The sequence below is a fragment of the Phyllobates terribilis genome, unplaced genomic scaffold, assembly GCF_046119375.1.
Source record: "Phyllobates terribilis strain yellow unplaced genomic scaffold, ASM4611937v1 Scaffold_2__4_contigs__length_985480577, whole genome shotgun sequence".
Taxonomy (NCBI): domain Eukaryota; kingdom Metazoa; phylum Chordata; class Amphibia; order Anura; family Dendrobatidae; genus Phyllobates; species Phyllobates terribilis.
Genome location: NW_027362762.1, coordinates 81454871 through 81526959, shown reverse-complemented (window position 1 = coordinate 81526959; position 72089 = coordinate 81454871).

The following is a 72089-nucleotide window of genomic DNA, read 5'->3' as shown; positions in this document are numbered from 1 at the left end:
TACCAGGATGGTAATGAGGGGTGCCATGCATACCAGGATTAGGATGGGGGCCATGTATACCAGGTGGGAATGGGGAGCCATGCATACCAGGATTAGGATGAGGCCATGCATACCAGGATGGGGATTGCTGTGCCATGCATAACAGGATAAGGATGAGGGATGTCATTTATACCAGGATGAGAATGAGGGGGCCATGCATACCAGGATTAGAATGGGGGCCATGTATCCCTGGATGGGGTGCCATGTATACCTGGATTGCGGGCCATGTATACCTCGATTAAGGGCCATATATACCTGGATTGGGGGACATATGTAGCACCCCGAGGGCTCGGCTGCTACAGGGGTATTGCACCTCAAACTAGAGGTGTGATATTCCACTCCCAGGTAAGGATGGATTGTGGACCAGGACTCGGTAGGCTGCATGCACCACACACACCCCATTTCCGAGGGACAGCTCAACGGTGCTCCCACTAGACAGAAGTGCAGGCACGACAGCATCTGTCCCTGGCTGGAGTGGGGAGGGGAAGGAAAACCCAGTGCTGTAGGAGCAGATAGGGGTGGGTCTCTGGGCAAAGGTAGGAGCCCATTGGTTGCTAGTCACCTGGGCTCACACATAGAGGGAGGTATATAAGGTGGGCACCATCTTAGAACAGTGTTCAGTCCGGGGAGTCTGTTCAGAGAGGAGTTCAGCCAGAGAGGGCTGACAGGGAGCTGTGGCTCAGTCTGGGCCCAGCTCCATGAGGCAGGCCTGGAGTGGAGGCCAGAAACAGCAGAGGGAACAGGAACAGAAGAGAAAGGAAACAAGGAACAGCACATTAAGAGAGGCCCAGAGACACGAGAGAAGAAGGAACCCCATAGGCCCAGGAGATTGCGGGTGACGGGTTGGCAGAACAGGGTACCGGATCCCAAATTGGTGGAGGCGACTAATCCTCAGCCAAAGACCGGCGGTCGTGACTATATCTCGGTGCGACCCCTCACTACACCTACCAGGAAGGCACACCACATAGGGTCAGGGACGCAGAGATCAGCGTACCAAGAGAAGGCCCGAGGCAGCCGGACAAACGTAGAGTCACTGGTGGAGCACGGCCAGAGAAGGGAAGAGAAGGGAGCCCTGTGCCACGCTCTGGAATTGCCTGGGAGTTGGTCGAGCCCCTTGCCTGGTGGACGCAGCACGGCTTGGGCAGTCACCGCCGGTACCGAGGTGACTAGGACCAGTAAAGAACTGTGAGTAAAGCATTGGAAACTGCAACCACACGTCTCTGTGCTTCTTCGCCACACCAGCACTACCAGTGCTGGGACGCTCGTGCACCATCACTCCCATCATCCACACTAACTGCCCTGAGGCTATACTTCTCCCGTGGGGAGTCATCCCATTCTTAGCTGCACACATAACACCGGCCTCAGCGGTCTGCCTTGCAGCGGCGGCCCCCACTGACCGCAATCCACGGGTGGCGTAGTCGGACTATTATCTCACTAATAAGACTGCCACTGAATCGACCACCCTGGGCACGGACCGGGTCAGCGCCACGGAGACTACAACCCCCAACGATCCGGCTCCGGGTATTCCCTGCACAACACAGGCCCAGGGGGCGCGTCACATATATACCTTGATGGTGACATATATATATCAGTCTGGGGGACATATATACCAGGATGGGGGATTTTAGTATAGAATTGGGGTACATTACCCCTATAAGAGTGTCAGCAGCAGACCCCCCATTAATAGTGCATTATGACCATATTTTTTGCTTACTTTTTTTCCCTATTTTCCACCTCTAAATCCTAGGTATGTGTTATGGTCCGGTGCATCTTATAGTCTGAAAAATACGGTATGTCCTGACGATGAGCAGTGCTTGGCATAGTACACTTAATGCAGTATATACGGACAATGGCAGCATTTGATCATTCATTTAAAGGGAATTTGTCAGAAAAGTTTTTCTATTTAATCTGACAGTAGCATGATGTAGGGGCAGAGACCCTGCTTCCAGCAATGTATCACTTAGTTTACGAGGTGCAGCAGTTGTTATAGAATCACAGTTTTCTCTGCTACAGACCTAACAGATCGGAAGGCTGAGCTGTGAATAACCCCGCCCACACCACTGATTGGCAGCTTTCTCTGTATAACCCCGCCCACACCACTGATTGGCAGCTTTCTCTGTATAACCCCGCCCACACCACTGATTGGCAGCTTTCTGTGTACATTGTATATTGATAGAAAGCTGCTAATCAGTGGTCGGTGCATGGTTGAACCAGGAGGCAGGAGACACCTAGTCCTGTAAAGATAATCTCCTGCTGATAAAACACTGATTTTATTGAAGCAGTAAAACACAGCCCTGTAAATGTGACACATTGCTGGAATCTGGGTCTATGCCGCCACATCATGCTGCTCTCAGATAACATAACAAACACCTGCTGACAGATTCCCTTTAACAAACCATCTAGTTCTGTGGCGGACACAGACAGAAAAGAGCCCCTGTGCAAAATAGTATATCTGCTCTTTGCAGGCCAATAGTTTTGTCTATGACAGAAGGTGCTTGCTGTTTTGGAGGAGAAAGTGGGTCTCCTTACCTTTTGGACTCTTGGACATCTACAATGGTTGCATCAATGATATGTCCACCCCTGTTTCAGTTTATTATTATATAAAAGCATAGGTGAATTTGTGAACGATCAGGTAATATTACAAGTAGCTGAACAGCGGGCCCCCAATATTAATGTTACTGGTGGGCCTCTGACTCCTCAGTCTGACACTGCATGGAGTGGTTATAGCAGTGTGTTGAGAGCTGAAAGCGAGGAGTTTGCGCACATCAGGACAGTCTGTGTATCATGGTTGAGTGGTAAAATGCCAATGGTGTACATCCATTTTTGTAAACTCTGGGCAATATCCAGATCCTCCTCCGGATAGACCAGAGAGACTGAACCCAAGCCTTCACAGTCATCTAAGCTGGAGAAGTTGTGATGTCTTGTGATTGTTGCAGTATGAAACCACCAAGCATTTTTAACATTGACTGTAACTCCCAAAGATTAGTGCCTTTTTTGGAGTTGACTTTGGTTGCATCAGTAGTTGACCTGCTCTTACACCCGTGTCCCTTGAATCCCGGGCTCCACTTCCTTCCCATGAGTCCGCTGCTCTCTGTTGTGCTCCAAGTAGGGTTTTACAAGTCGCCTGCCGTGAATCAATGACATCATCCCCCTAGACCTATTTAACTCCAATTTAGACACACCTGTGTCTTGGGATTGAGACTCTAGTGATTCATGTTTGGTTTGCTTCATTACCTCTACTTGCTGTATTCAACTTGAATTAATCCCTGATGGGTTCCACTCCATCCTGCTTCTCCTGAGATTCTTGTGTGTGCCAAGTCCTCACTGCCCACATGCCTTTCTGTTTGCTGCATCAATGCCCAGAGTCCTTGTGCTCACCCGGACCTAAGGCTTAGAGGATTCACCTCACCTGGTGAGTCTAACACCTGCGTGGGTTTCTGTGGCATTATTATGAAGGGTAGTGCATCATACATCTAGGCATGTATCTATAGATTGATAGAGTCTGGATTGCAGAACACTCATAATTGTTTTGTTGTTCTCTCTGCAATGTAATAAGTGCAGCACCATTATCCGGCCTCATTACTATATGATAAGATCATAAACAGGACATTTACAATCTGTTTACATAAGCAAATGAGCTCTGCTAATACGCAGCAAACATTGGATTTTCCGTCTCCACTTAGATACTATTGACTCACATTGATTCTTGCGCACATTTGTTTAAGATCAATATTTACATCTCCTATGTGTATTCCTGCAGATTTCAGATGTATCCTGTCTAAAAGGGAGCATCTCATAGCTGGCATTCATTTGGCTTTATTACCACTAAAAACCTATTATATCTTTTTGGTGAAGAAGAACGTGTGTTAAATGTATTTCACTTTAATGTTTAGGTTTAAATAGGTTTATTTATTGTTTAAAAAGTGAAACAGTGAAATGCAATACATGTGATTTGCATGATATACAGTACAGACCAAAAGTTTGGACACACCTTCTCATTTAAGGATTTTTCTGTATTTTCATGACTATGAAAATTGTACATTCACACTGAAGGCATCAAAACTATGAATTAACACATGTGGAATTATATACTTAACAAAAAAGTGTGAAACAACTGATAATATGTCTTATATTCTAGTTTCTTCAAAGTAGCCACCTTTTGCTTTGATGACTGCTTTGCACACTCTTGGCATTCTCTTGATGAGCTTCGAGGTAGTCACTGGAAATGGTCTTCCAACAATCTTGAAGGAGTTCCCAGAGATGCTAAGCACTTGTTGGCCCTTTTGCTTTCACTCTGCGGTCCAGCTCACCCCAAACCATCTCGATTGGGTTCAGGTCTGGTGACTGTGGAGGCCAGGTCATCTGGCGTAGCACCCCATCACTCTCCTTCTTGGTCAAATAGCCCTTACACAGCCTGGAGGTGTGTTTGGGGTCATTGTCCTGTTGAAAAATAAATGATGGCCCAACTAAATGCAAACCAAATGGAATAGCATGCTGCTGCAAGATGCTGTGGTAGCCATGCTGGTTCAGTATGCCTTCAATTTTGAATAAATCCCCAACAGTGTCACCAGCAAAGCACCCCCACACCATCACACCTCCTCGTCCATGCTTCACGGTGGGAACCAGGAATGTAGAGTCCATCTGTTCACCTTTTCTGCGTCACACAAAGACACGGTGGTTGGAACCAAAGATCTCAAATTTGGACTCATCAGACCAAAGCACAGATTTCCACTGGTCTAATGTCCATTCATTGTGTTCTTTAGCCCAAACAAGTCTCTTTTGCTTGTTGCCTGTCCTTAGCAGTGGTTTCCTAGCAGCTATTTTACCATGAAGGCCTGCTGCACAAAGTCTCCTCTTAACAGTTGCTGTTGAGATGCGTCTGCTGCTAAAACTCTGTGTGGCATTGACCTGGTCTCTAATCTGAGCTGCTGTTAACCTGCGATTTCTGAGGCTGGTGACTCGGATAAGCTTTTCCTCAGAAGCAGAGGTGACTCTTGGTCTTCCTTTCCTGGTGCGGTCCTCGTGTGAGCCAGTTTCTTTGTAGCGCTTGATTGTTTTTGCAACTACATTTGGGGACACTTTCAAAGTTTGCCCAATTTTTCGGACTGACTGACCTTCATTTCTTAAAGTAATGATGGCCACTCGTTTTTCTTTACTTAGCTGCTTTTTTCTTGCCATAATACAAATTCTAACAGTCTATTCAGTAGGACTATCAGCTGTGTATCCACAAGACTTCTGCACAACACAACTGATGGTCCCAACCCAATTTATAAGGCATGAAATCCCACTTATTAAACCTGACAGGGCACACCTGTGAAGTGAAAACCATTTCCAGTGACTACCTCTAGAAGCTCATCAGGAGAATGCCAAGAGTGTGCAAAGCAGTCATCAAAGCAAAAGGTGGCTACTTTGAAGAACCCAGAATATAAGACATATTTTCAGTTGTTTCACACTTTTTTGTTAAGTATATAATTCCACATGTGTTAATTCATAGTTTTGATGCCTTCAGTGTGAATGTACAATTTTCATAGTCATGAAAATACAGAAAAATCTTTAAATGAGAAGGTGTGTCCAAACTTTTGGTCTGTACTGTACATATATATAGGTAGGTATAGGCTTAGCTTGATGCAAATCGGAAATTTTATTGAAGTCCATAAACTTCCAGCATAAAGAAAATGAACAGCCTTTCTCTGGCATAAAGGTAGAAATAAACAAAATAATCCATACAGTAGTACGGCTCCACTTGTTCGGATAAATACATGGTTTTCTTAGTCACCCTTAGACCAGCACATGTAGGGCTTTTCACCTCTCGTCACAAAGACCCTTGGGGAGCAGCTCAGCTGCCTTTTTATATCATCGATACCTCCTGGATTGGAGGATGGGAATGACCAGCCCCATCCAGCTCTTCTAGTCATTCTTAAATCCCGGACCCAAAATCCTGGCCTATTAAAACCCTCTCAGCACTATCAGTGCAGGCGCCTTCTTGCTGGGTTTTTCATCACCAAAAAATAAGCATATACAGAATGGGAAGAATAGGGCTAAGCAATAGTACTTGTGAAAAAGACTTGGGTATACTAATAGATCACAGATGTCGCATGAGTCAACAGTGTGATGCAGCAGCAAAAAAGGAGACACAGTTTTGAGATGTATTAAGAGAAGCATAGAGTTTAGATCACGTGAAGTAAATATCTCCCTCTACTCCTCCTTGGTCAGACCTTATCTGGAATACTGTGTCCAGTTCCGGGCACCACATTTTAAAAAAGACATGAAGAAGCTGGAGCAAGTTCAAAGAAGAGTGACCAGAATGGTGACCCATCTGCAAACAATGTCCAATAAGAAATGGTTAGAGGATTTGGGAATGTTTAGCTTGCAAAAAAGAAGGCTAAGAGAAGACTTAACACAGTGGGTACGGAAAGTATTCAGACCTCTTTAAATTTTTCACTCTTTGTTTCATTGCAGCCATTTGGTAACTTCTAAAAAGTTCATTTTTTTCTCATTAAAGTACACTCTGCACCCCATCTTGACTAAAAAAAACAGAAATGTAGAAATTTTAGCAAATTTATTAAAAAAGAAAAACTGAAATATCACATGGTCATAAGTATTCAGACCCTTTGCTCAGACACTCATGTTTAAGTCACATGCTGTCCACTTCCTTGTGATCCTCCTTGAGATGGTTCTACTCCTTCATTGGAGTCCAGCTGTGTTTAACTAAACTGATAGGACTTGATTTGGAAAGGCACACACCTGTCTATATAAGACCTCACAGCTCACAGTGCATGTCAGACCAAATGAGAATCATGAGCTCAAAGGAACTGCCCAAGGAGCTCAAAGATTGAATTGTGTCAAGGCACAGATCTGGTCAAGGTTACAAAAGAATTGCTGCATTACTCAAGGTTCCTAAGAGCACAGTGGTCTCCATAATCCTTAAATGGAAGAAGTTTGGGACCACCAGAAGTCTTTCTAGACCTGGCCGTCCAGCCAAACTGAGCAATCGTGGGAGAAGAGCCTTGGTGAGAGAGGTAAAGAAGAACCCCAAGATCACTGTGGCTAAGCTCCAGAGATGCAGTAGGGAGATGGGAGAAAGTTCCACCAAGTCAACTATCACTGCAGCCCTCCACCAGTCGGGCCTTTATGGCAGAGTGGCCCGAAGGAAGCCTCTCTTCAGTGCAAGACATACAGTTAGGTCCATATATATTTGGACAGAGACAACATTTTTCTAATTTTGGTTCTAGACATTACCACAATGAATTTTAAACAAAACAATTCAGATGCAGTTGAAGTTCAGACTTTCAGCTTTCATTTGAAGGTATCCACATTAAAATTGGATGAAGGCTTTAGGAGTTTCAGCTCCTTAACATGTGCCACCCTGTTTTTAAAGGGACCAAAAGTAATTGGACAAATTAAATAATTGTAAATAAGATGTTCATTTCTAGTACTTGGTTGAAAACCCTTTGTTGGCAATGACTGCCTGAAGTCTTGAACTCATGGACATCACCAGACGCTGTGTTTCCTCCTTTTTGATGCTCTGCCAGGCCTTCACTGTGGTGGTTTTCAGTTGCTGTTTGTTTGTGGGCCTTTTTGTCTGAAGTGAAATGCATGCTCAATTGGGTTGAGATCAGGTGACTGACTTGGCCATTCAAGAATATTCCACTTCTTTGCTTTAATAAACTCCTGGGTTGCTTTTGCTTTATGTTTTGGGTCATTGTCCATCTGTAGTATGAAACGACGACCAATCAGTTTGGCTGCATTTGGCTGGATCTGAGCACACAGTATGGCTCTGAATACATCAGAATTCATTCGGCTGCTTCTGTCCTGTGTCACATCATCAATAAACACTAGTGACCCAGTGCCACTGGCAGCCATGCATGCCCAAGCCATCACACTGCCTCCGTCGTGTTTTACAGATGATGTGGTATGCTTTGGATCATGAGCTGTACCACGCCTTCGCCATACTTTTCTCTTTCCATCATTCTGGTAGAGGTTGATCTTGGTTTCATCTGTCCAAAGAATGTTCTTCTAGAACTGTGCTGGCTTTTTTAGATGTTTTTTTTAGCAAAGTCCAGTCTAGCCTTTTTCTTCTTGATGCTTATGAGTGGCTTGCACCATGCAGTGAACCCTCTGTATTTACTTTCATGCAGTCTTCTCTTTATGGTAGATTTGGATATTGATACGCCTACCTCCTGGAGAGTGTTGTTCACTTGGTTGTCTGTTGTGAAGGGGTTTCTTTTCACCATGGAGATTATTCTGCGATCATCCACCACTGTTGTCTTCCGTGGGCGCCCAGGTCTTTTTGCATCGATGAGTTCACCAGTGCTTTCTTTCTTTCTCAGGATGTACCAAATTGTAGATTTTGTCACTCCTAATATTGTAGCAATTTCTCGGATGGGTTTTTTCTGTTTTTGCAGCTTAAGGATGGCTTGTTTCACCTGCATGGAGAGCTCCTTTGACCGCATGTTTTCTTCACAGCAAAACCTTCCAAATGCAAGCACCACACCTCAAATCAACTCCAGGCCTTTATCTGCTTAATTGAGAATGACATAATGAAGGGATTGCCCACACCTGTCCATGAAATAGCCTTGGAGTCAATTGTCCAATTACTTTTGGTCCCTTTAAAAACAGGGTGGCACATGTTAAGGAGCTGAAACTCCTAAAGCCTTCATCCAATTTTAATGTGGATACCTTCAAATGAAAGCTGAAAGTCTGAACTTCAACTGCATCTGAATTGTTTTGTTTAAAATTCATTGTGGTAATGTCTAGAACCAAAATTAGAAAAATGTTGTCTCTGTCCAAATATATATGGACCTAACTGTATGAAAGCCCGCATAGAATTTGCTCAAAAACACATGAAGGACTCCCAGACTATGAGAAATAAGATTCTCTAGTCTGATGAGATGAAGATAGAACTTTTGGATGATAATTCTAAGCGGTATGTGTGGAGAAAACCAAGCACTCATCACCTGCCCAACAGTGAAACATGGTGGTGGCAGCATCATGCTATGGGGGTGTTTTTCAGCTGCAGGGACAGAACAACTGGTTGCAATTGAAGGAAACATGAATGCGGGCAAGTACAGAGATATCCTGGATGCAAACCTCTTCAAGAGTGCTCTGGACCTCAGACTTGGCCGAAGATTTACCTTCCAACAAGACAATGACCCAACGCACATAGCTAAAATAACAAAAGGAGTAGCTTCAGAACAACTCTGTGACCATTCTTGACTGGACCAGCCAGAGCCCTGACCTAAACCCAATTGAGCATCTCTGGAGAGACCTGAAAATGGCTGTCCACCAACATTCACCATCCAACCTGACGGAACTGGAGGGGATCTGCAAGGAAGAATGGCTGAGGATCCTCAAATCCAGGTGTGAAAAACTTGTTGCATCATTCCCAGGAAGACTCATGGCTGTACTAGCTCAAAAGTGTGCTTCTACTCTATACTGAGCAAAGGGTCTGAATACTTATGACCATGTGATATTTCAGTTTTTCTTTTTTAATAAATTTGCAAAAATTTCTACATTTCTGTTTTTTTTCAGTCAAGATAGGGTGCAGAGTGTACTTTAATGAGAGAAAAAAAGAACTTTTTCTGAATTTAGCAAATGGCTGCAATGAAACAAAAAGTGAAAAATGAATACTTTCCGTACCCACTGTAGCTGTCTATAAATATCTGAAGGGATGTCACAGTGTAGAGGGATCGTTTCTATCCTCATTTGCACATGGAAACATAAGAAGCAATGGCATTAAACTGAAAGAAGGAAGATACAGATTAGATATTAGAAAAAAAATTTTGACAGTGAGGGTGATCAATGAGTGGAACAGGCAGCCACGAGAGGTGGTGAGTTCTCGTTCAATGGAAGTCTTCAAACAGAGGCTGGACAGAGATGGTTTGAGATGGTTTAGTGAATCCTTCATTGAGCAGATAGTTGGACACAATGACCCTAGAGATCCCTTCCAACTTTAGCATTCTATGATTCTATGATTCCCAGGTCTATGTATTTTATAGTCACCTTTTCCCACCTTTTCCACCACCTGACCCTGCTACTGGGTAAGGAACTTGCTCTCCCCTGTGGGCATTAACACAAGTACCCGATTCCCAGGCTTAAATTGTCTCACTTGAGCCGACTGATTAGACCTCCTGCATTTTTTTTCTTTGACTATGAGGGGGCTATTCTTTACCTGTCCTTTCACCTTGGTCATATGACACAACACATCATTATGCCTGGCCCTTTGCAGGAACACCATGTAACACACTTAAATTTTCCAGAGTAACTTTTACTCTTAAATCTCTGATCTGGGTAGTCCCATAGTTGTTCTGGGACTCCTCCAGGTGATGAACATTGGCTTTAGGGGATGCTATCTCATCTTCCTTTCTAGCCAGTACAGTGAAAGGAAATTCACCATTTACATTATGCGCCTTTGTTATCATAGCCGATTTCTGGTTACATACTGGACAACTAGATGCTACAGCTTTAGCCCATAAGTCCCATAACAAAGGAAAATTTCGGCCACTAACAATAGCTTGCAACAAGTCCTTGACCACTCTCAATTGGTGGGACACAGAACCACATTCTGTGCATCTGTCGACTCGGGTCATGGGATAGTTTTTGGTGTCTTCATGGATGCACCTTACCCCCACCCCCTTCCCAGGGACTAGCACATACGGAAGTGTGGCCTTTGCCAGGGTCACCAAACACCCTGAGACTTGAATTCCCATCAATAGGACACTGTTCACAGTCACCTGGAATTCCTGAGGCCCCTCCCCAGAGTGAGGAACAGCTCTGCAGGTATGGTAGGCAAAGTAGGAATAGCGATGTCGTATGATGCAGTCCATCAGCTCGAAAGTAAATGGACAAATGGTTGATATATGACCCGGGAGTCGAGACCTCCAACAGATAATGGTATGAGGTCTACCCTTTAAACCCAGCTCTGACCCCTCCTAGGTCTATTTGCACCCCTCAGATGTGGCATTGGGCCCCTTCTTTTGAGTCTCCTAGAAATGTGAACTTAGGCTCTCTTGATCGCTCAGGGAGTTCTCCATGGCCAAGTATCCTTCCAACGCAGAGGAGGTCTCAGGCTGAAGACATTTTTGCAAAAGGTGTAACAGGTCGAACATCTGGGACCGGGGAGGTTTGTCCCTTTGGTAGCGCCAGAGGTGCACCAGTTGTGCTGTGGTATAAAAAGATATGACTCTTTTAAGAAAAGGAATAAAAAAAGCGCAAAAAAATCTCAAAAACTGGACACAGCTGTAAGTGGTTAAAATGAACCTATAACAAGGTTCAAGTTCCAAACCAACCAGTAACACAGCATAGATGAAGACAAAGCCAGTGTATTCCGCTTCACTGTGCATGTGCAGGACACCACAGCAGGTGGCTTTTGATTATGAACCTGGCCTGTGGAATGTCATTCAAGCCAGGAGAAAGACAGGCTAACCAAGAAGTAGCACCACCCCTATGACTTTTTTCAGGTCATTAGAATACATCATGCACTTTTTTAAAGTACTTTTTCTATTCTATTGCATAGGCCAAAATATAAAAACACAGTAATGTCAACTTTTTACTATTCTAGATAAAAGATTGGTGGCGGCTTGGTTGCCTAAAATATATACTACCAAGACCTGAGTAGAAGACCAAGACTTCCTGTATAAGAAGTCCCAAAATATCTGAAAATCATGGACCATTGGTGAGATGTGATATGCGGAGATTGAGTAATTGTTATTTTTTTGTCAGGGAGAAGATGGGGTTTAATTATGTAATAGTTATGGAAAACCATTCATAAATGATTTGAAGCTGCTTTGAACCTTCTGTTAGGAGACCATAAAGGTCTTGCACGCCTATTAGTAATAGATTCCCTGCCATCCATTATTCACCAGTGATGTGTTCATGCATGATATATATTTAACTTTTGGCATAGTAAATATTTGTATCCAAGTTTGTCATTGTTGTCACTGTTTAATGCTCTTGACAAGTCTTGAATATTTTTCCATGTCTTGTATGTTCTGTCACAGTTACGATAACTTTGCCCGCATTCTCTACCTTTTTAAATGGTGTTAATCATTTTAATTTCAATCAAGTCACTTTAATAATGGCACAATCGTTCTCCTTCGCTTCAGGTTGGAGGCTTATTATACGGAGCGGCACATTGCAATGCTCTGGCAATGTTTTAAGATATTCAGCAAAGTCTAAAGAGTTTAATTAGCTGTCAAAAACACAGGGAGCAGAGTGAACAATTTCACTGCCTTTTGTTTCTTAATTGCTGCCTCCACTGCAGGATATTGTTCTTCAGTCGACTCTCCTTCTGCAATGCCTGTTCAATAAAATCCTTTTTTATTTTTTACTTTTTTAGATGAAATGCAGGAATAGATCAACAACATTTACAGACCTTCTTCTGAGGTCATGCTTGTAGATAAGTCATACTCCTACTGTTTGCTTTAAAGAAAGGTTGACTGAAACTATATTCTCTTCATAATTTATAACTGAATATTACATTTTTGGTAATTTGTGTATGATTTTCGGTCAATGTGTAAACTTTGGATGTAGGTTGATGTCATTTATTTATAATTGTGGATACTTTTTTGGGTCATAAGGCGTTTGTTTATAATTTTGGATGATTTTTGGGTATCATTTTAAGAGATTTATGTATATATTTTGTAATAAATTTCTGATCATTTTGTATATTTTTGTATATAATTTTGCATCATTTGATTATGATTTTTGGGTATTGTTTTGGGGATATTTGGTTGTATTATAAGGTATTATTTAAAGTAATATATGAATATTTTTTCATGGTCCCTTTTCCTATCACTTAGGGTAATTTTGTATATAATTTTGGATACTTTTTTGATACTTTGGATATTTTTTTAGATATTTGTGCATACGTTTGAGTATCATTTTAAGTGATTTACATATTTTTTTTGTAACATAACTTCCAGGTCTTCCTGTTACTCTCCACAGATGAGTCTTAGTTCTTGAACAACTCCTCTAATAATTGATTTTACTCCTCTGAAATCTTGCGGGGAGCACCTGGTCATGGCTGGTCTATGGTGAAATTTTGTTCTTTCCTCTTCCGGATTATGGCCCCAACAGTGCTCACTCAAGAGCCATTGACCACCTGTGGAAAGCTAGAGAAAGACTTGGAATAAGAAGGTACAATTGTTTCAAAGAAAACAATGAGTAATGCACTCAACCTCCATGGCCAGTATGCACGCTCACCACACAAGACCCATTGCTGAACAAAAAGCATGTTCAAGCATGTTCAATTGGCTTTACAACATGTAGACAAGCCTGTGAAATACTGGGAGAATATAGTCTGGTTAGATGACACCAAATTTTAATTCTTTGAATACCATAATATACACCATATTTGGAGGCCAAAAGGGACTGAGTATCACAGCAAAAGGACCATACCTACAGTGAAGTTTGGAGGTGGAAACATCATGGTGTGGGACTGTTTTTCAGCAGATGGCACTGGCAAACTTCATATAAATTGAGGAAAGGATGAATGGACAAATGTACGAGACATTCTTGATAAAAATCTGCTGCCATCTACCGAGAATGGACATTTCAGCAAGACAATGATCTCAAACACACATCCAAGGAAACTCTCAATTGGTTTCTGAGAAAGAATATAAAGCTGCTAGAATGGCAAGGCCAATCAAATCAAATGACATGAATCCAATAGAAAATGTATGGAATGAACTTAAATATCAGAGTTTTAAGAGTATTTGTGTGGAAGAATGGGCAAAAATCACACCTGAGCAATGCATGTGACTAGTTTCTCCATACAGGAGGCACTTTGAAGCCATCATCACCATCAAAAGCTTTTGTACGAATTCTTAAATTAATTTCAGTAAGAGTGTTGTATACATTTTCCCTGTGTCATTTCTCTTTATTACATTTAACTTAATTTATGGACACCTATGGTTTGATTTCTTTACCTGTGTGGATTGGATGGGATGTTAACGATATCTGGTGAGAATTTCATGTCAATAGCACCTTTAGAAATATATTTACTTACCAGTCTCAGTATCACTTTCAGCCTGAGCTTCAGCAGATTCCAGTACCAAACAGAAGTGTTCAACTCCATTCCCAGCTCACATTGAACAGGCTGCAGCTTACACACATTACTCTCCAGCTCCAACTCTGGCTTGTGTCTCTCCCAGCTACAGCTCACATTTTGGCTGAACACTCACCATCTTCAACACACTACACGCTGCTCAACATCTCCAGTAGACTGAGAGCTCCCAGTTGAACACATTCTCTGATTCTTAGTCAAAGCTAGCCAGGTACATCTAACCTGCATACCAACAGTGCTACCTGGTTTTGCTAATATACATATATATATATATATATATATATATATATATATTGTTAGGAGGGCGGTTGCAGACAACTTTATTAAAATGGAACGCAACCGACCCCGGGGTTCGCGATGCAGCCTGGAGGGCTGCTGCCGAACACTTTCCGGGTGGAAAGTAAAGTAACCAACTTAAATGTTAAACCCTTCCATGTTTCAGCACACCGGAACGGGTATAGCGGTTCGCTCTATCTCCGTTAGCTGCACGGGAGAAGAGTTACCGGGATAGCACCTACTTAACTGAAGAACCACTCCGAGTTAATGCAAACGGAGCGGGTTTCAGCGGTTCACACAATCTCCAAGAACCGCAGGGAGACGTCCGACCGGAGGGAAAGCGGTAGCCCTGTCTTCGATACAGGCGCTACGCTGTAGGGATTGGCGCTAAGATGCGTGTATGACTACGCGACGGGTACACGTGCCTCCAGCCGGCGTGCCACCGGACTGAAGGGTACTACTCCACATGGCTGACAGGCGATAGCCGTGGACAGGGTGTCTGCAGACTGCTCGAGGTGTTAGGCGACCCCTTTGGCTGAGCCAGGCTGCAAGACGTAGCTACCTGCCTAAACGAATCTAAGCCTGCCTTAGTGACCTGTGCTAATCAGCCGAGCTAACTCTGGCATCGGCAGGTCACGGAGAGAGCAGCTAGAGAGCACGTGGAATACACTTGTCCACACAACGGCAACACTTGCAAAATGATTTGAGCTCTTCGCCATGTTTGTGGGCGGGCCTTTTAACGACTAAGCCCTCCCCACCGACGCGCCATTGGTGACGTTACCCGTGGACCAATCAGGCTCCGCCAGGTCACGGACGTGCTCAGTGCGGCAAATCCTGGACTTAGACTCCACGAGCCCTGTCTCCCTCCGCAACCCATGCTTAACACTGCTAGGCACAAATACCCAAGAGACAATCTGTACGGCTCGTGGAGCAGCTAGGCGCTGGGGCTGACGACAATGCTGAGCAGCATAAGCCCCAGCTGGACCGAAATGGGAGACTACAGAAGGTCTTGGACCCATTTCAAATCCAGCACCAGACCAACACCTAACATTATCCCCCCTCCACTTGACGCTCATTTTCCTCCAAGAGCCGGGGGGCAAGAATGTGGTCCACTGGGTCACAGGAAGGATTCACGGAACTGTGACCCCTCCGGTGTACAGGGTACAATTTTTTAATGCGGGAAGCAAGATGGCAAGGAGTGACAACCGGCTCTCCATGTGTGGGATCCTTCACGGGTGACAGAGGGACAGGACCCACCGGTCCCTGGCAGAAAGATTTATCTCTCGCGCAAACGGGACACACGTTTACAAAGTCCTGGCGCCACCGGGGCCACCAATAGGACCGTTGAAGAGACTTAGTGGTACGTTTGACCCCCAGATGGGCTCCAATCTTAGGGGCATGAACCCAGGAGAGCACCATATTCTGTAGATTAGGGGAAACAAACATCTTCCCTGACAGAACCGGGTTAGAGGACACTGCAGCCACCCTCTTTTCCTGAGAGTTCTTTACGACATAATCTGACAAAACCCGGGTCCTGGGGACAGACAAAGAATCTGTACCGGATGCCACAACAGTAGAGGGATCAGAGACTACCCTCCGGGTGACTTTGACCATACACTGAGACGCACAATTCTCACTCCAGGAAGAAATTCTCCCCGTATTCCAGTCAATGTGTGGAGAATGACAACGTAGCCAGGGGAGACCCAATAACACCTCGTCTAACCCACCGGGAATAATAAGAAATGAGATGACCTCCCGGTGGCCCTGAGGAAATGACATGGTGAGAGGAATCGACTGGTGGGTGATTTGCGTGTCCAGGAGTGAACCATTGACAACACTAATGTTCATTGGTCTGGAGAGTAACTCAATAGGGATGGCATGCCTCTGGGCAAATGTAGAAGATAAAAAATTGCCATCAGCACCAGAGTCCACCCACACCTTGGCAGTAACTGTAGATTTACCAATGGACAATGTCACATTATATGAAAATTTGGAGGAAGAAGCCCCGGGCTTTAATACACCTCCTCCAACGGTGGTAAGACCTACTCGTTTTACCGACTGCTTGGAACCCTTATTTACGGGGTGCTCCAAGAGATGTGCGGGTCGGGAACGAGAGGGACTAGACTCAGTCCGGGAAATATCCATAGCCTCAGGCTCCGGGTCGAGAGTCTTGGGTTTGGGTCTAAAGATGCCTGGTGCCAACAGATGCTGAGGTCTGGCAACCTCCAGCTCTAACTTATGTTCCGCATGACGCAAGTCAATACAGTCAGCGAGATATATTAACTCCTCTAGAGAGGTTGGAATCTCTCTGGTAGATAAGGCATCTTTAATATGCCCAGCCAGATGATATATCCCACTTTGGCTCTTTTGGAGGGGAACCGTGCCTCTATCATCTCCAAATGAATGGAGCATACATTAATAAAACCCCTGCAAAGTTTACTATCCCCAGAAAATTTCTCTGGGAGAGCAAACTGGGGTAATGGGGCACTTGCAGTGGTTGCAGTATTCACTGCAGCCGAGTTAATGATATTGGCTGCAAGAGTAGCCGCCTGGGAAGCTACTGCAGTGATATCAGCGACCGGAACAGTTTGTTCCAGAGTCCTAAGTCTGGCCTCCAGTTGCTGTATATACTGCTGCAGTTGTTGGTTGTCAGCCATGTTCGGCAAGACCCTGGCGCTCAAATACTGTTAGGAGGGCGGTTGCAGACAACTTTATTAAAATGGAACGCAACCGACCCCGGGGTCTACGATACAGCTTGGAGGGCTGCTGCCGAACACTTTCCGGGTGGAAAGTAAAGTAACCAACTTAAATGTTAAGCCCTTCCGTGTTTCAGCACACCGGAACGGGTATAGCGGTTCGCTCTATCTCCGTTAGCTGCACGGGAGAAGAGTTACCGGGATAGCACCTACTTAACTGAAGAACCACTCCGAGTTAATGCACACGGAGCGGGTTTCAGCGGTTCACACAATCTCCAAGAACCGCAGGGAGACGTGCGACCGTAGGGAAAGCGGTAGCCCTGTCTTTGATACAGTCGCTACGCTGTAGGGATTGGCGCTAAGATGCATGTGTGACTACGCGACGGGTACACGTGCCTCCAGCCGGCGTGCCACCGGACTGAAGGGTACTACTCCACGTGGCTGACAGGCGATAGCCTTGGACAGGGTGTCTGCAGACTGCTCGAGGTGTTAGGCGACCCCTTTGGCTGAGCCAGGCTGCAAGACGTAGCTACCTGCCTAAACGAATCTAAGCCTGCCTGAGTGACCTGTGCTAATCAGCCGAGCTAACTCTGGCATCGGCAGGTCACGGAGAGAGCAGCTAGAGAGCACATGGAATACACTCGTCCACACAACGGCAACACTTGCAAAATGATCTGAGCGCTTCGCCATGTTTGTGGGTGGGCCTTTTAACGACTAAGCCCTCCCCACCGACGCGCCATTGGTGACGTTACCCGTGGACCAATCAGGCGGTGCCAGGTCACCGGGTCAGGTGGGTACCGAACCACCAATCATGATCCGCCAGGTCACGGACATGCTCAGTGCGGCAAATACTGGAGTTAGACTCCACGAGCCCTGTCTCCCTCTGCAACCCATGCTTAACACTGCTAGGCACAAATACCCAAGAGACAATCTGTACGGCTCGTGGAGCAGCTAGGCGCTGGGGCTGATGACAATGCTGAGCAGCATCAGCTCAAGCTGAACCAAAATAGGAGACCACAGAAGGTACTGGACCCATTTCAAATCCAGCACCAGATCGACGCCTAACGCACATATATATATACACATGTGGTCAAAATTGTTGGTACCCCTCATTTAATGAAAGAAAAACCCACAATGGTCACAGAAATAACTTGAATATAATAATAAATAAATGAAAATGAACAAATGAAAGTCAGTCATTGCTTTTCAACCCTGCTTCCACAGAATTAAAAAAAAATTAAATTCATGAAAAAAACCTGGACAGAAATTATGGTACCCCTGAAAATAATGTGACAAAACAGACATGTTAAATCAAGTTGTGTCCACTAATTAGCATCACAGGTGTCTACAATCTTGTAATCAGTCAGTGGGCCTGTATATAGGTTCTACAGATACTCACTGTTCTGTTTGGTGACATGGTGTGTATCACACTTAACATGGACCAGAGGAAGCAAAGGAAAGAGTTGTCTAAGGAGATTAGAAAGAAAATTACAGACAAGCATGTTAAAGGTAAAGGTTATAAGACCATCTCCAAGCAGCTTGATGTTCCTGTGACTACAGTTGCACATATTATTCAGAAATTTAAGATCCATGGGACTTTAGCCAACCTCCCTGGACGTGGCCGCAGGAGGAAAAATGATGACAAATCAAAGAGACGGATAATACGAATGGTAACAAAAGAACCCAGGATAACTTCTAAAGAGATTAAAGGTGAACTTCAAGCTCAAGGAACATCAGTGTCAGATCGCACCATCCGTCGTTGTTTGATCCAAAGTGGACTTCATGGGAGATGACCAAGGAGAACACCATTGTTGAAAAAAAAATCATAAAAAAGCCAGACTGGAATTTGCCAAACTACATGTTGACAAGCCACAAAGCTTCTGGGAGAATGTTCTATATACAGATGAAACAAAAATGGAAGTTTTTGGCAAGGCACATCAGCTCTATGTTCACAGACAGAAAAATTAATAATATCAAGAAAAGAACACTGTCCCTACTGTGAAACATGGAGGAGGCTCTGTTATCTTTTGGGGCTGCTTTGCTGCATCTGGCAGAGTGTGTCTTGAATCTGTGCAGGGTACAATGAAATCTCAAGACTATTAAGGGATTCTAGAGAGAAATGTGCTGCCCAGTGTCAGAAAGGTTGGTCTCAGTCGCAGGTCATGTGTCTTCCAACAGGATAATAACCCAAACACACAACTAAAAACACCCAAGAATGGCTAAGAGGAAAACATTGGACTATTCTGAAGTGGCCTTCTATGACCCCTGACATAAATCCAATTGAGCATCTTTGGAAAGAGCTGAAACATGCCGTCTGGAAAAGGCAACCTTCAAACATGAGACAACTGGAGCAGTTTGCTCATGAGGAGTGGGCCAAAATACCTGTCGAGAGGTGCAGAAGTCTCATTGACAGTTACAGGAATCGTTTGATTTCAGTGATTGCCTCAAAAGGTTGTTCAACAAAATATTAAGTTAAGAGTACCATCATTTCTGTCCAGGCCTATTTCATGAGTTTAATTTTTTTTTTAAATTCTGTGGAAGCAGGGTGAAAAGAAATGTCTGACTTTCATTTGTTTATTTTCATAGATTTTTAATTTATTATTACTTTTGTCAGATTCAAGTTATTTCTGTGACCATTGTGGGTTTTTCTTTCATTAAACGAGGGGTACCAACAATTTTAACCACGTGTGTGTATATATACTGTATATACACAGTTGTGCTCAAAAGTTTACATACTCTGGCAGAATTTTTCTTTTCTTGGCCTTATTTCAGAGAATATGAATTATAACAAAAAAACTTATTCTCCACTCATGGTTATTGGTTGGGTAAAGCCATTTATTGTCAAACTACTGTGTTTTCTCTTTTTAAATCTTAATGACAACCAAAAACATCCAAATGACCCAGATCAAAAGTTCACATACCCTGGTGATTTTGGCCTGATAACATGCACAGAATTTGACACAAATGTGTTTAAATGGCTAAGGTAACATCCTCACCTGTGGCCTGTTTGCTTGTAATCATTGTGTGTGAATAAAAGCTGAGTGAGTTTCTGGGATCAAGACAGACTCTTTCATCTTTCATCCAGCCACTGATGTTTCTGGATTGTGAGTCATGGGGAAAGCAAAAGAATTGTCAACGGATCTACGGGAAAAGGTAGTTGAACTGTATAACACCGGAAAGGGATACAAAAAATATCCAAGGAATTGATAATGCCAGTCAGCCACGTTCAAACTGTGATTAACAAATGGAAAATCAGGGGCTCTGTAAAAACCAAACCACGGTCAGGTAGACCAACAAAATTTCAGCCACAACTGCCAGGAAAATTGTTGGGGATGCAAAGGAAAACCCACAAAAAACATCAGCTGAAATTCAGGGCTCTCTGAAAATTAGCGGTGTGGCTGTTTCAAGATGCACAAAATGGGCTGCATGGTCGGGTCGCCAGAAGAAAGCCATTACAGCGCAAATGCCACAAAGTATCTCGCCTACAATACGTCAAACAGCACAGAGGCAAGCCTCAAAACTTCTGGAACAAGGTAATTTGGAGTGATGAGACCAAAATTGAATTTCTTGGCCACAACCATAAACGTTACATTTGGAGAGAGGTCAACAAGGCCTATGATGAAAGGAACACCATTCCTAAAGTAAAGCATGGAGGTGGATCACTGATGTTTTGGGGATGTGTGAGCTACAAAGGCACAGGAAACTTGGTAAAAGTTGAAGGAAAGATGAATAAATGAAGGTCAATCAGTCCGAAAAATTGGGCAAACTTTGAAAGTAACAATGAAAAAACAAGGGGAAAGGGAAAGGGAAAACGTATGTCAGCTCACCATGTAATAGCCAGACTCATCCAGTCCCAACGAAGTCTTGCAGCGGAGACGCCCAGGTCACGGGCTACCAAGGTTCAAGTAATGAGAAAGCAAGCAAAGATGTCTCCAGCAGGACCAGGGTTGTATATATCTTGTTAAAACTTCACTTTTAATTTCAAATTGTAAAAGCCAAGGATGAGTTACAGAATGAGCAATATAGCGGCTCTTAGGTACAGCACATTCCAACGCGTTTCGGCTAAACCTTATTCATGGAATAATGTGAGAACTAAGCCTACTAGCTGAAGTTAAATAAAAAAACACTTCTTGGTGATTGCTTCAGGTGTTGGACCACAGCCCAGAGGAGAATTAACCCATTATTGGCAGCTAAAATTAACTACAGCAAAAAAGCACAAAAACTACATAAAATTGGACATGAGATAGAATGGAATACAAAATTAGTGGAAATGCAAAATGAGTGAGAGATACATGCAGAAACAAAAACAAAAAGATCTTTTATGCCGTGGAGCAGTAAACCACATAATAATGATCATAATAATCACTAAGCATCCCTTATGTCTGGTGAGCATGACTGTTTAAACACCATTAGAGTATAAATATAGATATAGATTATATTTATACTCTAATGGTGTTTAAACTGTCATGCTCACCAGACATAAGGGATGCTTTTTTGTGCTTTTTTGCTGTAGTTAATTTTAGCTGCCAATAATGGGTTAATTCTCCTCTGGACTGTGGTCCAACACCTGAAGCAATCACCAAGAAGTGTTTTTTTATTTAACTTCAGCTAGTAGGCTTAGTTCTCACATTATTCCATGAATAAGGTTTAGCCGAAACGCGTTGGAATGTGCTGTACCTAAGAGCCGCTATATTGCTCATTCTGTAACTCATCCTTGGCTTTTACAATTTGAAGTTAAAAGTGAAGTTTTAACAAGATATATACAACCCTGGTCCTGCTGGAAACATCTTTGCTTGCTTTCTCAAACTTTGAAAGTGTCCCCAAGTGCAGTTGCAAAAACCATCAAGCGCTACAAAGAAACTGGCTCACATGAGGACCGCCCCAGGAAAGGAAGACCAAGAGTCACCTCTGCTTCTGAGGATAAGTTTATCCGAGTCACCAGCCTCAGAAATCGCAGGTTAACAGCAGCTCAGATTAGAGACCAGGTCAATGCCACCTAGAATTCTAGCAGTAGACACCTCTCTTCAACAACTGTTAAGAGGAGACTTTGTGCAGCAGGCCTTCATGGTAAAATAGCTGCTAGGAAACCACTGCTAAGGACAGGCAACAAACAGAACAGACTTGTTTGGGCTAAAGAACACAAGGAATGGACATTAGACCAGTGGAAATCTGTGCTTTGGTCTGATGAGTCCAAATTTGAGATCTTTGGTTCCAACATCTTTGTCTTTGTGCGGCGCAGAAAAGGTGAACGGATGGACTCTGCATGCCTGGTTCCCACTGTGAAGCATGGAGGAGGAGGTGTGATGGTGTGGGGGTGCTTTGCTGGTGACACTGTTGGGGATTTATTCAAAATTGAAGGCATACTGAACCAGCATGGCTACCACAGCATCGTGCAGCGGCATGCTATTCCATCCGGTTTACGTTTAGTTGGACCATGATTTATTTTTCAACAGGACAATGACCCCAAACACACCTCCAAGCTGTGTAAGGGCTATTTGACCAAGAAGGAGAGTGATCGGGTGCTACGCCAGATGACCTGGCCTCCACAGTTCCAGACCTGAACCCAATCAAGATGGTTTGGGGTGAGCTGGACCGCAGAGTGAAGGCAAAAGGGCCAACAAGTGCTAAGCATCTCTGGGAACTCCTTCAAGATTGTTGGAAGACCATTTCCGGTGACTACCTCTTGAAGCCCATCAAGAGAATGCCAAGAGTGTGCAAAGCAGTCATCAAAGCAAAAGGTAGCTACTTTGAAGAACCTAGAATATAAGACATATTTTCAGTTGTTGCACACCTTTTTGTTAAGTATATAATTCCACATGTGTTAATTCATAGTTTTGATGCATTCAGTGTGAATGTACAATTTTAATAGTCATGAAAATACAGAAAAATCTTTAAATGAGAAGGTGTGTCCAAACTTTTGGTCTGTACTGTATCTTTTCACAGAAATCTGCTTCTTTCTCTTGGACTAATGTTTCATTTTCAATGTTCTCAATTCACCGGGAATATCATCGGTGCAACCAGACTTCCTATTGCTGACTCAGAAGATGATAGTTGGTGCTCACAAAGTTATATAGAGACGGGAGATGAGGAGCTACATGGAGGAGCTAGAGGCAGACACAGACATTCTTATGTAAGTTCTAATGAAACAACAGTTCCACTTTAAACCAGATTTATGATTCGTAACTTTTTGGAAAAGTTGCAAAAAAGTTGCAAAAAAAGTTGAAGTAAAAAAGTAGTTAAACAGCTCTGAACAGAAATGTTCTATGTGAAGATATTCCATATTTATCAAATATTGTGTGACACATTGATAAATTTGGTGCAAGTCATGACAATGCAATCACAAGCAAAGCTAACTTCGTACAATCCCATCATATTAACTTTCCCTTACTATTCTTAAATCAGACAACTTTTAAGACATTAATAAACTAAGCTGAATGTATTATGGAAAAACAATCACAGTATCACCTGGAAGAGTAAAAGTAGTCCAAAGTTATTATGAGGCTAAAATCTGTAGGGGCCGAGACCCTGATTTTGGGGATGTGTAACTTAATTGGCTGCTTGCTGTCAGTTTGATAAAATCACTGTTTTATCCGCTGCTGATCTAGCAGTTATCTGTATGCTGAGTTTTGTATAACTGCACCCACACCAATGACTGTCATCTTTCTGCCCATGTACAGTGCCTTGAAAAAGTATTCATAACCTGTAAACTTTTCAACATTTTTTCACATTACACCCACAAACATAAATGTATTATATTGTGATTTTATATGAAATATCAACACTACGCAGCAAGTATTTGTGAAGTGTAAATGAAATGATACATGGTTTTCTAATTATTTAAAAATTTAAATCTGAAAATTGTAATGTGTATTAGTAATCAGGTCCTGTAGTCTGATACCCCTAAATAAAATCCTGAGTGACCAATTGCTTTTAGAAGTCACATAATTAGTAAATATAGTCCACCTGTATGTAATTTATTCTCAGTATAACTACAGCTGTTCAGTGAAGTCCTCAGAGGTTTATTTCAGAACATCCAAGATCAGACAGCATCATGAAAAGAACCCACCAGACAGGTCAGGTATAAAGTTGTGGAGAAGAATAATGCAGGGTTATGTAATAAAAAATAATCAAAGCACTGAACATCTCACGGAGCACTGTTCAATCTATCATCGAAAAATGCAAAGAATATGGCACAACTGCAAACCTATCAATACATGGCTGTCCACCTAAACTGACATCCCAAGCAAGGAGAGCACAAATAAAAGAAGCAGCCAAGAGGCCCATAGTCACTATGGAGGAGCTTCAGAGATTGACAGCTCAAGTGGGAGAACCTGTCCACAGGACACCTATTAGTCATATGCTCCACAAATCTGGCCTTTATGGAAGATTGACAAGAAGAAAGCAAGCCATAAGAAGTCCTGTTTGCAGTTTACAAAAAGCCACGTAGGGGACACAGCTAGCATGTAGAAGAAGGTGCTCTGATCAGATGAAACCAAAGTAGAACTTTTTGGGCAAAATGCAAAACACTATGTGTGGCAGAAAACTAACATTGCATATCACCATGAAAACACCATCCCCACTGTCAAACATGGTGGTGCCAGCATTATGCTGTGGGGATGTTTTTCAGCAGCAGGGACAGGGAAGCTGGTCAGAGTTGATTGGAAGATGGATGGTGCTAAATACTGGGCAAATCTGGAGGAAAATCTGTTAGAGTCTTCAAAAGATTTGAGACTGGGGCGTAGGTTCACCTTCCATCAGGATAGTAACCCTAAACATCCTGCTAGAACTACAATGGATGGTTTAGATCAAAGCATATTCATGTGTGTGAATGGCTCATTCACAGTAAAGACCTAAATCCCATTAAGAGTCTGTGACAAGACTTGAAAATTGCTGATCACAGATGTCTCCATCAAATCTAACTGAGCGAGTGTGCAAAGAAGAATGGTCAAAATGTTAAGCCTTCAGATGTGCAAATCTGGTAGAGACAGACCCCAAAAGATTTGCAGTAGTAATTGCAATGACAGATGGTCCCACAAAGTATTGACTCAGGATGGGCTGAATACAAATGCACCTCACAATTTTCAGACTTAGGCCATGGCCCCACTATCAGTATTTGATCAGTATTCGGTCAGTATTTTTTCTCAGGAGTGAGAGCCAAAACCAGGTGAGGAACAATCAGAGAAATAGTATAATAGAAACAAGTCACCAATTCTGCAATTATCACCCACTCCTGAGAAAAAATACTGACCGAATACTGTCCAAATACTGATAGTGGGGCCGTGGCCTTAAAATATTTAGAAAACCCATATATCATTTCCTTTACACTTCATTGCCAATCAGTGGTGGTGGGGGTGCGATTATACAGATCTCATGAATATGGAGGACTACTTGGCAGGAGGTTTACTAGTCCTCTAATGATAATCTCCTGTTGATAAATCAGTGATTTTATCAAAGCTACACTAAGCAGCCCAGCAAGTGACACATCACTGGAATCAGGATCTCTGTCTCTAAATTTTACTACTCTCAGATTAGGTGGCAAAAACCTGATGACAAATTCCCTTTAATGGGTTAAACGGGCTGTCCACTACTTGGACAACCCCTTCTTGATCTAAATATTTGGCCCTGATAAAATAATAAAGCCTATACTCACTTCCCATGCCAACACCATTCAAGCCGTGTCAGCACTCGCAGTCCCGGGGCTCCCATGCTGCTGTCGTTGTGACCTCGGCGCCCAATCAGCGCTGGAGTCACTGTCTCCACCTTCAGACAAATCGAACATGAAGAGGAAGTTCGGGCTGCAGATGATCTCTGACTTCCTCTTCATGTTCAATTCGACAGAAGGCAGAGACAGTGACGCCAGCACTGATTGGGCGCTGGCGTCACGTGTCACAACAAGAGCACGGGAGAACTGGGGAGAGTGAGTGCCGACACTGCTAGAATGGCGCCAGCATGGGAGAACTGGGGAGAGTGAGTGCCGACACCACGGGAATAGCGCCAGCACGGCAGGGGAGTATAAGCTTTTTTATTTTATCGGGGTCAAGCATGGGGTATAAGAAGAGGTTGTCCTAGTAGTGGACAACTTCTTTAAGGTAAAAATTGATGTGTATCGTATTGATTTAGTATACTTTCAATAGTAATGCTTTGTATACACTGTAATCTACATATGTGGAAAATGAAATTATCTTAGTTGTGTATCACATTTTCATCAGCATCCTAATCCATGAATTATGGATTTACTGTAATAATAGTATTCACACAGAGCTACCAAATGTTACTGAAAATGTGAGAATTGCATATATTACAATAGTCAATTCCCCTCTCTACAGAGAAATAAAAGTAATTTCTACTGCACAATCACGCCTAATGATAAGCGGCCATTCACTACATCTGACAATCAGACAATTGAGTTGTTTTTGCGTCTAACCTACATTTATCTTATTGCAAAATCCCCCCCGCTTGTTATTACACCTTTGTGTTCCAATTAGGGAAAATGAGTCAGAACATTGTGACGAAGGGACTGGAGAAAATTAAACTGGTTTAAATAGTTTTAGTTTATTTACAGAGAATGACAAAATGTACTAAAAAAAATTGCACAAGGTGATTAAAGAAGAGACTAAAATTATTTTTTCAATGTTTGCTTGAATCTGAATTTTAGAAAATGTAGTCGTAATTTCGTTGCACCCAAAATATTTAGCCTAGGTTGAAGGTAAATCTTTGATGCAATGGCATTTTCAAGTGTCTCCAGAGATATTTGATAATGTTCAAGTCTAGACTCTGGCTGGACCACCCAAAAACATTCACAGACTTACCCTCAAACCAATCGTGCATGAATATTTGTGCCTATGGGGTCTTATTGTGCCTATTCTGTGATTTTTCCATGGGATGAATGTACAATTGTTGGGTGTCTGTGGGAGCCCCACTAGTCATCGATACAATTTGTGGGTGTCCTCCTGACCCCTTTGTGATTTGAGCTCTAGTGCACATGTGTAACCATTACTCAGGACCCTGTCCATCATTTGTGGTGGCCGTTGAAGAGTTGTGTACACTGTGTGCAGAATTATTAGGCAAGTTGTATTTTAGAGGATTATATTTATTATTGATCAACAACTATGTTCTCAATCAACCCAAAAGACTCATAAATATCCAGGCTTAATATTTTTGGAAGTTGGAGTGTGTTTTTTTAGTTTTGGCTATCTTAGGAGGATATCTGTTTGTGCAGGTAACTATTACTGTGCAGAATTATTAGGTAACTTAATAAAAACCAAATATAATCCTATCTCACTTGTTTATTTTCACCAGGTAAACCAATATCAGTGCACAAAATTTAGAAATAAACATTTCTGACATGCAAAAACAAAAACCAAAAAAAATAGTGATGAATATAGCCCCCTTTCTTTATGATGACACTCAGCAGCCTCCATCCATAGATTGTCAGTTGCTTGATTTGTTTTCGATCAACATTGCATGCAGCAGCCACCACAGCCTCCCAGGCACTGTTCCCAGAGGTGTACTGTTTTCCCTCCCTGTAGATCTCACATTTTATGATGGACCACAGGTTCTCTATGGGGTTCAGATCAGGTGAATAAGGGGGCCATGTCATTATTTTTTCTTCTTTTAGACCTTTACTGGCCAGCCACGCTGTGGAGTAGTTGGATGCATGTGATGGTGCATTGTCCTGCATGAGAATCATGTTTTTCTTGAACGATACCGACGTCTTCCTGTACCACAGCTTGAAGAAGTTGTCTTCCAGAAACTGGCAGTAGGTCTGGGAGTTGAGCTTCACTCCATCCTCAACCCGAAAATACCAGCCCATACCAGTACCCCACCTCCACCTTGCTGGCGTCTGAGTCGGAGTGGAGCTCTCTGCCCTTTACTGATCCAGCCTCTGGCCCATTCATCTGGCCCATCAAGAGTCACTCTCATTTCATCAGTCCATAAAACCTTTGAAAAATCAGTCTTAAGATATTTCTTGTCTTATTCTTGATGTTTTATGTTATGTTTCTTGTTCAAAGGTGGTCGTTTTTCAGCCTTCCTTACCTTGGCCATGTCCCTGAGTATCGCAGACCTTGTGCTTTTTGATACTCCAGTAACGTTGCAGCTCTGAAATATGGCAAAACTGGTGGCGAATGGCATCTTGGCAGCTTCACGCTTGATTTTCCTCAATTCATGGGCAGTTTTTTTGCGCCTCTTTTGGCCAACACGCTTCTTGCGACCCTGTTGGCTATTTGCCATGAAATGCTTGATTGTTCGGTGATCACGCTTCAAAAGTTTGGAAATTTCAAGACTGCTGCATCCCTCTGCAAGACATCTCACAATTTTGGACTTTTCAGAGCCCGTCAAATCTCTCTTCTGATCCATTTTGCCAAAGGAAAGGAAGTTGCCTAATAATTAAGCACACCTTATATAGGGTGTTGATGTCATTAGTCAACACCCCTCCTCATTACAGAGATGCACATCACCAGATTTACTTAATTGGTAGTTGGCTCTCAAGCCTATGCAGCTTGGAGTAGGACGACATGTATAAAAAATATCATGTGATCAAAATATTCATTAGCCTAATAATTCTGCACGCAGTGTACAGTATATCTACTACTACCTGGCGACATTCCCTCCACCTATTCTGCAGAGTAGGCTCGCCATGACGTCATGCATGCATCGCGCTGCAATATAATGAGTAGTTTCGCCGAATATTTTTGCTCAGTTAGGGTAACCACAGCTCTGTTCACTGTCTAGAAGACCTGTGGTCACACATGTGCATTACAACTGTAGACACAGACAAGTGAATGAGAGAGTGGTCATGTATGCGCATTACCACTCTATGCACCTCAAGGACACAAGACCTCCTGTATTGCAATCAGTGGAAGTCCCGGGCATCAGACCTAAACCATAACCAATCATAGATTTACCACCTATCATGTGAATGGGCGCTGTTTAATCAATTCCCCCAGTCTGTATTTGAGAGGGAACACAAAAAGAAAGTTTTCAAAAAATGGTGAAAAAAAACCCTTAAAACTACTAAATAATAATGAAGAAGAACTCCAATGAAACTTTTCTTGCCCTAAACCTGTGTAAATGTATATGTGATGTAGTGTAAGTGTGGAAATATACTCACCGATCTGTGTCTTCTTCGGTTCCCAGCACCACTCCAGTCCTCTTCTTTCTCAATTCCGACCTCCTAGATCACACTGGGTTTAAACTACTAGGACAACCCCTTCTTGAACTAATTATTTGGCCCAGATAAAATAATAAAACCTATAGTCATCTCACATGCTGGTGCCATTCCAGTGGTGTCAGCACTCACAGTCCTGGGTCTGTGATGCAGTGGAATGATACGTGACGCCGGCTCTCAATCAGCGCTGGCGTCACTGTCCCCGCCTATGTACGGATTGAACATGAAGAGGAAGTGAGAGATCAGCTGCAGCCTGGACTTCCTTTTCATGTTCAATTAGACAGAAAGCGGGGACTGTGATGCCATCGCTGATTTGGCGCCGGGCACCACGTGTCACAACAACAGCATGGGAGCCTCGGGACTGGGAGTACTGACACCGCGGGAATGGTGCGGGAATGGTGCTGGCATGGGAGGTGAGTATAGGCTTTTTTATTTTATCGAAGCTAAACAAGTAAAACAAGGGGTTGTCCTATTAGTGAACAACCCCTGTAAGGTGTGATCCAGAAGTCGCTTTTTTAATGTAAGACTATGGAACTTAATTTTGACCCTACATAGACATAAAAGCAAGTTCCAGATCACACATAAACCCCAATGTGATCCGATGAGTTAGAACTGCAGTCACGTGAGTGAGAAGTGGGCCGGAGCCACGCTGGAAACGGGAGAAGACGCTAATGACTAACACATTTACTTTACATTACTACTAAATAGACACAAAAAAGAGAACATGTGCTCCAAGTGTGTTACCCTCATAATAAGACACCGCGAGCAAAGGATTATATGTGCTTACCTGCCTGGGTTTTGACCTGGCACAACTCCATACTTGTAAGAATGAAGGGCTGGTTCTCCAACTGCTGTCCCAAACACCAATGGGAAGAAGCCTATTCAAACCAAACAGGAAAAAAGCTGTGATTCCCGGGCGCTGGCACAAAGTGAAGACAAGGGTGCATGTTCTCTACATCTTTATTCATTCATACAACGTGTTTCAAGGTTGGGTTGACTCCTTCATAAACTATACCTGATGAAGGAGTCAACTCTACTTCGAAACGTGTTATATAAATGAACAAGGATCCAGAGAACATACACCCTTGTCTTCACTCTGTGGCAGCGCCCGGGTATCACTGCTCTTTTTCCTGTTTGATGTGAATACTAGATAGACACAGCACAACTCATTTTTCAAGGCCAGGATCATAACTCAATTATAGAGTTCCCCCATCAATATACACTGCTCAAAAAAATAAAGGGAACACTTAAACAACAGAATATAACTCCAAGTAAATCAAACTTCCGTGAAATCAAGCTGTCCACTTAGGAAGCAACACTGATTGACAATCAATTTCACATGCTGTTGTGCAAATGGAATAGACAGTAGATGGAAATTATTGGCAATTATCAAGACTCCCTTAATAAAGGAGTGGTTCTGCAGGTGGGGACCACAGACCACATCCCAGTACCAATGCTTTCTGGCTGATGTTTTGGTCACTTTTGAATGTTGGTTGTGCTTTCACACTCGAGGTAGCATGAGACGGACTCTACAACCCACAGAAGTTGCTCAGGTAGTGCAGCTCATTCAGGATGGCACATCAATGTGAGCTGTGGCAAGAAGGTTAGCTGTGTCTGTCAGCGTAGTGTCCAGAGGCTGGAGGTGCTACCAGGAGACAGGCCAGTACACCAGGAGATGTGGAGGGGGCCATAGGTGGGCAACAACCCAGCAGCAGGACCGCTACCTCCGTCTTTGTACAAGGAGGAACAGGAGGAGCACTGCCAGAGCCCTGCAAAATGACCTCCAGCAGGCCAAAAATGTGCATGTGTCTGCACAAACGGTTAGAAACCGACTCCATGAGCGTGGTATGCGGGCCCGACGTCCACAGATGGGGGTTGTGCTCACAGCCCAACACCATGCAGGACGCTTGGCATTTGCCACCGAACACCAGGATTGGCAAAGTCGCCACTGGCGCCCTGTGCTCTTCACAGATGAAAGCAGGTTCACACTGAGCACATGTGACAGACATGACAGAGTCTGGAGACGCCGTGGAGAGCGATCTGCTGCCTGTAACATCCTTCAGCATGACCGATTTGGCAGTGGGTCAGTAATGGTGTGGGGTGGCATTTCTTTGGAGGGCCACATAGCCCGCCATGTGCTCGCCACAGGTAGCCTGGCTGCCATTAGGTACCGAGATGAGATCCTCAGACCCCTTGTGAGACCATATGCTGGTGCAGTCGGACCTGGGTTTCACCTAATGCAGGACAATGCCAGACCTCATGTAGCTGGAGTGTGTCAGCAGTTCCTGCAAGATGAAAGCATTGAAGTTACGGTCTGGCCTGCCCATTCCCCAGACCTGAATCCGATTGAGCACATCTGGGACATCATGTCTCGCTCCATCTGATGCGCCCCCGGGGCCATGGGGTACCCGGTGCCGGGCCGGTAGATGCTGGGGGTTGTAGTCACTGTGGCGGTGACCGGGTCCGTGACCCAGGGCGGTCAATCCAAGGGAAATTATATGTATAGGTTTTATTAAAGTGTCCAACTACGCCACCTGTGGAATGCGGATAAAGTGGGCCGCCGCTGCGGAACAGTCCTCTGAAGCTGGTGGTATTGCAGCAAGGATGTTATGACTCCCCACAGGAAGAGTTAGCTTCAGGGCAGGGTGTGGATGTTGGTGGTTATGCAGGGTGTTGTAGTGCAGTAATAGCCACAGAGTCAGTATAGTGCAGTCCCAGGGTCTTTACTGATGACAATTAGGCAAGCCTGGAGTGGGATACTGGCTAGAGGTAAGAGTCCAGTCAGCCTGAAAGCAAACATAGAGTCCTCCTTGCCAGGTGAAGTTGTAGGCCTCCCCTTCTCACTATACTCTTTGGCTTTGCTGCCTGTAGCGGTGCTATAGCCCACGTCCCTGAATGTAACGTTCTGTGCTCACCCGTATGGCAGGCAGCTCGGGCCTTGCTGATGCATCGCTTCCTCGTGGCGGTGCTGGACCCTGCGGTGCTGCTGAGCCTCCGGGCGTCTTATGGGCCAGGAGACCTGCAGTCTCCTGCCCTCCGGTTTCTGTGGCTGGGCCTTCAGTGCCCCACAGCCTCGGACTCTGGTGTCCGGTCCTCTGTGTTTCTCTAGCTAGGACGAGCTACCTCAGCTCCATTCCCTAGCTCTTGTCTCCTCGACGTCCTAAACTCATCTCCTCACACTAAGACTAACTAACCCCGCCCCCAGATACCAGTTGCCAAGGGGAAGGGACTCCCCTTGCTGGTCTGGAGCCAGGAAAGTGTTGCATGTTTAGTATCCCTGACTTGGGGACCCCTGCTTGCTACCAGGCATGTCATCACCTCTTGTGAGGGAGGCAATGCCTCTGTGGCAACCGGACCCCTGGGGTGCCACATTCCCCCCTAGTTAATTTCAGTACTCCCGGACTGAGAATATTTTTAAAAAGTAACAAATAACAATAACAAGGCACATAGAAAATTATTAACATTACAGTCTTTAACAGGTTACAGTATAATCTGCAACCAGGTGTCCATTCCACTGAGCAAGGTGCAATTTGAACATGAGGGATCCGTCCGCAAACCCTCAACGTAGGCCCTGGGCGTGGCTGCAGGGCATAGATGATCCAGGTGTTGGACCACATCTTCGGCCACGCCAAACGGGTTTTTGTTCTGAGGTCATTTGTTATAATCATAAAACCAAAAAGGGGACACTCTAATAAGTGCAACTATTTACAATGGAAAGTTCTTTGGTTATTCACCGTCCATAACCTACAAGTCTTTATACCCTTACCAGGTAACTAAATGCACACATGACCAACTTTTGCAATTCACTTTGAAAACACAACTTTTCTGCTTTACCCTTACGGGTAACTATATACAGCATACAATTTAGTTCTCTTATACTTTAATTCTTTAGTTTCTCCAACGGGCAAGGAGCTGACATTTTGTACTCCTGGTCGATCTACGTAGTACACTGGTGGTCACTGCTCTACCCTGGTCCCTTGTGTCTACCCCTGGTGTGGTGGGCTCAGTATGACCTACTCTACGGGTAGTCTGAGGTAACACTGGTGGGCTGGGTAATCTCCTACATATTCTTTGGCTCACCATGGGTACGACAGGCTCACTGCTAGCAGAGGGTTGATTCTCCTGGTCTGCTGATAATGAAACTTCTGTCTCTGAGGCCGTCTGGTCTTCCAGTTGTTCTGGGACTTCTGCAGCTTCGGGTAAGGCCGCTTGGAGAAAGGTAAGGACCGGTACTACAATTGCATTGTTCACCTGTGTCCACGACCTGGGAAATTCTCCGAGTACTGTTTGGACCACCTCCTCCACTTCTTCTGTGGGCTGAGGGATGTCTTGATTTTCCTTAGTGTGTTTTAACTGCTCAGGACATATCTTCAAGTGGTCTCTTGAGACTGCTGCTGAAGTTTCTCCTCCATCTTTGCTGATGAGGCACACTTTGGTGTTATCGTAAATCGAGGGTAGGATGGTGTACGGCTCTACCTCCCACTGATCATCTAGTTTGTGGAATCGTCTCTTTCTCTTAAGGACTTGTTCTCCAGGTAACAAGGGGACAGCAGGTGCGTGTTAATTATAAGTTTTCTCTTGCTTTTGTCTTGCCTGGGACAAGCATCTTTCAACACTCTCTTGCACTTTGCGGTATTGTTGCTAACGCTCGGTATCCCAATCCACATCTCGTGAGGTTGCCTCTGGTGTTAGGACTCCCATGTCCAAGTCGATGGGCAGCTTACCAGGTCTTGCCCTCATCAGGTAAGCGGGAGTACAATTGGTGGAGTTCACCGGGATGTGATTATATAGATCCATCAGATCTGGCAACTTCTCTGGCCACAGGCTGCGTTCTTTCAGGGGCAACGTCTTCAACAGGTCTATCACTACCTGGTTCATCTTGTCACACAACCCGTTGGTTTGGGGGTGATACGGCGTTGTCCTGATTTTCTTGCAGAAATTCCTGGAACACCTCCACTTCGAAGGCTGGACCTTGGTCAGTAAGCACGCGGTCAGGGTAACCGTGCGGGCGACAGAAGTGCTGTTAAAATGCCTTGGCTGCCGTCTGAGCCGTCTGGTCTTTCTCTGGCACTACTACCAGGAACCGGGAGTAGTGGTCTACGATGGTGAGAGTGTAGACATAGCCTGACCTTCCATCCGAAGTGTCCAGCTCCATTGTGGTACGCTTCTAAGACGATTGACGCATCCCGCCTCGGGACTACCACCTGCCATACCAGTTCATGTGTCCGGGGGTTGATACTCCTTCGACACAGCTTCCCTTCATAAATGAACAGCTTGCCCTTCTCCTTCCACAGCTGTTTGGTCTCATGGAGCATCTGGATCAGAGCGCGAGTCAGCCTATGTCAGCAACTCCTTTACCAGGCGGACATCCGGGTCGCTATCCTGTGTCTCTGCCCATCCATGGGGGGGCAATGGGTTGAACGTGACCTCTTTATTGGCGTAGCACCTGTTCTTCACACAATGGGAGAACTGGGTCACCGCATGACGATGGAAAGCGGGGATCTCTATCTCTTCCAGCTCTTCCAGGTCTTCTCCCCCATCTGGCAAGTTGGGCATCCTGGACAGCGTGTCAGCATTTGCATTTTTGTGCCCAGCCCGATACTTGATAGTGAACTCGTAGTTAGATCGTCGGGCCATCCATCGTTGTTCCAGGGCACCAAGCTTCGCAGTTTCCAGGTGCGTCAGCGGGTTATTGTTCGTGAAGACCGTAAATTTGGAGGAGGCGAGATAGTGCTTGAAGCGCTCTGTCACAGCCCAGACTACGGCGAGGAACTCCAACTTGAAAGAACTGTAGTTATCGGGGTTCCTTTCCGTGGGCCGGAGCTTCCTGCTGGCATAGGCAATTACTCTCTCTCTGCCCTGCTGTGTCTGGGACAGCACCGCTCCTAACCCCACGTTGCTCGCGTCCGTATGGAGTATGAAGGGTTGGCCATAGTCGCGGTAGGCCAGGACTTCGTCTCCCGTGAGGGCCAGCTTTAGTCAGGTGAAGTATTCGTCTTCTGGCTTATCCCATTTGAACGGAGGCTTCGGGATTTTGGCCTTCCTGGACTGGCCTACTAAGATAAACCTTCGGTAGTAGCCTACCAACCCGAGGAAATGCCGCACTTCCTTAATAGTGGAGGGTCTTGGCCAGTCCTTGATTATGGTGACCTTTTCAGGGTCTGGTGCTACACCTTTGGCGCTTACCACATGACCTAGGTACTGTACCATGGGCTTCAACAGGTGGCATTTGGATGGCTTCACCTTCAGGTCAAACCCAGCTAGGGCTTTAAACACCTCTGCCTGGTGCTTCAGGTGGTCTTCATAGGACTTGGAGTAGACAATGACGTCATTCAGGGACAGCAGGACAGTCTCGAAGTTCTTGTGTCCCAGACAGCACTCCATCAACCGCTGGAAGGTTCCTGGGGCATTGCAGAGCCCGAATGGCATGCAGTTGAACTCGCTGAGGCCCACCGGCGTTGTAAATGCGGTCTTTTCTTTATCCGCTTCTGCTACAGGAACCTGCCAATACCCACTGGTGAGATCCAAAGTAGAGAAATAATTAGCAGATCTTAATGCAGCTAGGGACTCTTAAATTCTGGGTAACGGGTAGGCATCCTTATGTGTAATGCGGTTAATTTGCCTGTAGTCAACACACATTCTCATTGTACCATCCTTTTTCCTGACGAGAACTAATGGAGCTGCCCAGGGGCTACAACTATCTCTTATCACCCCAGCCTCCTTCATCTCCCGTAACATCCCTTTGGCACATTGATAGTGAGCTGGGGGTACAGGCCGGTACCGCTCTTTAATGGGTGGATGATCTCCCGTGGGGATATGGTGTACCCCTTTTACCTGCCCAAAATCTAGTGGGTGTTTACTGAAGATCCGCTCATACTCCTGGACCACCCGGTATACTCCATGTTTTTGGTGCTGAGGGGTGGAGTCAGTGCCCACGTGTAGCTTCTGACACCAATCCTCCATCTGTCCCTTAGAGCCATTATCCTCCGCCGGTTTGGATGGAGGCAAGGGTTCCACTGCCTTTATAGAGTTGTTACTAACTGTGAATAATTTAGCAAGGGTAGCATACCGAGGTAAATGGACCTCTTTCTCCCCACAATTCAGGATGCGGACTGGCACTCTCCCATTGCGGAGATCAACCACCGACCTGGCTGTCAAAATGGTTGGCCTACTGTCAGAGTATACAGGCTCTACCAGGGCCTGGTAATCTCAACCCCTAAGACCGATTGCTGCCCGACACCATATCAACATTTCACTTCTAGGGGGCATGGCAATGGGGAATGGGTCACTCATCCTGACACCGCCAATTTCACCACCAGACAGTTCTACCTGTTGTCTTCTCATCAGGGCTCTGATTTCTCTCTGCAGAACCCGCTGCTGACTGGAACTGGCAGTCTCCGCGACCTGCTGTAACAAGACAATAATTTCTGAAAGACAATTTTCTATAACATTAGTGCCTAAGGTTATCATGGGATGACTTTCTCGGCCATCAATATCAACAATTATCATTCATTGCGATGGCAACTCTACTTTGCCGACTTTTATGGTCACCTCTTTATACCCCACCTGAGGCAAGGGCTGACCATTGCTGGCATAGATGTTAAGATGTTCATCTGGACGGCGAGTAATGTCTGAATTAGTCCAGTATTGCTTATAAAGGACATATGGCATTGTGGTCACCTGGGACCCACTGTCCATCAACGCGTTCATTGGGATGCCATCAAGCATGACAGGTAGGACCGGCCGTCCTCCCACGTACTTGTCTCACCAACTTTGTGGGCCTGGTCGCCTTACTCCAGGGAGTTGGCCCTCTGCCCCTGGTGTTGCTCGTTTAAATTACAGTACCTTGCGTAGTGTCCCGCCTTTTGACAGCAGCAGCAGATGGGTTGTCCGTCCTGGTCGTTGCGATCGCTGTTCCTCCCTCTGATCGGTGGAATCCTTTTCTGTCTTCGCCACGGGACGTCATCTGGACTGGAAGCCAGCTCGATCTTTTCCTGGGGAGACACTTGCAGGGCCTGCACGGTTTTGGTTAACGCGGCCACGCTTTTGCTCAGGTCTTGGACCTGAAGGCGCAAGTCTGCAGACGGGTTATTGTCCAGCGTCTGCGCGTCAGCCTCCACAGCTGTTGGAGAAAAGGATGCCACCTCCTGGTGGTAGGTGGTAGCGGGGCGCCGGTGGGATGCAGCGCCTCCTGGTGTTGATTCCCGCAGCACCCTGATGGCTCTGTCTTTAAATTGTGCAAAGTCCAGATCAGGGTTTTGCAGAGCCATAATGCGCAGCTGCGTCCTGTGAGCGCTGGACAGGAGTCCCTCAATAAACTGTTCAGTTAGCAATCTGTTCTCATCATGCACACTGTCAGCATCTACCTGTTTGATGGCCCACAGCGCCTCCTGCAGGTTAAGAGCATAGTCCCGTACACTGTCCTGTACTCTTTGTTTGCACCTGTAAAACTTCATTTTAATTTCTGCTGCGGTGCGGGTGTCAAAGGTATCCTTCAACCGGGCCAGTATTTCTCTCACAGTGCCTTTGTCTCTGCCCGGCCAGGACTTCACCTCTCTCTGGGCTGCACCGATGAGCTGGCCTATGAGGATGCTGACTTTTTGTTCCTCAGACAGGGGGTACACTTTAAACAAACTGCGCAATCTTTCCTCAAAGTCATTCAGGGTGTGCGACTCTCCTGAGTACTGGGGCAACTATGCCCGGTATGTATGGCATTGATAACGGCATTACAGTGGCAGCGGCTGCGCCTGCGGCTGAACCCTCTTCCATGTTGGGCATCTTCCTCCCCCCTAGTGAACCGCGGCCTACCTTCCTGCTTGTTGAGCCGGCTGCGGTCCCTTGGACGGGAAGAGGAGAACTGCTCGACTAGCAGTTCCTGGTGCAGTACCTGGCGTCCCCTTGCGTCTGACGTCAGGGTGTACGCTTCTTGGCACGGCGGCCTCCCTTCAGGACCTGACGCTGCGTCAGTGCGTGAGGCGGGGCTTTGGCTTCGCGCGCTTCCAGCGGTTACGCCCCTCTTCTTCCCCCGCGGCGACTCGGTATTGGCGGACAATGGCGGGAAACAGCGGCAATTGGTGCGAAACTTCACCACGGTATGCGACACAGTTCTTTAAGGCGCACAGTACCCGGTAGCAACGGGCACGAAATCCTGCCGACTACGCGAAAGTTGACGCGCCCCCGGGGCCATGGTGTACCCGGTGCCGGGCCGGTAGATGCTGGGGGTTGTAGTCACAGTGGCGGTGACCCGGTCCGTGACCCAGGGCAGTCAATCCAAGGGAAATTATATGTATAGGTTTTATTAAAGAGTCCAACTACACCACCTGTGGAATTCGGCTAAAGGGGGCCGCCGCTGCGGCAGTTCTCTGAAGCTGGTGGTATTGAAGCAAGGATGTTATGACTCCCCACAGGAAGAGTTAGCTTCAGGGCAGGGTGTGGATGTTGGTGGTTGTGCAGGGTGTCGTAGTGCAGTAATAACCACAGAGTCAGTATAGTGCAGTCCCAGGGTCTTTACTGATGACAATTAGGCAAGCCTGGATTGGGTTACTGGCTAGAGGTAAGAGTCCGGTCAGCCTGGAAGCAAACATAGAGTCCTCCTTGCCAGGTGAAGATGTAGGCCTCCCCCTCTCACTATACTCTTTGGCTTTGCTGCCTGTAGCGGTGCTATAGCCCACGTCCCTGAATGTAACGTTCTGTGCTCACCCATATGGCAGGCAGCTCGGGCCTTGCTGATGCATCGCTCCCTCGTGGTGGTGCTGGACCCTGCGGTGCTGCTGAGCCTCCAGGCGTCTGATGGGCCAGGAGACCTGCAGTCTCCTGCCCTCCAGTTTCTGTGGCTGGGCCTTCAGTGCCCCACAGCCTCGGACTCTGGTGTCCGGTACTCTGTGTTTCTCTAGCTAGGACGAGCTACCTCAGCTCCATTCCCTAGCTCTTGTCTCCTCGACGTCCTAAACTCAACTCCTCACACTAAGACTAACTAACCCCGCCCCCAGATACCAGTTGCCAAGGGGAGGGGACTCCCCTTGCTGGTCTGGAGCCAGGAAAGTGTTGCATGTTTAGTATCCCTGACTAGGGGACCCCTGCTTGCTTCCAGGCATGGCATCACCTCTTGTGAAGGAGGCAATGCCACTGTGGCAACCGGACCCCTGGGGTGCCACACATCCACCAACAGACACCACAGACTGTCCAGGAGTTGGCGGATGCTTTAGTCCAGGTCTGGGAGGAGATCCCACAGGAGACCATCCACAACCTCATCAGGAGGTCATACAGGGAGGCCATACAGGCACGTGGAGGCCACACAGTACTGAGCCTCATTTTGACTTGTTTTAAGGACATTACATCAAAGTTGGATCAGCCTGTAGTGTGTTTTTCCACTTTAATTTTGGGGGTGACTCCAAATCCAGGACTCCATTGGTTAATAAATTTGATTTCCATTGATGATTTTTGTGTGATTTTGTTGTCAGCACATTCAACTTTGTACAGAACAAAGTATTCAATGAGAATATTTCATTCATTCAGATCTAGGATGTGTTATTTGAGTGTTCCCTTTATGTTTTTGAGCAGTGTGTATATAAAAAATAACTTGATGAAATACTCCCATCCCAATATAATACCTACAAGAAAACAAATGGAGTATCAAAAACCACCCAACAATTAGTATAATAATATAATTTAATTAAAGTATCATTTAAGAAATAAATAAATAAAACAATGATGGGTCGCAACAAGAAGAATATGAAGGAAAAAAGGAAGATGGTCTCGTTATATGATTGACTAAAGGGAAGAAAAATTATTGCCAATTATCAGTGCAATTATATGAGTTTAATGAACTACATAGATAAGAAAATCATGCAATGATCGTGTAACAACAATACTTTTTTAAGACCAAAACATAAATAAAGTCAGCACGAAAATCAATCCTGCATAATATTTTGTCCTGAATGAAATAGCAGTAACGACAATGTACAGAAATGACATGATAATATAGCTAAGTAAATAGCAGCAATGATTGATAGATATCAAAAAAGTGCAAGTGGCATATGGAGAAAAATTGCTAAGACCTATAAACTGTTCAAATATAGCAAATAATTAGAAGCCATAATTGAATATTGGATATAATTGGTATATATACCTAATATATAGTGCTATAGCTAGTCCTACCAGCTATAGTATACAGTTTGACTTGCTGTATGAGGCACATTCTCATCTTGCTCATTACCTGATTGCTTACAACCGTTGATAATTGATACTTATGATACCACTGTAGATAATTAGTGCAAACTGATTATTTACTTAATTCCCAACTCCAATTGCTCATAACAGCAGGTAATTGGTAGCAATCTTGTCACTGCACATAATTAGTTAGGAGCCATCATTGTATTTCCATTACTTTTATTTAAATGTGTGCTAATATATTATCATTGCTACTGTACCTAGTTGGAAGAAACTGGCAACTCGCTGGGTATGACTTTTGCCTTGCATCACTGCCATCATGTGTTTAAATCTGACCACAACTAAATATTCAGTGGAGATACATGTATGTCATATTTGCATATTTTCCCTTAACATCCACAAGACTGCCAGAAAATGTGCAGACCCTCCTTGACTTCCAGAAGAGTTGTCAAATCTCCAGGGCACCACTGAAGCATGCCATAACCTCCCAGAGGGGAGTGTACCCTGAAAGGTTTCTTATGCATGTTGCAAAGATGCTCCATCATTAGATTAAGCCTGTGATGTTTGTGTCAGTGCCTGTTTCTGCTTCTGTCACTAGGTGGTGCTGTGCTTTTATTTTGAGGAGCACAAGGTGACAATGCTAGTCCTGTGACTTGTAGTACCGGCCAAATTGGTGCTTTGACGTTAACTTCTGTTAGTTTTTGCTACCTGCTGTTTAGCCTGGGTGCGGCTGCAAGTTGCTGCAGGCTATTTAAGCTCTTGAAATCCTGCTGTCCAGTGCCAGTTATAGTTAGACTATTTCTGGTGAACTCCTACGTGTTTTAGCGCCTGTGTTTCCTGTGTATATTGCTGATTCCTCGGCTTGTTTACTGACCATTTCTGATGATTTTGCTCCTGCACTACAGTCCAGTGCCTATAAATCCACATCTCAGTACAGGTATTAAAAGGTATAGGCCAGGGCTCCTCTGGGAACTAATAGTTGGAGTAGCCAGCACAAAGCTTGTCCCTGGTTACCTATTTAGAGTTTCCAGGTGACCACAAACAGTGCCCCCACAATAAAGCTCTGGCATCAAAATGCACATTCAAGGATTGTGAAGGGGAGATGGAGAGAGCATGGCAGAGGCCTGCAGGAATGCGGACAGAGCAAGTGACCTGAAAGTGGGAGTGACTATGGGGAATTCATTTTCAATATAGGGCTTTTTGTTACTGTCAATCTTCTCCTAGAAGGGCATCCTTAAAATGTGGACATTTATTTAATTTGTTCTACTACTGTACTGTTTCTGAGCATATTAACTTTTTTTTTACAGCCTAAGAACAAATTAGCTTTGTGGCAAATTTATTGAAATTTGAATGTACATGATGTTCTAGGTGGAAAAGATGCTGCAACTGTGACACCTCGCCCTCCCTGAGCTGTTGGGGGTTACTCGGAGCCGGGTCAATGTAGGGGTCGCGGGGGATGCAGTCGTGGCCTCGACCCGTTCCGTGCCCAGGGCTGTCACATAAAAATAATGGGCTTTCAAGGATGAGTGGTATTTCGACTACGCCACCTGCGGTTTCTGGTGATGGACACCAGCGCTGCAACAGTCCACTGAGGCTGGTGTCATGGCCAGCTAAGATGGGACGGCTCCCCACAGGCGGAGCAGGCCTCAGGGCAGTGTGAGAAGGAATGGTGGGTGCAGTGCCGTGCAGGAAATAACAGGCTGAGGCAGTGTGTAAAGTCATCCGGGTCTTTACTCACTTTAGATGAACTTTCAGCCGCAAAGCTTCCCTCTGCTCCTCGCGGCGTACTGCGGCCACCGGGAAGGGGGTCCAGCACTTCCCAGGTAGATCAGGAGCACCAGTCGAGACCCCTCTGGTGTGTGTTCCTCTCCTTGGTAAGTTCTCCCACTAAGTCTTCTCCTGACTGTGTGTGGTACGAACGTGGTATAAGGCCTGGTCCCACTGGATGAACGCAGTTTAAGAGATACAGGTGGCGACTCCGCTCCGTTCATATCCCCCTGGGATCCACTAAGCCTCCGGGCTTTTCTGACTGAGACGTGAAGTAACAAAGTCAGATATCGGGGGCCGGTCACCCCTTTTGCAGCAGGAATCCCTCTGGCTAGGCCAGAGTGAAGAATACAGGTGGCGACTCCGCTCCGTCCGTATCCCCCTGGGATCCTTTTGCCTGTGGAGCCTATCTCCTCTGCTCCCCTCCAGGGCCTTCTTAGGACAGGACCGTGACCGGGTAGAGGCAGTGGTTAACTCTGACCCGCTTCTCGTCTCAAGGCCAGAGTACGAGGACTGCGAACCTTCCGCCAGCTACAGCCTCTTGCTGGACCCTGACAGAAGACCCTCAATCAAAGACCTTGAACCCAAGATGGCCGTAGATTAAATATGAATCAATAAGTGTTTCCTAAAAGTGTGTCCTCCACCCTCACCTACTACATGGTTCCCCCTATCTTTGGTTCCCCCCATCTCCTCTATCCCGGGCCGGGGCAGCACCCTGGTGCATTTAGGCCCCCTTCAGGACAGGAGTGGTGTAGTGTTGAGTGTTGAAGTGGGGTCCTGAGAGATGCTCCATCCTTACCTGGAAGAGGAGATACAACACCTCAATCTGAGATGCAGTACCCCTGTGGCGACTGAACCCTCAGGGGCGCCACACAACCATACAGCATGAATAATGGGGAATAAAAATAGTATAATACATTATATCAGCAATACATCTTATGGCTTAACTGGCAAGAAAGGTACTGGGCGTGCGCTCTACTGGCACAGGTAACAAGGGTTAAAAGATGGTCTCTCGAGCAGCTCACAGCTCTGCAGTCTCCTTACTTCCTAGATTTTGATAGGGTGGGCACTCCTCCTTGAGTTCTGATGGACAACAGAGCTGTAGTATTAGCTCAGCACAAGCTCTGCTGCAACACATTCAGCTATCAGTAATTGTTCTGCCGTGTGTGCTGTCATCACTGTATTTCCGCATAGCAATAACAGTGCATTTGAACAAGCTCACAGCAGAGCCGAAACACACACACATAGCTTGGAGCGACAGCTAAAAACCTTCAATAGCATAACTGCTTTGAGAGAAGATGATGCTGCAGGCTGGTGATTTTGCAAGATTTATAACAGCAGCTTGTCAGAAGCTGTTTTGAGAAAGATGTAAACAGATACCTGCTGTATATAAATCAATGGACTGGAAAAAGCTGACTGGGATGTTAGAGATTACTATCTTCATTGAAGTGTATATGCTGCGTATTTTCAGGCAGGGTCTGGGCAGACTCGAATGCTTAAGGACCATGAAAACCAGCCATAGGCTATGAAAGTTAAAAGTTTTCATTGCAAGAAAATGAGTGCCAATAGAAAAATAAAGTCAACTGCAAACTTGCTTATTTTCATGCTGTCTAACTAATTAAAGCAATTTAATAACTTGAGAACACCCCTTTAAGGCCCATGCACACGTTCATCTAGAAAATAAAAAGCCCTTTCTTATGCTTTCACATGTCAATGGTAGCCCTATTATGGCATAATATAAAACAGAGACATAACACTGTGTTGTATGCATAATTTAATATTTGATAACACTGTGCTGTATGCATAATTTAATAATTGGGATATACACTATTTCCAATTCACTTTACATGGTAGAGGAAAGTAATCCAGAGTAAAGCATGATCATAGCTACTGTATATGCAAGATAGCAGTAAGGGCCACATTAAGGGATTTGCTTCCAAATTATCGCAGAAGGTATATGCCGTTCCCTAGTAATAAGACGCTTTCTACTTTTGCTTTATTTGGAAGTGCAACTCTCTATTAAGCAAATTACTGATAATAGAAATGTGAAAATGTGAGTTGTATTGACAAAATGTTCGGCTAATCTCTTTCTCATTTAAAATGAACAGAATGCAAATGTTTAGTGGTAGAATAAAGGAGAAACTCACACATGCTATTGTTTAATATTGAAAATAATAATTTAACTTCTTGCATTTTAACATAATTTTTTTTATACTCCCTATAATGTGTCTTTCTTAGTTGTTAATTTCTATAGAGAATCCATACCTTTGGTTTCGCAAAGTTACAAGAAAAGAGTCTCTTTCCTCCAAAAGTAGTGCCACTCTTCTCCATAGGCTATTTATGGTATTTCAGCTGCTCATACCCATTTAATCAAATCGAGATGACCTGCAATACCAGACCTGCTGTAACATATAGACAAGAGTGGCATCATGAATTCGTGAGCATCTTGCAAGGTGGTTAACGGACACATAGTTGATGGGAGGTATGTATCACAGAGATGTCTGTCCTCTGCAGGGCGGAACTACCGCCCGTGCAGCCGGTTCATTGAACGGGGGCCCCGAGGGAGAGGGGGCCCCTCCAGCAGGGCCGTCATCAGGGCATGACTGCCCTGACTCCAGTATGGGGCCCGGCCGGTAGGGGCCCCCTCGGAGCCCCATTGGGGGCCCCCCTCTTGTGCGTCTCTCTCCTCATGGGGCCCCCGGCCCCATGCTAAGCGCCGAGTCCGGGACATCTCAGCGCTGCGCTCCTGCGGCAGCGCCTTCATGATTCCCCTGACTTCCGGTCATGTGACGGCGCCGTCACATGGCCGGAAGTCAGGAGAACCTGGTGTCAGCGATTTGGACGAGCGCCAGGATTCTGCAGGGATCGCATGGGGGTAAGTATAACAAGTTTTATTTTTTTAAAATACAATTAACTAGGAGTGGGGGGAATGGGAGATGCACATGTGGGGGGGATGAGAGATGCATATGTGGTGGAGGGGGATGAGAGAGGTGCACATGTGGGGGAGGGGGATGAGAGAGGTGCACATGTGGGGGAGAGGGATGAGAGAGGTGCACATGTGGGGGAGGGAGATGAGAGAGGTGCACATGTGGGGGAGGGGGATGAGAGAGGTGCACATGTGGGGGAGGGGGATGAGAGAGGTGCACATGTGGTGGAGGGGGATGAGAGAGGTGCACATGTGGTGGAGGCGGATGAGAGAGGTGCACATGTGGTGGAGGGGGGTGAGAGAGGTGCACATGTGGTGGAGGGGGGTGAGAGAGGTGCACATGTGGTGGAGGGGGGTGAGAGAGGTGCACATGTGGTGGAGGGGGATGAGAGTGGTGCACATGTGGGGGAGGGGGATGAGAGAGGTGCACATGTGGTGGAGAGGGATGAGAGAGGTGCACATGTGGTGTAGGGGGATGAGAGAGGGGCACATGTGGGGGAGGTGGATGAGAGATGTGCACATGGGAGTGGTGAGAGATGCACATGGGGGGATGAGAGAGGGGCACATGTGGGGGAGGGGGATGAGAGATGTGAACATGAGGAGGTGGTGAGAGCTGCACATGGGGGGGATGAGAGCTGCACATGGGGGAATTGGGAGAAAATGAGCTGCACATGGGGGAATTGGGAGTAGGGGGATAATGAGCTGCACATAATGAATGTGGGGTGGGGGAGAGTAAATGATGATGGGGTGGGGAGAGCACGGACATGATATAATGAATTGGGGCAGGGGGTGCATGTAATTAATGAATGTGGGGAGCAGGAAGTATAGAGAAGGGGGCGTTGCGGATGCAGGAGTGTAACTGGTAACAAATTGGCGGAAAGAGTAGAGGTTCTAATTAAATTATATATTAAGTGCCTATTTACAGTTAATGGGGGCACCGTGGTGGATTACAATTTATATTTGGAATGGTAGGTTGCATAATAACTAACCATATATTGATGGTGGATGCACGTCTGTATTCAGCTGCGTAATGTAGAAGTTGGGGAATGTGCTCTAGATAACTGTGTTATTTTATGCAGAGACGAGTCCTGGCTGGAAGACGTGATGGCGGTCTGTGCTGGATGAAGGAGAAAAGCATAGCTGAAGGACTTCACCTAGAGACGTCACCAGTGAATCAGTGTATTACATGTATACTTACACTATATACTATGTACCGGGCTCCTGTGTATAATGTCACTGGTGATCACTGTATTACCTGTACACTATATACAAAGCTCCTGTGTATAATGTCACTGGTGATCACTGTATTACCTGTACACTGACACTATATACAGAGCTCCTGTGTATAATGTCACTGGTGATCACTGTATTACCTGTACGCTATATACAGAGCTCCTGTGTATAATGTCACTGGTGATCACTGTATTACCTGTACACTGACACTATATACAGAGCTCCTGTGTATAATGTCACTGGTGATCACTAGATTACCTGGACACTTACATTATACATACCATGTATAGAGCTCCCGTGTATAATGACACTTATGGTAATATTAGTAATGTGGTGGTAATATTAGTAATGTGGTGGTAATATGTGGTCTGGCCATGGTGTGGCAGTTTTTCTCCCTTCTGTGTGGTATTATTCGGTCACTATGTTGTGGTAATATGTGGTCTGGTCATGGTGTGGCGGTATTCCCTGTATGTGGTATTATTGGTCATTTAAAAAGAAAAATGTATATGACACATTCCCTTAAAGAAAACTAAATAAAAATATATCTAAAAATAGTATTGGATATTTTAAGAACATTTTAATAGGTTAGAGTAGGGCCCGGCCAGAAGAGTCTACCTTATCGTGGTGGCGGCTTTAAAAATCTTTTGGCCAAAACAAAAGCTGATGGCTATGTATGTGGCGCCGTCACATGGCCGAACGTCAGGAGAACCTGGTGGCAGCGACGTGGACGAGCGCCAGGATTCTGCAGGGATCGCATGGGGGTAAGTATAACAAGTTTTATTTTTTTTAAATACAATTAATTAACTAGGAGTGGGGGGAATCAGAGATGCACAGGGGGGAATCAGAGATGCACAGGGGGGAATCAGAGATGCACAGGGGGGAATCGGAGATGCACAAGGGGATGAGGGATGCACATGGGGGGGGTGAGGGATGCACATGGGGGGGATGAGAGATGCACATGGGGGATGAGAGATGCACATGGGGGGGATGAGAGATGCACATGGGGGGGATGAGAGATGCACATGGGGGGGATGAGAGATGCACATGGGGGGGATGAGAGATGCACGGGGGAGGGTGAGAGATGCACGGGGGAGGGTGAGAGATCCAGGGGGGGATGAGAGATGCACGGGGGGGATGAGATGCACGGGGGGGATGAGAGATGCATGGGGGGGGTGAGAGCTGCACATGGGGGGGTTATGTTTACATAACTTTGTTGCCTTATGAAGGGCAGGGGGGGGCCCCCAAAAATTTCTTGCACAGGAGTCCACTGCAGTCTGTGTCCGCCCCTGGTCCTCTGTAATGTTGCTCTAGTGCATGTAAGCACTAAGAGGGCTGTTTGGTGCACCTGGGGCTGGGTTACGGATAGTTGGAGACGTAGACGCGTCTAGCTACCCACATACCTCACCTCTAGGTGTGGTTAAGATATAAAATGGAGGCTGTTTGGCACATAGTCTGTGTGTTTGAAGGGACAAAGCCTCCTGTGTGTTGTGGTCTACCGACTGAGCCAGTGAACGAGATGCTATCCGGCTTGTGTGCCCACAGGACTGCTTAACCAGAGACTTTGACTTAAGGATTCTTTACTTTGTTTTTGCCTGAACTAAAGGGTGTTAGTAGTCCTTTTGCTTTTGCTTGGTTTATAAAGTAATAAACCGACATGGACATTTAAAGGAACATGCTTCCTGTTTGCCTCCCGTCGCACTCAAGTGAGTAGAAACCCCACAATCTAAACAGATTATACAAGGTGGGCCATTTATATGGGTACACCTAAATTAAATGGGAATGGTTGGTGATATCAACTTCCTGTTTGTGGCACATTAGTATATGGGAGGGGGAAAACTTTTCCAGATGGGTGGTGACCATGGCGTCCATTTTGAAGTCGGCCATTTTGGATGCAACTTTATTTTTTTCAATGGGAAGAGGGTCATGTGACACATCAAACTTATTGAGAATTTCATAAGAAAAACAATGGTGTGCTTGGTTTTAACATAACTTTATTCTTTCATGAGTTTTTTACAAGTTTATGACCACTTATAAAATGGGTTCAGGCTATGTGCCCACGATGCAGAAATGAAGCAGAAAATTTCTGCAGCATTTCTGCATCTCCCTGGCAGAAAAAACGCATGCAGATTGTGCATGCATTTTTCCTGCAGAATACATGCGGAATACATGCAGATTCACATGTGTATCCACATGCGTTAACGCATGTGTTTCCGCATGCGGACTGACAAGCACTTTCCAGGCGATAGCATCACTTGGAAAGTGCTTGACAACTAGGTCACACTGTATAAATCCATGCAAATGGCATGTATATAGTGTGACCGTAAAAATAAAAAAAATAAAGCTATACTTACCTCCGATGCCGCCGCCGCATGTGCTGTCGCGCTCCTTCCTGGTTCCTTCCTGGCTTGCCGGCATCTCGCGAGACAGGCTGCGGTCACATGACCGCGACGTCATCTCAGGTCCTGGAAGGAGAAGCGCTGTAGGGGCCGCCGGACAGGTGAATATAAACTTTATTTTTTATTTTATTCTTTTTTTTACAGGTACAATGGTACCCAGGTCTGGAGGAGAGTCTCCTCTCCTCCAGACCTGGGTACCATCCGCACATTGAAACGCATATTATCCGCTTGTACAAATGTACAAACACGGATTCTATGCGTCTCAATGCAAGTCAGTGGCGGAGCTTCCGCTGCGCTTCCGCAAAATTAATGAACATGCTGCGGATTTATGAGCGCTGCAGAAATGCTGCGGAAAAATCCGCAGCATGTGCATTGACATTGCGGAATGCCATTGGGGACCATGGGTGCGGATTACCATGCGTTTTTGATGCGTTTCCGCTACGGAAATTCCGCAGCAGAAACGCATGAAAAACGCATCATGTGCACGCAGCCTTAAAGTGTTGCCTATTGTGTTGGATTGTCAATGCAACCCTCTTCTCCCACTCTTCACACACTGATAGCAACACCGCAGAAGAAATGCTAGCACAGGCTTCCAGTATCCGTTGTTTCAGATGCTCCACATCTCGTATCTTGATGGTATGGTGTGGTATATGGGGTACAAAGATAGTGGGGCCATTCTTCATCAATGGAAACCTCAATGCCACTGGATATCTAAAATTGCTACATGATGATGTGTTGCCCTCTTTATGCACTGAAGATGGCATGTTCCCGTAGTTTTTCCAACAAGATGATGCACCACCACATTATGGGTGTCAGGTCCGAGCACTACTACATGAACAGTTTCCTGGAAAGTGGATTGGTCGTCATGGGCCAGTTGAATGGCCACCAATGTCTCCCGATCTGACTCCCTTAGACTTTTATCTTTGTGGTCATCTGAAGGCAATTGTCTATGCTGTGAAGATACGAGATGTGCAGCATCTGAAATAATGGATACTGGAAGCCTGTGCTAGCATTTCTTCAGCAGTGTTGCTATCAGTGTGTCAAGAGTGGGAGAAGAGGGTTGCATTGACAATCCAACACAATGGGCTGCACTTTGAACACATTTTATAAGTGGTCATAAACTTGTAAAAAACTCATGAAAGAATAAATTTATGTTAAAACCAAGCACACCATTCTTTTTCTTATGAAATTCTCAATAAATTTGATGTGTCACATGACCCTCTTCCCATTGAAAAAAATAATGTTGAATCCAAAATGGCCGACTTCAAAATGGCCACCATGGTCACCACCCATCTGGAAAAGTTTCCCTCCTCCCATATACTAATGTGCCACAAACAGGAAGTTGATATCACCAACCATTCCCATTTAATTTAGGTGTATCCATATAAATGGCCATCCCTGTATATATACTCTGCTTAAAAAAATAAAAAGAACACTCAAATAACACATCTTAGATCTGAATGAATGAAATATTCTCATTGAATACTTTGTTCTGTACAAAGTTGAATGTGCTGACAACAAAATGACACAAAAATCATCAATGGAAATCAAATGTATTAACCAATGGAGGCCTGGATTTGGAGTCACCCCCAAAATTAAAATGGAAAAACACACTACAGGCTGATCCCACTTTGATGCAATGTCCTTAAAACAAGTCAAAACGAGACTCAGTATTGTGTGTGGCCTCCACGTGCCTGTATGACCTCCCTAAACGCCTGGGCATGCTCCTGATGAGGTTGCGGATGGTCTCCTGTGGGATCTCCTCCCAGACCTGGACTAAAGCATCCGCCAACTCCTGGACAGTCTGTGGTGCAACGTGACGTTGGTGGATGGAGAGAGACATCATGACCCAGATGTGCTCAATCGGATTCAGGTCTGGGGAATGGGCGGGCCAGTCAATAGCTTCAATGCCTTCGTCTTGCAGGAACTGCTGACACACTCCAGCCACATGAGGTCTGGCATTTTCCTGCATTAGGAGGAACCCAGGGCCAACCGCACCAGCATATGGTCTCACAAGGGATCTGAGGATCTCATCTCGGTACCTAATGGCAGTCAGGCTACTTCTGGCAAGCACATGGAGGGCTATGTAGCCCTCCAAAGAAATGCCACCCCACACCATTACTGACCCACTGCCAAACCGGTCATGCTGAAAGGATGTTGCAGGCAGCAGATCGCTCTCCATGGCGTCTCCAGACTCTGTCACGTCTGTCACATGTGCTCAGTGTGAACCTGCTTTCATCTGAGAAGAGCACAGGGCGCCAGTGGCGACTTTGCCAATCCTGGTATTCTGTGGCAAATGCCAAGCGTCCTGCACGGTGTTGGGCTGTGAGCACAACCCTCATCTCATGGAGTCAGTTTCTAACCGTTTGTGCAGACACATGCACATTTGTGGCCTGCTGGAGGTAATTTTGCAGGGCTCTGGCAGTGCTCCTCCTGTTCCTCCTTGCACAAAGGCAGAGGTAGCGGTCCTGCTGCTGGGTTGTTACCCTCCTGCGGCCACCTCCACGTCTCCTGGTGTACTGGCCTGTCTCCTGGTAGCGCCTCCAGCCTCTGGACACTACGCTGACAGACACAGCAAACCTTCTTGCCACAGCTCGCATTGATGTGCCATCCTGGATGAGCTGCACTACCTGAGAAACTTCTGTGGGTTGTAGAGTCCGTCTCATGCTACCACGAGTGTGGAAGCACAACCAACATTCAAAAGTGACCAAAACATCAGCCAGAAAGCATTGGTACTGAGATGTGGTCTGTGGTCCCCACCTGCAGAACCACTCCTTTATTGAGGGTGTCTTGATAATTGCCAATAATTTCCATCTATTGTCTATTCCATTTGCACAACAGCATGTGAAATTGATTGTCAATCAGTGTTGCTTCCTAAGTGGACAGTTTGATTTCACATAAGTTTGATTTACTTGGAGTTATATTCTGTTGTTTAAGTGTTCCTTTTATTTTTTTGAGCAGTGTATATATACATACAGTACAGACCAAAAGTTTGGACACACCTTCTCATTTAAAGATTTTTCTGTATTTTCATGACTTTGAAAATTGTACATTCACACTGAAGGCATCAAAACTATGAATTAACACATGTGGAATTATATACTTAACAAAAAAAGTGTGAAACAACTGAAAATATGTCTTCAAAGTAGCCACCTTTTGCTTTGATGACTGCTTTGCACACTCTTGGCATTCTCTTGATGAGCTTCAAGAGGTAGTCACCGGAAATGGTCTTCCAACAATCTTGAAGGAGTTCCCAGAGATACTTAGCACTTGTTGGCCCTTTTGCCTTCACTCAGAGGTCCAGCTCACCCCAAATCATCTCGATTTGGTTCAGGTCTGGTGACTGTGGAGGCCAGGTCATCTGGCGTAGCACCCCATCACTCTCCTCCTTGGTCAAATAGCCCTTACACAGCCTGGAGGTGTGTTTGGGGTCATTGTCCTGTTGAAAAATAAATGATGGTCCAACTAAACGCAAACCGGATGGAATAGCATGCCGCTGCAAGATGCTGTGGTAGCCATGCTGGTTCAGTATGCCTTCAGTTTTGAATAAATCCCCAACAGTGTCACCAGCTAAGAACCGCCACACCATCACACCTCCTCCTCCATGCTTCACGGTGGGAACCAGGCATGTAGAGTCCATCCGTTCACCTGTTTGGCGCCGCACAAAGACACTGTGGTTGGAACCAAAGATCTCAAATTTGGACTCATCAGACCAAAGCACAGATTTCCACTGGTCTAATGTCCATTCCTTGTGTTCTTTAGCCCAAACAAGTCTCTTCTGCTTGTTGCCTGTCCTTAGCAGTGGTTTCCTAGCTGCTATTTTACCATGAAGGCCTGCTGCACAATGTCTCCTCTTAACAGTTGTTGTAGAGATGTGTCTGCTGCTAGAACTCAGTGTGGCATTGACCTGGTCACTAATCTGAGCTGCTGTTAACCTGCGATTTCTGAGGCTGGTGACTCGGATAAACTTATCCTCAGAAGCAGAGGTGACTCTTGGTCTTCCTTTCCTGGGGCGGTCCTCATGTGAGCCAGTTTCTTTGTAGCGCTTGATGGTTTTTGCAACTGCACTTGGGGACACTTTCAAAGTTTGCCCAATTTTTCGGACTGACTGACCTTCATTTCTTAAAGTAATGATGGCCACTCGTTTTTCTTTACTTAGCTGCTTTTTTCTTGCCATAATACAAATTCTAACAGTCTATTCAGTTGTACTATCAGCTGTGTATCCACCAGACTTCTGCACAACACAACTGATGGTCCCAACCCCATTTATAAGGCAAGAAATCCCACTTATTAAACCTGACAGGGCACACCTGTGAAGTGAGAACCATTTCCAGTGACTACCTCTTGAAGCTCATAAAGAGAATGCCAAGAGTGTGCAAAACAATCATCAAAGCAAAAGGTGGCTTCTTTGAAGAACCTAGAATATAAGACATATTTTCAGTTGTTTCACAATTTTTTGTTAAGTATATAATTCCACATGTGTTAATTCACAGTTTTCATGCCTTCAGTGTGAATGTACAATTTTCATAGTCATGAAAACACAGAAAAAATCTTTAAATGAGAAGGTGTGTCCAAACTTTTGGTCTGTACTGTATATATACATAGTGGTGTGAAAAATTGTTTGTCCCCTTCCTGAATGGCTAAAGAAAAACAAAAAAAAGTCCCTGGAGTGGCCTAATCAAAATCCTCACCTTAATCCGATTGAGATGCTGTGTCAGGACCTTAAAAAGGCGGTTCATGCTCGGAAACCGTCCAATGTGGCTGAATTATAACAATTTTGCAAAGATGAGTGGCCAAAATTCCTCCAGAGCGTTGTGAAAGACTAATTGCCAGTTATCGCAAACGCTTTATTGCAGTTGTTGCTGCTAAGGGTGTCCCAACCAGTTACTAGGTTTAGGGGGCAATAACTTTTTCACCCAGGGCCCTGTAGGTTTGGATTTATTTTTCCCTTAATAATAAAGACCTTCATTTAAAAACTGCATTTTGTCTTATATTTATTGAGTGTGTCTTGATAATTGCCAATAATTTCCATCTATTGTCTATTCCATTTGCACAACAGCATGTGAAATTGATTGTCAATCAGTGTTGCTTCCTAAGTGGACAGTTTCATTTCACAGAAGTTTGATTTACTTGGAGTTATATTCTGTTTAAGTGTTCCCTTTATTTTTTTGAGCAGTGTGTATCTTATCAGAGGAATCTGCTTCTTTCTCCACTTATTAGTCTCCTCCTATCTACATCCTGACCTCATCTTTCAATCTGAAAACGTGCTAAATTTCATTCTAGTGAAAACAAGAAAGACTACCAGCTCATTGAGGGATCAGAAAGAATACAGTTGCCTATTGAAGACTATGAAGAGTGGAAGGGGGATGAGCAGAGTGAGAAAGAGACACACACAGAAGGTGCTGCTACTTTCTATTAAGTGCTTTATCTCACCTAAGTGCTGGATTCACAGCTACAATGCTTATTAAAGCTGTACAATGTCAGCCATGCTTCTGCTAGGAGAGCAGGAATCCCTCATGTCTTTATGTGCTGTGTATGGGAGATATCAAAGTAGCTAAACCCTAATCACTTTTGCAGATATAACTGAACATGAGTGATTGAGCTTGCTAAAGTGGATAACTGGGGCAAAATAAAGCATACATTTGATATAATGGCCAGATATAGTGTGCATATATGAAAGCTTATTATGAACAGACATATGAAATGATATATATGCTACTTTTGGACCTCCTGTAGACTTTAAAGATCCATGCGGTCCACCCTTTACTCTGCACTGACATTCTAAAATGGCAATGCAGAGTAATCAACTTGCAGGAGATTGTGCAGCTGTAGGGAGACAGTTGTCAGATATAGCCAGACTCCCCACAGAAAAGGCAGACATTTTTTAATACCATATTTTCCTTCCTGATCACTGTGTGCAAAATTATGAACAATCATCGTGTATACAGATTAGGAAGCACTGACAGAGCTTCCCCCTCCACTCCCTGTGATCATTGAGTGTAGTGAGAGAACAGGATCTCTATGTCCTAGAAGACCCAATAGGCTCTGCTGTACAGCCAGGAGGCTGAATTTCCACTGTAACTGGGGTTAACATACCAGCACAAGTTACAGGGGAACAGGGCAATATAAATAATGTATTAATATATTCACAACCCAAAAGTCCAAGGCACTGAAAATTCTCCTTCAGAAAGACTTTATTGACACCAGTGTACACACAAGAAAAAACTTATATGCAACGATTTCGCCACGCAGTGCCTTTATCAAGCCGTTAAAAAAGGTGTGCACTTTTTACAACTACATAGAGGGTTGTACAAAGCCGCATGGACTAAATAGTGCTGCTCAGAATATATTTTAAAAAATGCATTAATAGGTTCAAATGGCCGCAAAGATCTTTTAAGACACTATGTGTGTACAGTATATAAAATAAATGAAAAAATAAAAATAAAAAACATAAGAAAACAGAAAAAAAATAAAGAAATACCGTTGTTTATAGCCCCGCGCCCATTAAAAAAAAAATATTTTCAATATATAAAAGTAATTTCTACAAAAAGGGGAATACAATTTATAATTCTTTTTAGAGGTTCTTTGTGGTCATAATGAAACAAATAAATACATAAAAAATATGAAAAACAGACACGTATTTCATATTTTTTTTTTAGATTTTTATCTTATATCAGAAAAAAGGAATATTAAAATAACATACAAATTAAGCCCCAAGTACAGTGAAAAAAGAAGCAAAAATGATTTGAATGTCAGAACGAGAAATTATTTTCAGAGCTGTTAAAAGCACTTGTACGATAAAACCTGAAAATGTGCCTGGTGAAGATTGGGGTAAAATAACCCATCCTGAACTGGTAAGTGAATAGATGTAGTGCGCCAGACATTTGTTTGGCTCATGCTACATCGGTAGACTAATTTTACTGGCCGCAGCATTTTGAAAGTTTGCTGTGCATGTTAAAAATAAAGTCTTGCTCTGTCCTATACTGCACCCTGCTGAATCTTATAAAGCTTATTTCGAGGAATTAATATATTTTAATACTAATGACTGCAGGGTTTGTTAGCGCATTGAATTGGTCATTTCGTCCAGCTTGCCAATATATCACAATCTGCTACTGTATCTTTAGATATTTATCTTTTTCATCTACATAACATGGTGCAAATTTGGAGCATGGAAGGTCTATAGCAAAAAAGCAAAATAGACCCTTATTGTAGTGTGCCTTAAATAATATTTTGGGAAGGTGTAATGAAAAAGGTAAACCACACTACAGCACAATCCTTGAATGATTACAATACCAATTTACCTACAGATGCATCCTTTCTTAATCTAGCACAAAAGAAAGGTATCATGATGGAAAAAGTAAACTCTTACCCACAAAAAAGTCCTTTAAATTGTATAGCTAGGTGTTGAATTACACTTTTCTTTAGAAATGAGTGGATCAATTTGCAAATGATCAAGTCCTAGTCAAACTTCCTGCAATTTGCGGTTTCACGCAAATTCAAACACTTTATGATTTGATTTGCGGTTCACAAAAAAAAGATGCCTGACTCAATTTCCCCAACTGGATCATCAGAGAGTGGGCACATGTCCTTTTTCCGTGGCCATGCAGGCTTCACATAATGCCCTGCAGCTGTGACATCTAGTGCATTATCATACCTTGTACAGTGGTGGTCAGTACCGGGGTCATCACAGATCAGCAGTTCCCAGCGGAGCACAGATTGTAAGGCAGAGCCGTTTTCCATCTCCAGCCGTTTTCCATCTCCATCTGGGTAAGTCTCTATCTCCTGAAGAGTGTAAGCTCTTATGGTCAGTGGGGTCCTCTATCTCTCTTCTGTAGAATGTAAGCACTTATGATCAATGGGGTCCTTGTTCTCTCTCTTTTCTGTAGAGTGTAAACTCTTATGATCAATGGGTCCTCTTTTTCTCTAAAGTGTAAGCTCTTAAGGTCAATGGGGTCCTCTATCTCTCTACTGTAGAGTGTAAGTTGTTATGGTCAGTGGGGTCCTCTCTCGCCTTCTCTTTTCCACAGTGTAAGCTCTTATGATTAGCGGGGTCATCACGCTCCCTCTCTTCCACAGTGTGTATATGTGGCGCCCCTGCGGGTCGAGTCGCCGCAGAGGTACTGCATCTCAGCCAGAGGTGTGGTACCTCCCTCTCGGGTAAGGAGAGAGCACTACCCGGGACCCACACACCCACATCCAACACCACATCACTCCAGTAGGAAAGGGCGAGATTGCTCCTGAGGGAGAGCACAGTCCCTGTCCTTGTCTGGAGGAGGGAACTAGGTAGAGGAGGTGGGTGGAGGAAGTAGTTTAGGGGAGCACACAAGGAAGGACTGAAGGTAGAGGGTACCACGTACAGTGACAGTTAGTGACGTGGGTCACATGACAGACAGTATAAAAAGACTGAAACATCTAGAAGCGCACAGTGAGTGAGGACCGTTGAGGAGTAGGGTCCAGACAGAGTGAGGGCCCAGTCAGAGGGGCCCAGTAAGAGAGAGAACGAGAGGAGCGAGGGAGTCAGGGAAGGGCTCCAGAGACAGAGAAGAGATCCTAGGGGCACAGGAAGTGCGGAGTCCACAAGTGCGCCCGAATTCACGCTGACCGTGGTCGAGAGAAGAGATCAGGTCGCAGTAGGGGACCGGCCCCAGACTAGTGGAGGACTGAAAGACTCAGCTAGCAAACCGGAGGCTGTGGTATCTCTAAATGCTGTAGCCAAAACCACACACAATCACTGAAAAGGTGGCCATATAGGACCAAGGGGACAGAGAGGACGCCGCCCGACAAGGCCTGCGGCCACTGGCTCGGGGCACTGTGCGTGAGGCGCAGGGCAGGAGGGCGAGAGCCAGCGCAGAGAGAGACGACCCGGGAAAGGTACTCAAGAAGGGGGTCCCGATCAAGTGCACCCAAGTTATCTGAGAGTTGGCTGGATCACTTCCCCGGAGGACACAGGACTCGGTGGGCTGTTATAACCTGCTGGCAGTTGGAACCTGGAACATCATAAGAACTGTGAGTAAAAACTTGAAGACTGCACCCCGCTGTGTCCTTGACTTAATTGCTGCGTCACTTGCCTTGCACTACACCAACAACAAAGCTACCTCTTTAACTGCCCTGGGGCCTAGCTCTACCCATGGAGAGCTGAACCATCTCTGCTGCGTCACCAATGGACCCACCGGATCTGAACAGCAGCGGCAGCCACCTATAGCCGCATACCACGGGTGGCGTTACGAAACTTTATCCCTAAAACTTTATTCCCCTCTGTAATTGACTGCCCGGGGCCACAGACCGGGTCACGCCACCGTGACTATCCTAAAAGAACCGACCGGCCCGGCGCCGAGTACTCCACGACCCAGGGGGCGCGTCATAAGCTCTTATGATCAGTGGTGTCCTCTTCTTTTTTCCTGTACAGTGTAAGCTCTTATGGTCAGCAGGGTCCTCTCTCTCCCACTCTCCTGTAGAGTGTAAGCTCTAACAGTCAGTGGATCCTCTTTCTCTCCTGTAGAGTGTAAGCTCTTATGGTCAGGAGGGTACTCTTTCTCTCCTGTAGAGTGTAAGCTCTTATGGTCAGCGGGTCCCCTCTCTCCTGTAGAGTGTTAGCTCTTATGATCAGCGCGGTCCTCTCTCTCCTCTAGAGTGTAAGCTTTTATGATGAGCAGGGTCATCTGTCTTGGCCCATTAGAATGTTAGCTCTTATGGTCAGCGGGGTCCTCTCTCTCCCACTCTCCTGTAGAGTGTAAGCTCTTATGGTAAGCAGGATCCTCCCTCTCCTATAAAGTGTAAGCTTTTATGATCAGAAGGTTCTCTCTGTACTTTCCCCGCTATTAAAAGCTTTCCAGTATGGAGATCACACAAATTTATTTGCCGCAAATCAAATGTTTAGGAAAAATTTGGCAATGTCGACAAATTCAAATTTCCAAATATTCACTCATCTCTACATTTTTGCATCAGGTTGTTTTTCTGCATCATGATATCTAGTCATTTTAACATAGATACTAACAGAAACGTTTCAGTCTCTGGGTGGCAATAAAGTCTCAATCAATTCTGTTCTTTCTGTGATGAGGGTTCACCGGGTGCTGTTTCTACTGGATCCACTCAAAGTGCTGATACGTCACACTTTTTCATTTGCTGGTTATCATGCTGGCCAAAGACTGAATGTAACATCTGACTAACTTAACCACTTAGGAAAAAATTCTCAAAGGAGGAGAGGGCTGCCATTGCCTTTCTTCTGGTCTTTGGCTTCCTCTGCCACCTTGGGCACTTCCATGTACCATCTATCTCTCCAGAAGGCTGTGCACATTACTCTCTTATCTCTGTCTTCACTTCCCACCAACAAACTCCACATCTCACAAAACCCTGTAATATTGATTTTTGCCCTCTGTCCTTGAACACCAGCACCTCCTTTCTTGAACCCTTTCGTACTGACTACATCCTTCTCGCTGATCCCAATGATGGAGGCTGATCCTGTCTCTTTGGCTCATTAGCAGTAATTTTGTGTGCTTTTATACAAATCTCCTAATTTATATTACACCCTAATGGTTCTGTAGTACCATTACCATGGTACAGAGAAAAAGATGAAAAAGGGAAGAAAGTTTACAATTTTTCGAAAACTTTTGGACACAAAAAGAAACATATATACTGCGAAATCAAGTCTTCTTGCAGCCGGATAAATGCATCCCATGGTGTGAATGCTTCCAGCTTAGTTTACCGCCATCCTACTCTGAGTATTTGGAAATATGTAAAATCTGTTAAATTGACGGCCTGTAATTCTAGTGGGAATCTCCTCTGATTACAAAGCAATTTGCTAAGCCCCTCCAGCAGCAAGTAGATTAACAGAGGGGGAGGGGAGTGAAATCAGCTGACATTTATTCTAGATATATTAAAAACAGATAAGAGTGATTATATTTATCCTCTGGAGTCGTGATGCCAGAAAATGTTAAACAACTTATGATAAGACTCTAATTAAATGGCACATTATGGAAATAATAATTGCTAGATTTCATTAAAGAGTTCAAACAGAAGAAATAGCTCACACGATTTATTGGTTTCATGGAAAACATCAATTTCTATCATCTTGTTGGTAATAATGTTATAACAAATGAATTCTGAAAATAGCAGTGTCCATGCAGCACACCCCTTGCCAACAGGGCAAATTATTATGGCTGGAATCACAATCAGAAATACTATAATAGAAAGAAATTATTTTGTTTTTAACCATAATCAAAACTTTTCTTAAAGGGGTTTTCCAGTTTTGGTAAACCCCGGCTCCTCTGCTTCAGTTTGTTTAAAAACAAACTCTGCTTTGTGTTACGCACACGCCTGGACTGAATGGCGTGAGCGTGGTTAGTGATCCCACTGGACCATGAACCGAGGCGTGCCTGGCGGGGCGTGACTAAGTATCAACTCGGTCCGACCAAGTTCGCACGGCGGCTCAGTCGACTCCATGAACCAGGGCGGAACCGAGAAGAGGGACCAGGTGATACTCCAGGTCAGACCCCGGTCACAGCTGTTGACCCACACCGAGGAATGCAGGAACAGGCAGGTTAGGCTGGCATACTGACAGGTGGGTACTGGCAGGCACGGCTGGTATGCAGACAGGTGGGTACTGGCAGGCACGGCTGGTATGCAGACAGGTGGGTACTGGCAGGCACGGCTGGTATGCAGACAGGTGGGTACTGGCAAGTAGAAACGCAGGCAGGATACGGACCAGTACAGACTGGGATACAGGAGCAAAACCCGCAGGTGCGGTAGACAAGCAGAGCAGAGCAAAACCCACAGGTGAAGTAGACAAGCAGAGCAGAGCAAAACCCGCAGGTGTGGTAGACAAGCAGAGAAGAGAAAAACCCGCAGGTGCTTTAGACAAGCCGAGCAGAGCAAAGCCCGCAGGTACGGTAGACAAGCAGAGCAAAGCAAAACCCGCAGGTGTGGTAGACAAGCAGAGCAGAGCAAAACCCACAGGTGCTGTAGACAAGCAGAGCAGAGCAAAACCCGCAGGTGTGGTAGACAAGCAGAGCAGAGCAAAACCCGCAGGTACAGTAGACAAGCAGAGCAGAGTAAAACCCACAGGTGCGGTAGACAAGCAGAGCAGAGCTAAACCTGCAGGTGCGGTAGACAAGCAGAGCAGAGCAAAACCCTCAGGTGCGGTAGACAAGCAGAGCAGAGCAACACCCACAGGTGCGGTAGACAAGCAGAGCAGAGCAAAACCCGCAGGTGCGGTAGACAAGCAGAGCAGAGCAAAACCTGCAGGTGCGGTAGACAAGCAGAGCAGAGCAAAACCCTCAGGTGCGGTAGACAAGCAGAGCAGAGCAAAACCCACAGGTGCGGTAGACAAGCAGAGCAGAGCAAAACCCTCAGGTGCCGTAGACAAGCAGAGCAGAGCAAAACCCGCAGGTGCGGTAGACAAGCAGAGCAGAGCAAAACCCGCAGGTGCGGTAGACAAGCAGAGCAGAGCAAAACCCGCAGGTGCGGTAGACAAGCAGAGCAGAGCAAAACCCGCAGGTGCGATAGACAAACAGAGCAGAGCAAAACCCGCAGGTGCTGTAGACAAGCAGAGGAGAGCAAAACCCGCAGGTGCGGTAGACAAGCAGAGCAGAGCAAAACCCGCAGGTGCGGTAGACAAGCAAAGCAGATACACACAAGGTACTTACAATGAAGTAGCAAGTGGACACTAAACTCACAAACAGAAGTACAGAGACAACGAGTTGGAGTTAGGTGCAGGTTCAGACACTGCAGGAAAAGGGAAGATATTGACATACAGACAAACAAGTAATGGGCTAGGACACTGTTCAGACAGGAACTGAACCAGGAACAAGATAGAGGAACGAGCCTGGGAACTCAGCCCCCAGGGTGGCGGAAACAGACTAGAAGTCACAGATACAGGTAACAGGCCTGGGTATACAGCCCCCAGGGTGGCGGAACAGACTAGATGTCACAGATACAGGCAACAGGCCTGGGTATACAGCCCCCAGGGGGGCAGAAACAGACAAGATACAGGACAAGACCTGTGTCAGGTACACATGAATTGGCCAATTTATGCGCTAAGATTTCTCATTTATTTATAGCAGTAATGCTATTCATTTTCCATACTTCATATTTACATGCGCTAAAAAATTTTTTCAAAAATGTTTTTCATTTATTTCTATTTTCTACAGCAGTTAAGCTATTCATATTTCATATCTATATACTCAGTGTTACAGTGTGCTACTTTATTTGTTCATTCTTCAAGATACAGGACAGGACCTGGCAACTCAGTTGCACAGAACACACTGAAAGAAAGTGGTGCTCGGGCACCCCCTACTGAATGGGGGGGTTTTAAGTATCCAGTGACTCACAACAATAGGCTGGGGACACATTAGGAGTGCGCACACAGTAACTATAAGAATCAGGCAGTAACCGCTCCGCCGCACTAAGCAATCAGACAAGAGACATGCACACAGCAGGTACTGGAGCAAAGTGTGCAGCCCGGACTGATAGGTAAGATGGCGGTCTTGCATGGTGGGAGGTGGTAACCATGCCAGCATGCCGCCAGGGATGTTACAGTACCCCCTCCTTTACTCCCCCTCTTCTTCAAGCCTGCAAGGATTTTCTGCAGAGAATTTGGAGGCCGATCCTTCTCTTCAAGAAGATTACCTCTTCTGTCCACTAGAGGGAATGAAACTGGTCTCACCATCTTGGTGACTAGGATGCTTCCTCCGATTGAGCCATCCTCGGCAACAGATGAAGTGAGTGAAGTACCAGGAACAGGACACAGGAAAGTCTCTCTCTATTTGTTAATATCGGGTAGCACCCCAAAGGATTCACGGGACAACTGGAGATTCTCCACCGGGTTGTAGGGGTGCAGAGACTCGGGGGTAACCACGGCGTTGACGTACACTTTGCCAAGCTTACTGGATGAAGTGGGCGAAGTACCAGGTACAGGGTGCAGAAAAGTCTCTCTCCATTTGTTATCAGGTAGCACCCCGGAGGATTCAGGAGACAACTGGAAGTCCTCCGCCAGGTTGGAGGGGTGCAGAAACTTGGAGGTAGCCACTGCCTTGATGGACTTATTACCAGATTTATTAAAGATGGAGGATCCTTGCTTAGGGACCAACTTCAGTCTGGTTTCTGAGATGACATGTCTGGGAGGCGGGGTGGTACCTGAAACCAGATCATTAGTACAATCGTCGAGACTGTGTGGGGACAATGCCTCCGCTTCCCTTCCTTCGGAGACTTCAGCGCACAGCGAGTCAGTGACTAGCAGATCTGGTGAAGAAGAAGAAGACACTGCTGACTGTCCTGAAGATATGGGGACTGGACACCTCTTGTACCTCAGCAGTCCCCCAGGAAACACCATGCAAGATCTCCAGACCTGAGCGGGCAGTAGATCTCTCGGCTCTGGACGACCTGTGGGTAAACCAGACAGCACCTGGAATGTGAACTTCTTCATGTGTAATGTTCCAATCTGGAGCTTAATTTGTACAGACATATTTTGACTGTTTCTGAGTAGGTCTCGTCCTTCCGCTAACAATACCCAAACCGGATTCTGGAGTTGTCAGACGGGAATCAGACACCGACTCTTCAAGGCTTTACGCCGAAAACTTCCGTTTAATCCGAGGCTTTCACTTGCCACGGAGATAGTCACGGTCATCTGTGGAGAGGAAACATTAACGCCAAGGCCAGCCTCTCCTACAGGCCTAATGTATTGAGATTCTCCAACCTTCACTGGACAAAGACCGTCAGGGTGTCCCAAACAACCACAGAGGGACCACAATCCGATTTTGTGACTGAGTTCCGGCCTCTGTTTTGCCTGACAAACATGGTCATTCTTCATGGATTCTGTGCGGGTAGCTGCCTCTACAGGCTGGGGAACAGGAGGTCTTTGGGAGGACAAAATCTGGCGTGACGGTTTACCTCTACACCATGCACGTCTGGACTGCCTCTTGAGGTTGGGAAGAGAAGTATTCTGTAGAGAATTGTCATCCTGTGTGGATTCTGTGTGGGCAGCAGTCTGTTCAGGTGGGAGAGCTGGTGGGCTACCTACACGCATCACCCATCGGTACTGCTCCAGGATATTGGGAAGGGAATCTTTAGCAGAAGCCTCAGGGTTAGGGTCATCGAAGACCTTTAGAAAGGCCACCAGGAAGGCCTGCAGGTCAGAGATGATAGGATCCCATGCTTCCCATAGGGGGGTGATCCAAATCAAGGCATCACCCGCTAAGTAGGACATCATAAATGCTACTTTAACCCGATCAGTGGGAAAATAATGAGCATAGAATTTGAAATGCAGCATACATTGCTCCACAAATGCACGGCTTTGTTTTGGATCCCCGTAGTACCGTGGTGGATCCGCAGGAACGAGTGCTGATAGCTCCATTTGGGCTGGTGCATAAATTGCCTGGACCTCAGCTTGAGAAAAATTTTTTCCTTGGTGCACGTATTCGCCAGACAAGAATTCCAATGTCTCCGAGAGCAAAGGGCCGTAGGGCTCAACGGGGACCATGGAATAGCAAACTGTTATGTACACACCCGGACTGAATGGCGTGAGCGTGGTTAGTGATCTCACTGGACCATGAACCGAGGAGTGCCTGGAGGGGCGTGACTAAGTGTCAACTCGATCTAACCAAGGTCGCACGACGGCTCAGTCGACTCCATGAACCAGGGAGGAACCGGGAAAAGGGACCAGGTGCAACTCCAGGTCAGACCCCGGTCGCAGCTGTTGACCCACACTGAGGAATGCAGGAACAGGCAGGTTAGGCTGGCATACTGACAGGTGGGTACTGGCAGGCATGGCTGGTATGCAGACAGGTGGGTACTGGCAGGGACGGCTGTTATGCAGACAGGTGGGTACTGGCAGGCACGGCTGGTATGCAGACAGGTGGGTACTGGCAGGTAGGACCGCAGGCAGGATAGGGACAAGTACAGACTGGGATACATGAGCAAAACCCGCAGGTGCGGTAGACAAGCAGAGCAGAGCAAACCCCGCAGGTGCGGTAGACAAGCAGAGCAGAGCAAAACCCGCAGGTGCGGTAGACAAGCAGAGCAGAGCAAAACCCACAGGTGCAGTAGACAAGCAGAGCAAAACCCACAGGTGCGGTAGACAAGCAGAGCAGAGTAAAACCCGCAGGTGAAGTAGACAATCAGAGCAGAGCAAAACCCGCAGGTGCTGTAGACAAGCAGAGCAGAGCAAAACCCGCAGGTGCGGTAGACAAGCAGAGCAGAGCAAAACTTGCAGGTGCAGTAGACAAGCAAAGCAGAGCAAAACCCACAGGTGCGGTAGACAAACAGTGCAGAGCAAAACCCGCAGGTGCGGTAGACAAACAGAGCAGAGCAAAACCCGCAGGTGCGGTAGACAAGCAGAGCAGAGCAAAACCCTCAGGTGCGGTAGACAAGCAGAGCAGAGCAAAACCCGCAGGTGCGGTAGACAAGCAGAGCAGAGCAAAACCCACAGGTGCAGTAGACAAGCAGAGCAAAACCCACAGGTGCGGTAGACAAGCAGAGCAGAGTAAAACCCGCAGGTGAAGTAGACAATCAGAGCAGAGCAAAACCAACAGGTGCAGTAGACAAGCAGAACAGAGCAAAACCCGCACGTGCGGTAGACAAGCAGAGCAGATACACACAAGATACTTACAATGAAGTAGCGAGTGGACACTAAACTCACAAACAGAAGTACAGAGACAACGAGTTGGAGTTAGGTACAGGTTCAGACACTGCAGGAAAAGGGAAGATACGGACATAGAGACAAACAACACACCTACTCTTCTCAAATGGGACACGAGTCCCTCGAGAAAAGAAAACGAGTATTTAAACCTTAAAAAATCAATGTTTTATTGAGACAATATTAAAAACATGATAAAACAAATCACAGTGCTTCACATATAAGAATGGGCTTATGAATATACAACCACTGTTGCTGCAGCTATGGGGTTGCAAATTTGCAATATGCTGCTCACGAATGCGACTATATTGCTTGTTCAAAAATATAAGTGAAATTAAATATAGTAGTGCCAGTAAAGTTATCTATCTTTGTAAAGTAATTGTCGCTGGCAGAAAGAATGTTATAGAATACTATGAAAGAAAAAAAAGGAGCTCCCTGAGGAAAGATATTTGAAACATACGTCGGGGCGACAGACGGGCTTTAGCGTCAATATACAGATTCAGGTAACTTCATTCAGTATTACCCTGTTGGCGCGACCCAATTAGGTTTTTTCCACTGTTGTCTATGCTTTGATGCTTATGGGCTTTTCTTGCATTTTCTTGCATAGTATTCTATAACATTCTTTCTGCCAGCGACAATTACTTTACAAAGATAGATAACTTTACTGGCACTACTATATTTAATTTCACTTATATTTTTGAACAAGCAATATAGTCGCATTCGTGAGCAGCATATTGCAAATTTGCAACCCCATAGCTGCAGCAACAGTGGTTGTATATTCATAAGCCCGTTCTTATATGTGAAGCACTGTGATTTGTTTTATCATGTTTTTAATATTGTCTCAATAAAACATTGATTTTTTAAGGTTTAAATACTCGTTTTCTTTTCTCGAGGGACTCGTGTCCCATTTGAGAAGAGTAGGTGTGTTTATGCGAATTGAGTTAAATAACCAATAACAATTTTCAGGATTCCAAGTGTGGAACTTTGTTGTTAATAGAGACAAACAAGTAACGGGCTAGGACACTGTTCAGACAGGAACTGAACCAGGAACAAGATAGAGGAACGAGCCTGGGAACTCAGCCTCCAGGGTGGCGGAAACAGACTAGAAGTCACAGATACAGGTAACAGGCCTGGGTATACAGCCCCCAGGGTGGCAGAACAGACTAGAAGTCACAGATACAGGTAACAGGCCTGGGTATACAGCCCCCAGGGGGGCGGAAACAGACAAGATACAGGACAGGACCTGGCAACTCAGTTGCACAGAACACACTGAAAGAAAGTGGTGCTCGGGCACCTCCTACTGGGTGGAGGGGGTTTAAGTATCCAGTGACTCACAACAATAGGCTGGGGACGCATTAGGAGTGCGCACACAGTAACTATAAGAATCAGGCAGTAACCGCACCGACGCCCTAAGCAATCAGACAAGAGACATGCACCCAGCAGGTACTGGAGCAAAGTGTGCAGCCAGGACAGATAGGTAAGATGGCGGTCTTGCATGGTGGGAGGTGGTAAGCCATGCCAGCACACCGCCAGGGATGTTACACTTTTCACACCCTACCTGGGTCCAGCGCTGAGTCATTGCCGCTGCTTCTGGTGTCTGTTATGGTCAGCAGCACTAAAATCACATTGGCAGCACTGCAGCCAATCAGTTAGTAAAGTGGCGATGTGCAAGTTGATGGCATGAGCCGCCAGAACCAATGAGCTCACCCATTGGCTACAGGGCTGTCAATGTGAATTTAGTGCTGCCAAAAATAACCAACATCAGGAGCAGCACAGGAGACTCAGCGGTGTACCCAGGGAGGGTGTGTAAAGTACAGTTGTTGTTTTTAAAAAGAAACTGCAGCCATGGGTCAGAGAATTTTTTCAAAAACCTTTAATCATTGTCACAATAGATGAGTAGATTGCTTCTCACAACACTGGTTCACGATCCAGATTAATGCCCTCTGGCTGTGGAAAGGAGCTGTATGAATTTCTAGAGCTTCCGAATTCCCTTGTGCGGTGTTTGATTCTCTGGCCTGTCATGACATCATCTGTGCAGCGTGTGGCTTACAGGTGACATCTCACCACCCCGGCTAATCATATGTCTAGTTTGGATATCGGAAGCTCACAAAATTTGCACAGGTTCTGTCCACAGCCAGAGAGCATTGGCCTGAACCATGGACCGGGATTGTGTGAAGCGATCATTTAATCTTTAATTATGAAAAATAGTCTGAGATAATTGGGTAATTCTTACATCTCTTTTTCACTATTTCACACTAATGGACGTAGTTCCTTTTTCCATGACTGATGGTAGCAATTCCTTTTAGTAAGCTGCTTTGTTGACTTCAAAGGGTTTGTCCACAAACCACATAGCCACAGATGGAGCCCCCAGTGATCACAGGAATGAGGTTGCACAACTACTTCATTGATTGTGTATTGGACTGATAGAGATGATCAAATGCAGAGTACAGTTATCTCCACTAGTCCCAAAGGAACAATCTTCTAGTGTACACCCCTGGGTAGTGCACCAACAGGACCCAAAGGCCATTGGTTACTTAATGGGGACATAGCGGTTATCTGATGTTGTTTTTTTGTGCTTTCATGGAACTCATTAAGTTCAGTGGGAATACATTTGGATTTTTTGATACAGCATATTTCAGTAATTCTCCAATTGTAGCTTACATTTTCTGAAGCAACAGGGTTTGCCTATATTATATTAAGATCAATGGCCATTCATCTTCACAAGTGGCCCTTTACAAGTTGCTGGTTTTCTGTGCAATGATGAGGAACATGGAGTTCATTTTTGTCAAATGCCAAGCATTTTGTTTTCTATTGGGTCTACTATTCTGGCAACGATAACCAGAGAAGATAAAGTGTCGCTTTTATTCTGAACCGAACATTGACCAGCACTGTCCTGAAGTACAATGCTGTCAGTGATAGAGTCATCTCAATACAACTACAAGGACCACCAATATATGTCACAGTTATACCAGTCTAATCACCAACCACATATGCCTCAACTGATGCCGAGGAGGAGGAAAATTTTGAACTATTCTACAGCTAGACAACTGGCCATTTCAAAGTTAGATTTGAACAACATACAAGTTTTTTTTAACTGTCTGCACAAATGATTAATAGCACTGGTCACGGATGAAACAATGCCTGAGGAACTATGGACACATATAAAGACTATTATTGCTGAAGAAGCCAGAAGGACAATAAACAAGAGGCAAAATAGACCCAAGCAGTCATGGGTAACAAAAGAGACCCTAAAGATGATCGAAAAAAGACGAATAGCAAAAGAAAAAAGTACCAAGCAGGATGCAGACAACATCAGTAAAAGACTAAAGAGAGCCATTTGAGCAGACAAAAGACTTTACTACCAAAAGATATGTACAAAGACAGAAAAGAGAACATCTGAGGGGCAAGACCAGAAGGCATACCTAAATATCAAAGAGATATGATGAAAGTTACAACCAGTGGGAATGTTAAAAGACATCAATAAGAACAAACTAACTGAGCCAGAACAGATCAAGGAAAGATGGAAAAGGAACATGGAGCACCTCTACAAGAATGACTCAGTGATACAGGAAGAAACTGAGACTGGAAATGATAGAGAGTCGAACATCCTGAATGACGGAGTCTTGCTGGGATAAAAATTCTGTCAAATAACAAAGCTCCTAGATGTGACAATATTCCAATAGAGATAATAAAGTCTTCTGAAGCAGCAGTTGATGTCATCAAACACCTGTGTCAACAGATATGGACAACTGATAAATTCCCCAAGAACTGGCCAAGATCCGTGTGTACTCTTATTCCAAAGAAGAGAGATGCTACCGACTGTTGAAATTATCTGGCTGTTGGGCTCATATCTCATGCCAACAAAATACCATGAAAATCCTACAAAGATGGTTACAGCCTTACTTTGAAAAAGAGCTGCCAGAGGAACAAGCAGGATTTAGAAAAGCCTTTGACTGTGTAGATCACCAGAAACTTTGGAATACCATGAAGGATATGGGTGTGCCAAACCATCTGATCAGCCTCATTAGGTGCCAAACCTTCTGATCAGCCTCATTAGGAACCTTTACATCGACCAAGAAACAACAGTCCGAATGGAACACGGGGACACGGCATTGTTCAAAGTAGAGAGAGGCATTGCATGAATCTGCATTCTGCCACCATTTAGCTAATTTCAGGAAGGCTGGACTTCCTGAAAAAGAAGAAAGAATCAAAATTGCTGGATGAATCATCAACAATCTTAAATACGCAGACGATACAACATTGATAGCAACAAGCATAGATGGAATAAAGGACTTATTACAGAGTGTCAAACAAGAAAGCTCGAACATGGGACTCCTACTCAATATAAAGAAACAAAAATATTGGCTACTGCTAAGTATGACCAGGACTCATTTGAGATGCACGGTGATGAACTGGAAGTTGTAAAGGACTTCAACCTGCTTAGATAGATCATAACTCCAGATGCAGCGACTACACCGGAAGTTAATAGGGAAATAACTCTGGGCAAATCAACAATGAAGTAACATACGAATGGGAAACCTGGGTGACAAACAAACAAGACATAAGAATCATAAAATCATAGAATGGTAGAGTTGGAGGGGACCTCCTGGGTCATCTGGTCCAACCCCCTGCTCAAAGCAGGATTCACTAAATCATCTCAGACAGATATCTGTCCAGGCTCTGTTTGAAGACGTCCATTGAAGGGGAACTCACCACCTCTCGTGGCAGCCTGTTCCACTCATTGATCACCCTCACTGTCAAAAAGTTTTTTCTAATATCTAATCTGTGTCTCCTCCCATTCAGTTTCATCCCATTGCTTCTAGTCTTTCCTTGTGCAAATGAGAATAAAGATGATCCTTCTACAATGTGACAGTCCTTGAGATATTTGTAGACAGCTATTAAGTCTCCTCTCTGTCTTCTTTTTTGCAAGCTAAACATTCCCAAATCCTGAAACCGTTCCTCAAAGGACATGGTTTGCAGACCGGTCACCATTCTGGTCGCTCTTCTCTGAACTTGCTCCAGTTTGTCGATGTCTTTTTTAAAATGTGATGCCCAAAACTGGACGCAGTATTCCAGATGAGGTCTGACCAAAGAGGAGTAAAGTCCGATAATGACTTCACGTGATCTAGACTGTATGCTTCTGTTAATACATCCCAGAGTTGTATTTGCATTTTTAGCTGCTGCATCACACTGTTGACTCATGTTCAGTCTATGATCTAATAGTATACCTATGTCTTTTCCCACATGTACTGTTGCTTATCTCTATTCCTCCCATTTTGTATATGCTTTTTTCATTTTTATTGCCCAGATGTAGTACTTTGCATTTTTCCCTGTTAAAAACCATTCTGTTGGTTACAGCCCACTGCTCCAATTTATTTAGGTCTTTTTGAATCCTCTCTCTCTCTTCTCTAGTATTAGCTTTCCCTCCTAGCTTTGTGTCATCAGCAAATTTAATCAGTTTACCCTCAATTCCTTCATCTAAATCATTGATAAAGATGTTGAACAATACAGGTCCCAGGACAGAGCCCTGTGGTACCCCACTTGAGACATTCATCCAACTGGATGTGAAGCCATTTAAGACCACTCTTTGAGTCTGATCACTAAGCCAGTTATGAATCCACCAAACAGTTGCCTTGTCCATTCCATACTTGGTAATTTTTTCAATAAGGATGGTGTGAGATACTTTGTCAAATGCTTTGCTGAAGTCAAGATATACTATATCTACAGCATTTCCCTGATCCACCCAGTCAGTGATTCTGTCATAGAAGGAAATTAAGTTAGTGTGACATGACTTGCTAGTTACAAACCAATGCTGACCCTGGTTAATCACTTCATTCTTATCCAGGTACTTATGTGTCACCCTGGCCTGGATGCCACAAATATAATAAAGCTGTGTCTGAGAGCAAGGGGGAGGTTCTCGGGTCAGGGGAACATTAGCATGCAATACCTCCTGTCTCAGGCCAGTAGGGGGAGCAGGCTGCCCCTATAAAAGCTGGAACTGGGGGCAGGGTTAGGGAGAACTGGACGACCTGTCTCTGGATTGAGAGGTGTCCCAGAGCAGTGAGGGACAGTTGTATTGCACCCTAAGAGGACGTGTGGCAGTAGGAGAGCCACAAGTCAGGGACAAGAGGCGAAGTGCGCCTGTCCTGGCAGACAAAGAACCCAATCTTCCAGACTTTGGTGTCTGAGGCTGTGAGGATTCCACGTCCTACAGCAGATAACCAGTCCGCAGGGGACTGTATGTTCCTTGGCCTAAGAAGCCCGGAGGTTTCACCACACCAGAAGGGACCAGCCAAGCCATACCAGGCCGGGAATAGAAAGGGACCCAAGTTGCAGGTCATACGGGCGAGAAGACTCGGGCCCGTGGGCTGTTACCCTACCAGGAGGAGATAGCCAGAAGGAGCGCAGAGAGCACGGTAGGCCTACACCCTCACCCTGACCAGGGCCAATTTCCTAATTGCTCTCAGACATCCAGGTCCCCTCCTAGCCAGGACTATTTGTGGGTCAGTTCACCTGTTCTAGTAAAGACCCTGGACTGCAACCTGTTGTCTGCGTGCTCCCTGCTCCTCCAGCACTAACGGTACTGGGACGCCCTACACCATCACCCCCATCTTCCATTATACAGCCCTGGGGCCGCACTCTTCCCGTGGGGAGTCACACTATCCCAGCTGCATACATCATCAGCCCCAGCGGTCTACCTGGCAGTGGCGGTCCTCACTGACCGCA